This window comes from Salvia splendens, chromosome 8 (genome assembly GCF_004379255.2).
Source record: "Salvia splendens isolate huo1 chromosome 8, SspV2, whole genome shotgun sequence".
NCBI lineage: Eukaryota > Viridiplantae > Streptophyta > Magnoliopsida > Lamiales > Lamiaceae > Salvia > Salvia splendens.
The window spans coordinates 23,353,842-23,419,672 of NC_056039.1; the positions used below are offsets into that span (position 1 = coordinate 23,353,842).

The window sequence follows — 65,831 nt, forward strand, 5'->3', positions numbered from 1 at the left end:
TTCAATAGCCGGCATCCTTACTGGGGATATAACCCGTCACAGCTTCCCCGTCAACTATGAGGCCCCATAAGACCTCCACGTCTTCCAAAGTCACTGTCGCTTCACCAACTGGAAAGTGAAACGTGTGAGTCTCTGGCCTCTATCGTTCAATTAATGCGGTAATAAGATGGTGGTCAATGTCTTTCGGTTGACCACACCTCAACATCCCGCCATACCCCATCTCGTCAATTACTGCCAAAACACGAGGATGTATGGGAACATCCCAAATGATTCCTTCGTACCTTCTGCAGCGTACATCTTCTGATGGCACTCCTGCCCATATGTTATTAGAGACGTGTTGTCTCTGCAGATATAATACGGAGGGGTCCTCAGGACCACATGAGAGTCTTCGGCGAGCACTTGAAGATGATGCCATAGTTCAGCTACACAACATTCACAATTCAAAACATTAACAATTTTAACTACAACAATTTTAACTAAACAACATACATCAATTCACCTACGTCAATTCATCAATTAACTAAACAACATACATCAATTTCACTACATCAATTCATCAATTAACTAAACAACATTCATCAATTTAACTACAAAACATTAACAATTTTAACTAAACAACATACATAAACCTAAACAATTTCAATAATTTATACCCTAACTAAACACCAACATCTCAACTATTAATCCACAATAATGCTATTCAAACAAGCCAATATGCTTAATAAAACCCAATATAAACCAAATAAAACTCAAATAAACCGAAAACCACATAAACCAAATCAATTTGCCCACTTTTTAAGTCATAACAACCCTAGGGTTTAGGTTTATAATCAAATTTATACTCTAGCTAAACATCAATATCTCAACTATCTCAACAATACACAAATTCACTTAAACCCAAACAATGCAACATCAATTTCAACTCAATTCACAACCCATTACAAACCCTAGCTAACTATCCAACAATTACTCTAATAATGTAAAAGATAAGCATACTAACCGAAAAAATATACGAATTTGGGGAAAACTAGCATCGATTGATGAATGGAGGGCGAAATCACGGAGAAGAGGGCGAAATCGCGACGAGAGGGGCGCTGCTTTGGATGAGTTTTTTGCGAAGTGTGTGGTGTGCGTTTATTCGCGATCTGGATGAGGCTACTATATGATTCTGTGTAAACACGCCACTCGTGTTGGCGTCTTTACCCTCTAATTATAACACGCCAACCATGATGGCGTGTTTACCTAAAGACGCAATTCTTTTCTGCGTTTCTTATTTCCTAAACACGCCAACCTCTGAGGCATTTTTTATTTAAACACGCCAACACGAGTGGCGTGTTTTATTTAAACTGTATTTGGAGAAAATACGGGTAAAATAAGAGGACACTATAAAACGCCAACTATGCTGGTGTCTTTTGTAACATCCCAAATTTTTGTGACTCTTTTTATATGTCTATTTGAAATTTGGATTACGAAACTTTTGTTTCTATGTGATTAAGTGAATTGCGTGAAACAATTGTCGTGAGTGATGTGGAATGAAGAGCTTGATATTTTATATTTTCCAATATGGGTAAATTTAATAGGATCATGCATTTATATTTTTCGAGCCAATTCATTGGAATATTCGGCCTTCCTAATTATTGAAATAATATTTCATTTCTTGGATTTAATTAATTATTTTGGGAGATTTATCCAAATTAAATCCAAACCAAACGATTCCTAAATTGTACTACATGAAACTCGAACTCTAGCCTATTATCCTTGGGAGTTTTGAAAATCCCCTATTTAAAATAGGAGGATGAATTATTTTCTTTGATTTAATTGGTGCTTTGTTGACTCCCTTCTTTTGAATTAGATCCAATTAAATCATGTCATGCTTTATTTCTTCACCCAAATTAAATAAAGATTTGAAATAATTCCTTGGCCAGTTAGGCCTAATTATTTTCGGCCCCCTCATTATTTTGTAGAGGAGAATTTATTGTTTCCCTTTTGTGAGACCCTTTTATTCAATTTAATACCTAAGCTAAATTAATTGGGGATGTGAATATTTCCTTGTGTTGCACCCTCCATATCACACGCCCCATGCTATTATTTTTCCTTGTGGGAATTTATTTATAGTTACCTATTTTATAGGAGTCTTTTCCTATTAAGAAATTTCCAAATTTAAATCCTATTCTATTTAATTGAGGATTTAAATAATTTCCTTGTGCAATTCCTTATGGGAATTTTCGGCCCTTCCCCATTAATTTCCTATTTTGAGATTTAATTTATTTTGTTCCCTTGTTTATGAAATATTCATTATTTTATTTTCTAAGTTGTGAATATATTCTCTCCAAGTAAATATCAAATAAATTCCTTGTTAATTTTACCATGGAATTTTCGAATTCCTCCCATTCCCACAAGCATGTTTTATTCTTTTAATTGTGGAATTTATTTAATTGTATTTACCCCACAATTAATTAATTAATTGATTTTAAACATAACCCTAACCCTATAAAAACACCTAACTAAACCCTAGCACCCATTTCCCACAAATTTTCGGCCCCCTCCCTCACACGCCTCTCCTCTCCCTCACTCTCCATCCTCTCCAAAAACTTCTTCCACCTTTGTTCTTGCTTCAATTGGAGCGGATTTTCGAAGAATTTCCGACGAATCATGTCAACGTTTGCTTCTACCGTTCGTTTTCTTGATTTAAGAAGGTATAACTAAGTTTTTCTTCTCATCTCCTTCATTTAAACTTTATTCTTGAATTCTACATGCATATAGAGGGTGTAGGAATCATAGATCGCAAATTAATCGGTGGGAATGTGTGTTTGCATGAGAACTTTGATGAATATGCGTTTTTGAATGAAGTTATATGAAGTTTGATTTGAATCCTCGGTGAATGATAAGGCTCATTTCATGCATCGGTTTTGGGGGTAAAACATATACTACTTGATCGGTTTATCACGCAAACAAGTGTTAAAATGTGCAGAAATGCTACTTGTCCAAGGCAGCAAGGCCGAACTGATCAAGCACGTACAAAAGGTGAAAAGGCCAAAAATCGGGGGAGTATCAAGGGGCGAGGTCAAGCAGTTAAAGTGGGGACCGCTGGTTTCTAGAAGGAAAACGTGAGGAAATGAGCTGGATGTGGCGCACCATTCTGTTACCCAGGACGACGTTCTAGAAGGGGACACGTGCCAGCTTGTGAAGACGCCAGGACGAACCGATCAGAAATTTGTTATCCAAAAGCGTCGTTATTCTAGAAGAAAGAGCACGTAGCAATCAATGAGTCGCTCATCCTCTGCATGAGTGAATATTCCCTGTCAAGATTGTTATCCAGCTGGAGGCCGAATCGAGCTTATAAATGGAGGATGCGCCACCACAAGAAAGTATCTGAGACTTTACTTTCCGCCTAGTTTAGCTTAGTTTAGCTTAGTTCAGCTCTGTAGCTTAGTTTAGCTTAGTTCTGCTCTCTTAGCTTAGTTTAGTTCAGATCTCTAGTTTAGCTTAGATAGCGTAGTTAAAAGGGAGACCGAAGGGAGCGCTGCAGAATAACCATTTCTGTCGGTGTAACTTAAGTTTCCCGCTGAGATTCTTCTCAGTTTACCGCTTTCTTTATTTTCGAAGTGTTAGCTTAGTTTATTTTCACGTTGTAATCGTATCTTAGTTTAATTGAAGTTATTTTCTCTTTTAAATCGCGCATTTACTTTTCTGTTATTACCTGCAATTTACTTGACCCAGTGTTTAAATTTCTGTTGATCAAGCTAGCTAGTTTGAATTCTGCCTAGATAAAAACCGTAGTTAAAACTCCCAAGTTAAAGCGTGGCAGCAGCCAACCCCCCTGTTCACTACTCACACACTCAACACACCAACTTCTCTGTGGGATCGACCCCGAACTTGTCGCTTTACTGTTAAAGTAGTTTGAAATCGGGAGTTATAAATATTATCTTTGGCGCGTTTCGGTTCGAGGATTGATTCGATTAAGTGGCAACGACAATTTGCTAACTGGTCCAACCGATTCAGTTATCTTCCATATAACTTGATCCAATCTTAATCCGCGCGTTTCCGAGCCCGCCAAAATGGTGTCGTTGTCGGGGAAGCATGGTGTTACTTTATGTTTGTGTGTAGTGCGTAGGAGTAAATAGTTTATTTCTTTCTTTTCTTATTTGTTTTTCCTGATATTGATGAGAAGGTACCACCAAGGCGATTACTGGAATCATCCTTTGATACATAAAAGAACTAACAATCGTTGGAGAGTCGAGGAAGTCGGCGTAGATACCACTCGTTACAGAGCAGCTTTAGAGGCAGCAGCAGCAGCTGAGCAAAACCCACTACCACCACCACCAAAGCAAACAAACTCATGTGGGGCGAAGTTACAATTTACTGTTTTAATTTCATTTTGCCGCTGTTAATTTCACCGAGCTTCGCTGTTCGAAGCTCGGCTCAGTTTTCCGTCGAACTATCGTGATCTATGCAATCCCTGTTTTCTGCTTTGATGCTGTTGATTTCGAGTATGGATGGTATTTGTTTTGAGTATGTCATCATTTACTAATCTGGATGCTTTTCACGCTGATCTGTAGAGTCGGAGTAGAGCAATGGTTAGTTTTTGTGATCGGAACAGATTAGTCAAATCGAAGTTTATGGAGTTGATTTTGTTTGTGGTTGGGTTCGATTGCTTGGATCCAGAGTGGATTAAGCATCCGGCAGGTGGATCTGAAACAGAGTTGATCGTAGTGATGTCTCGTTTCCGTGTTTTTGTTTCCCTTCGTCTTGTATATGTAGATCTATTTTATTTCTGGCTAATCGCAAGTTTCTGACCTCCGAACTTTTGCAGTCTGTTTGAATCTGAATATTTACTTTGTTTGCTTCATGTTCGCGTTTAAATCAGGTAATGAGATGTACGTCGTTGTTAGTTAAATCCTTAGTTTGTTATCTGCAGCTTTATTTCCGTACTTGTTGTTTCTGGAAGATGGTCCCCACTGCACGTTGCTTTCTGTTTAGCTAAATTAGGTAGTCGTTTACTAGGTTAAGGAATTTCGTTTGAGTTATTGTTGTTTAAATGATAATCCGTGTCTGCATGATGTTTTCAATTTCCTAGGTCTAGTGTTAGATTTTATCCCTAGGTCTACTAATAGTTGCCTCAACCCAAATTTTTGTGGCAGCAGCCATTCACCTTTCCAAAGTCTTTTGAATGCATTCTTACGCGTCCATCTTCGTGGGATCGATCCCTACTTCCCTGTACTAATTCATAGTATAGCGGGTTGAGGGTTTTTGAACGCGGAACTAGTGTGTCCGACGACCGAGACTTCCAGAATCCTTTGAGTTCCTAGACCTTGTGATCTAGCAGATTCTCTGGATCTGAGAGCTTGACCTAGCACAAAAGCACACACTATTTCCCTAGGCAGTTTCAGGATGACATTGGCCATCCATGGAGGACTGTCATATCCTGCATCATTAAGTCGAGCACTGGATATCGAGGCGGCTATGCCTAAGGATAAGTCGACTGTGCTTGTTGCTGCCGCACCACCACCACAGGAACAGCAAACCTTCCGAGAGAAAAGGAAATGAGATGGGGATCGTACCCCAACGGAGCCTAAAAAACAACCGTTTACCCCGAAGCCACCACAGAATGGTGGAAGACAGACAGCCTGTCAGTCGACTAACTGACAAGCCGATTAGGTAGAAGAAGGAAAGGGGAGGATTTGGAGACTGTAGACGAATCGAATAGACCTTAAGCTTGTGGGGACGGCTGCTTAAAAGTTGAAACTAGTTCATGCTTTTGTGTTTTTAGTTAAGTGTTTATTCTCTTTTTGTGAGTCTGTTAGTGTGTCTAGGTCTAGGAGTTTGTATCTTGTTTGTGTCTGTAGAGTCGGTCATAGGCTAACCATCCATTCAAATTCGCCTTATTTCTTTTTCTTATTTTTATACTTGATAAGGCTAATTTCATGCATTAATTAAAGGGTGGAATTCATGCATTTACGGGGTCTAACGCATTTTTTAAGCCAGGGGTGTAGAAGGTCTCGCCAGGTCCAGGAAGAAAAGATGACAATTGCATGGCGGAAGGAAATTGGCGATAAAGTGAGCAGTATGAAGGAAAAATGACCTGACGGAGGAGATCACAAAGCTGAAGGGCGCAATTGAGATTTCTACGAAGGCTTCTAGAAGATCACCTCTGCACCTATAAAAACTGGGGGAAAAGCTTTTTTGGGGGGAAGGCTTTCGGCTCTCAGCTCACTTATACACTTCTACATACTTGAGAATTCCGGGGAATAGGCAGGGGTTTCGAGTTTTACTTTCCGTTAGTTGTTGGGTAACACCGTCCTCATGTGGGGCGAAGATATAATTTACTGTTTTAATTTCATTTTGTTGTTGTTAATTTCACCGAGCTTCGTTGTTCGAAGCTCGGCTCTGTTTTCCGTCGAACTATCGTGATCTATGCAATCCCTGTTTTCTGCTTTGATGCTGTTGATTTCGAGTATGGATGGTATTTGTTTTGAGTATGTCATTGTTTACTGATCTGGATGCTTTTCACGCTGATCTGTAGAGTCGGAGTAGAGCAGTGGTTAGTTTTTGTGATCGGAACAGATTAGTCAAATCGAAGTTTATGGAGTTGATTTTGTTTGTGGTTGGGTTCGGATTGCTTGGATCCAGAGTGGATTAAGCATCCGGCAGGTGGATCTGAAACAGAGTTGATCGTAGTGATGTCTCGTTTCCGTGTTTTTGTTTCCCTTCGTCTTGTATATGTAGATCTATTTTATTTCTGGCTAATCGCAAGTTTTTGACCTCCGAACTTTTGCAGTCTGTTTGAATCTGAATATTTACTCTGTTTGCTTCATGTTCGCGTTTAAATCAGGTAATGAGATGTACGTCGTTGTTAGTTAAATCCTTAGTTTGTTATCTGCAGCTTTATTTCCGTACTTGTTGTTTCTGGAAGATGGTCCTCACTGCACGTTGCTTTCTGTTTAGCTAAATTAGGTAGTCGTTTACTAGGTTAAGGAAGTTTGTTTGAGTTATTGCTGTTTAAATGATAATCCGTGTCTGCATGATGTTTTCAATTTCCTAGGTCTAGTGTTAGATTTTATCCCTAGGTCTACTAATAGTTGCCTCAACCCAAATTTGCGTGGCAGCAGCCATTCACCTTTCCAGAGTCTTTTGAATGCATTCTTACGCTTCCATCTTCGTGAGATCGATCCCTACTTCCCTGTACTAATTCATAGTATAGCGGGTTGAGGGTTTTTGAACGCGGAACTAGTGTGTCCGACGACCGAGACTTCCAGAATCCTCTGAGTTCCTAGACCTTGTGATCTAGCAGATTCTCTGGATCTGAGAGCTTGACCTAGCACAAAAGCACACATTGTTTCCCTAGGCAGTTTCAGGATGACATTGGCCATCCATGGAGGACTGTCATATCATGAATCATTAAGTCGAGCACTGGATATCGAGGCGGCTATGCCTAAGGATAAGTCGACTGTGCTTGTTGCTGCCGCACCTCCACCACCACAGCAACAGCAAAACTTCCGAGAGAAAAGGAAGTGGGATGGGGATCGTACCCCAACGGAGCCTAAAAAACAACCATTTACCCCGAAGCCACCACAGAATGGTGGGAGACAGCCTGCCCCAAACCAGATGTTGGAGCACTGACCTAAGGCCCCTCCCTGTGCTAAATGCTCAAAGAACCATCATGGGGAGTGAAGGGCTGAGACTGATAGGTGCTTCAATTGTGGCAGAAGCGGACATTTCTCTAGGGAATGCCCGGGAAAGAATACTGGGACGGGAGAGAGACATCAGGGGCAGCATCCGCAACTGCGGGCACTGTAAGCTAAGCCGAGAGGAAAAGCAGCCCCACCCCTACCCCCAGCGCCATAGCACCAGAGGCTCCCCACTTAGGCTAGAGATTTTGCACTGAGGCAAAAGCAGCCTAAGATTAAGCAAGGGGGCTAGGGGCATGGCAATCTGGTAGGTATGGCAACTCTCCTCAACATACCTATTGCCATTTTGTTTGATACTGGTGCATCACACTCTTTCATATCAGCACCCTGCGTGGATACTTTAGACTTACCTACGGATCAAATTGAACATAAGATGAGGGTGTCATCACCCGTAGGAGGCCTTATAGACATCTCACGAACTTGCTCGAACGTAAAATTCACTATGGGAAATCTGAACTTAGTAGCTCACAATTTGCATGTGATCTTGATGTGGAGCGTCGACATCATATTAGGAATGGATTGGTTAGCTGAGAACTACGCTACTATCCGTTGCAAGGAGAGAGATCGTTTTGCAATATCAAAAAAAGAACCCACGATCTTTCACGGAATCTCTATGAGATGACGGGAGTCCATAATTTCTGCACTACAAGCAAACACCATGATAAGGAAAGGATGCCCTGCATACCTCGTCTATCTGAACGGAGAAGAGAGGGAAGACTGAACGATAGAGAACGTAGCAGTGGTGCGAGAATTTCCTGATGTCTTTCCTGAAGCACTACCAGGACTGCCGCCAGACAGGCAGTTGGAGTTCCCAATTGATCTGGAACTAGGATCAGTCCCAGTATCGAAGGCACCATATAGAATGGCACCTAAAGAGTTAGAAGAACTCAAGATACAACTGCAGGAACTACTAGATCTGGGTTTCATCCGACCCAGTGTATCACCATGGGGCGCATCAGTACTCTTCGTGAAGAAGAAGGACGGAACACTGAGAATGTGTATCGACTACCGAGAGCTTAACAAGTTGACACTCAAGAACAAGTACCATCTACCGAGAATTGATGACCTATTTGACCAACTTCGAGGAGCTGGTGTATTTTCAAAGATGGACTTGAGATCAGGTTATGACCAGCTGAAGGTCCGTCATGACGATATACCTAAAACTGCATTCCACACCAAATATGGCCATTACGAGTTCATTGTAATGCCTTTTGGACTTACAAATACTATACTTTATTTTTTATTAATGAAAAAAATATTAATTAATTTTTAAGAATTTTAAAAAAATTACTCTGTCCGTCCCCTTAGAATATGCACTTTGGGGTCAACACGGGTTTTAATGTAAATTTGGTAAAGTAAGAGAGGGGTAGAGATAAAAAATAAATAAAGTAATATTAGTGGAGAATAGGTCCCACTGTTGAAGGGGTTGGCAGCGGAAGCGTGCGTTCAATATCCGATCACATGAATTTGATCTATTTAGCAGATTATTTAGACAAATTCTATTCGCGCAATTTTCACATGTATCATGCTCATAACTTGAATTAAAACATACTTTAGCATATAAAATCCCTAAAAAATGCTTACTACGGAATTAGCCAATTTACCTCGTTGATTCAATCAAGAATCGATGATGGCTCGCTCCGTCTCCACGTGAAGATCTTCAATACAAGACCTCAGATCTTCTGACTGGTGTCCCGGACTATACGCCGATATTTGTGTGGGCAAATCTCACCAACGAATTAGGACTTGAATAACGAAGACAGAACTCAGCTCACGGAGGAAGGCAATTTTCGATTTCTCTCTCTCAAAGGAGTGGACGAAAATTTATGAGTGGAAAAATGTGTATTTTCTGTCTCCTTTATTCTTCTATTTATATAAGTCACATATTGGGCCCAGTCAGGGATCTAAGGAAGAATTTGGATCATGCCTCAGCCAATTAGCTTTTTACTAATTAAATTGAACCCACAATTTAATATAAGCTTATATTGGAATATTACAAGCAGCCACTACAGAAGTAATATTGCACTGCCTTTCCAAATTCGAAATTACAAGTATTTCGGGTTTCCTTTATTCGCGTTCAATTTATTTCCCGTGCTTAAGATAGAAACATCCATTAATTAAATATTGTCTGCTATGGACTTAATTAATTAACATATTTTATTCTCCAATAGTGGACTTAGCAAGAAACTCTTATTTATTATTCATAGAGTAATTAAACTCCAACTAGCTAGGTTCCGAATAATAAAACCTTGTTTCGAGCTCCTCTTGTGGATGTTATCAAACGAGACTCTCCTCGCGCACGTTTCAACATAATAGCAATCCTAGCACCTCTAGATAATGATCACCACTACCCAATATACCTGGATCGTTGGGTTACGAAAAACCCGCACCTTTGGTAAGTCAAAGTAGTGGATACTCAATATCGTATGCTCAATGCTAACGTACATTGATTAAGAAATTAATTATCAAGACCTCGTCTTTCAGTAAATAGCATAAAGACTCATCTTGCTGTTAGATCCATTCAGTGCTATACCACACCAACGTCATCTTATTTCAATAAGGCTTAGAAATAATCGGACTGACATTGCAACCTTTCGCGATAGGTAGTCTAGGCCTATCTAGGTTGTGAAATTCTTATTTTTCTTTGTTTAGAACTGACCGTGTTACCTTAAATTGGACGACGCCCACAACCGGTCTACTAAAACAAAGACTTAGACTTTGTTACGTTTGCTTATACATTTAAATATGCAATAAACAACCATTAAATGTAAAACATAACAACATTATGACAAAAATAATCTGTTGCATTTATTGGAAAATAACCATTAGAGTTTTACAGTATGCAATCACTCGAAAGGTGATTTCTAGTATACAAAACCCTAACAATCTCCCACTTATACTCAAAACAGCTTTCGAGTATACAAAATGGTAGTGCACACGTCTAAATTTCTCCCACTTATACTGAAAGCGAGTTGAGGTCTTGAATGAGTCGAACTCCCATCCCTTCAACGTGGCAGTCGAACGGTTTCACTTCCAAAGCCTTTGTAAAAGGATCTGCCAGGTTGTTCTCTGACGCAATCTTGACCACTTTTATGTCTCCTCTCTGCACTATATCTCTAATGATATGATACTTCCGCTCTATGTGTTTGCTCGCTTTGTGAGCTCTTGGTTCTTTCGAGTTTGCCACAGCACCAGAATTGTCACAATAAATGGTGATGCTCTTGGGCAGATTCAAAACCACACCTAAATCCATAAGGAAGTTCTTGAACCATACAGCCTCTTTTGCAGCCTCTGAAGCGGCCACATACTCGGCTTCCATGGTCGAGTCCGCGATGCATTTCTGCTTCACACTCTTCCAAATTACGGCTCCACCTCCTAAGGTGAACACATATCCTGAAGTAGATTTTCTCGAGTCCTGATCAGCTTGAAAGTCTGAGTCAGTATATCCCAAAGGACAGAGCTCGGTTGCATTGTAAACTAGAGCATAGTCCTTAGTCCGTTTAAGGTACTTGAATATGTTCTTTACGGCAGTCCAATGTCCTTGGCCCGGATTCGACTGATATCTTGCCACCATGCCAACAGCAAAGCAAATATCAGGTCTAGTACAAAGCATAGCATACATGAGACTTCCAACTGCCGAAGCATATGGAATCCTTCTCATTTCCTGTATCTCAGACGGCGTTTTAGGGCACTTCTCTTGAGATAAATAGATGCCATGTCTAAAAGGTAAGAAACCTTTCTTGGCATCCTGCATGCTAAAACGACTAAGTACTGTTTCAATGTAAGATTCTTGAGATAAGCAAAACATCTTCTTCTCTCGATTCCGAAGATCCTTGATCCCGAGGATGTGTCCCGCGTCTCCCATATCCTTCATCTCGAACTGGTTTGATAACCATGTTCAAACTGATGACAACATCTTTTTATTGTTTCCAATTAGAAGAATGTCATCTACATATAAAACTAAGAACACTACATTCCCCTTATCAACTTTCTTATACACGCGGCTTTCACTTGGGCACTTTTCGAATCCAAACTTGCAAACAGTTTGATCGAAACATTGGTTCCACGATCTAGATGCTTGCTTGAGGCCATAAATGGCCTTCTTAAGCTTCCAAACCATGTGTTCTTTGCCCTTTATGACATATCCTTCGGGTTGTTCCATGTAGATGGTCTCCTCAAGACTGCCGTTTAGAAACGCAGTCTTAACGTCCATCTGTCATACATCCCAATCCATATAAGCTGCAATAGACAACAGTATCCGGATCGATTTGAGCATGTCCACTGGGGAGAAGGTCTCATCATAATCGATGTCTTCCTTTTGGGTATACCCCTTGGCTACTAGTCTTGCTTTGAAGACTTTAACTCGTCCATCGGGTCCACGTTTACGTTTATATATCCACTTGCTCCCAATGGTAGTACAGCCTTCGGGTAGGACGGACAAATCATAGACGTCTTTGTCTATCATAGATTGTAGTTCTGAATCCATTGCTTTCACCCATTCGCAATGATCGACATCTGCATGCGCCTCCGCAAAGTTCCAGGGATCTAATACATTGCTGTCCGAGGAGTGATCCATAGATTCTCCCAAACCAATGTATCTGTCGGGCTCTTGCGAGACCCTCCCACTGCGGCGCGGCACTACAATATTTTGAGTAGAAGTTGAAGTTTCAGGAATTGTTTGTACACTTGGTACTTGTTCTTGGTTAATGGAACTTGTGACAGAAGTTAGCTCATCAAGAGCCACTTCACTGTTGGGTTTATGATTCATTACATAGTCTTCCTCTAAGAATGTCGCGTGAGTACTCACAATGACTTTCTTGTCTCGGAAGCTAAAGAATTCATAGCCTTTCGTCCCTCTAGGGTACCCTATAAACAAACATACCTCCCTCCTTGATCCTAGCTTAGTTGGATCCTTTTCCAATACATGAGCCGGGCAACCCTAAACCTTGAGATATGCTAGATTGGGCTTACGCCCAGTCCACAACTCATATGGAGTTTTAGGTACGGATTTTGATGGTAAATTATCTAAAATGTGGCTTGCAGAAAGCAAGGCATGTCCCTAAAACGAAATAGGTAACCGTGCAAAACTCATTATCGAACGGACCATGTTTAACAAGGTCCTATTCCTTCTTTCAGCCACGCCGTTCTGCTGGGGAGTGCCCGGCGCAGTCAGTTGGGATTCAATTCCCGACTCCAATAAGTAGTCAAAAAATTCGGCACTGAGGTATTCGCCTTCATGATCAGATCGTAGGCATTTTATATTCTTTCCATGATACTTCTCCACAAGAGTCTTAAAGTCTTTAAACTTGTCAAAAGACTCTGACTTGTGATGCATCAAATAGACATATCTAATTTTCGAGAAGTCATCAATAAATGTGATGAAGTATCGAAAACCACCTCTTGCCTCAGTAGACATTGGTCCACATACATCGGAATGAACGAGCTCAAGTACTTCCTTGGCCCTATTGCCCTTAGCCTTAAAAGGCCTCTTGGTCATCTTGCCTTCTAAGCATGACGCATACTTATGAAAAGGTTCCTCCTCTAGACCTTTGATAAGATCTTGTTGAACAAGAGAATGGATCCTCCTTTCATTGGCATGACCAAGTCTAAGGTGCCACAAGTACGTTTCATTCATTGAACTTGAAGGTTCCTTTCATTTCTTTGAAATTTTTGATGTTGTATTGAGTTCTGATTTGCGATTATTAAATTGTGTAGAAGTGATTGTGTACATATTGTTTTCCATGATATCACGACAGATATAAGAACCATCTTTCTTAATAATGCAGTTGTCATTAAAAGAAATCGAATATCCATCATAAACCAATTTAGAAATTGAAATTAAATTTCTTCTAAAAGAAGGTATCAACAAAACATTCTTCAAAATCAAAAATTTATCACTACTAAAACGCAAATAAATGTCTCCCACTGCAATGGCTGCCACTTTGGTAGCGTCGCCCAGCTGGACTTCGATCTCGCGATCATGTCACCTGCATTAAATCAGGATCAAAACAAATATGATCAGTGGCTCCTGTGTCAATGACCCAAGTGCAGATTGATGTCGAAGTCAAACAAGACTCGACTACTAGAGCTTGGTGCAAACTTGTAGCCTTGCCCCCGTTTAGGACAGTCTGGCTTCCAATGCCCCTTCTCTCCACACTTGAAACACTTCCCCGTGGGCTTCTTGTTAGCCCTCTTCTTCTTCTTTCCCTTAGCTATCTTGGTCGGTCCTGAGTTCGGTGCCTGCCTTTTTCCTTTGCTAAGCTTTAAGCCAGAGGAACGAGGCGCCGAAATCATCATGGCCGCCTTAGCCTGGACCATAAGGTCCTCTGTCGACTGAAGTTCAGTCAACAGCTCTGCCAAGGTATAATTCCTTTTGTTCATCTCGAAGTTGAGCTTGAACTGTTGGAAGCTAGGGGGAAGACTTTGAAGGATGATAGTCACCTGAGACTCGGGATCGATGGTCCCTCCCAAGACCTCAATTTGGTTGAGGTGGCCCATCATCTCGAGGACGTGATCCCTCACAGATGAGTCTTCCTTCATTGTCTTCGACATGGTTTCGATTCTGAGTACCAAAAAGATTTTTGAGATTCTGCATAATCTCGGCGGCTGTTTCCATGGCTGAATGCTGATGCTTGAGTACCAAAGACATAGAAACCAACATGTAGCACTTAGCCATCTCATTCGCCTTATGCCACCGTCTGTGTGCATCTCTGACTCCTGCCGCAGCGTTAGCCGGCGGCACTGGAGGTCGCGGGGTGGTGAGCACAAAGATGTACTCATCTGCTGTGAGAACGATGTCCAAATTTTGTTTCCATTCTATGTAATTTTGGCCCTCGAGTTTATTTTCTTTGAGAATTGCGGAAAGAGGATTAAACGACATATTGACGATTTGATTTGCATTGCAAAACAGAGTATTTTACTATTGTCATAAACTTATGTAAGAAGTTTGATTAGATTAACCATAACACTTTTCAAAATCTTACAACTGTAAAATTAAAATTTTGTACCCTCCAGAGGAAGTCAATACGCATTAAAATCTTACAATTTTACTGGTCACAACACCGACGAATAGTCCAGAGACCACAGAGTGGCATGGCCGCCTAATGTTGCCTAAGCAAGACCATCTCTTTAGCATTACAGAGTCTCATTTCTACAACACACTCCCATAACAATGTTCATGTGCTGCTAACAAGATCAAGCTATCTCATAAATCCTGTGTGAACTTCTGAATCTCGCAGTTTCTTAAGATTATTGTCCCCACGGAGCAGGTGGCGATAATATTGGAAACTACATTCTAGTTCATACTATTTATATTTGAGAAGTCTGCCCTCATGAACTTGCTATTTTCTTAGGATTATTGTCTCCACGAAGCAGGTGGCAATAATATTAGAAAAAGGCTTCATAAATTGCAGACCAATTGATGGAGACCATATACAAAGGTTGAGTTCGTAATTATAGCTTAGATATTTTGGGTTATGGTTTTACTTTAATTATCCTTAGCCTTGAGGCAGTTTAAGGCTTAATTAAATTCTGTTGGTATTTAATCTACTGGATAATTAAATCTTTAGATTAATGTTGTTATCTTCCTGTAGGAAATTGTTGATCTAGAATTTTATTATTATTCATGTCTACTATACGGTATATCTAAAATAAACAAATTATTTAATCCTTAATAAGACATGAAAAATAAATTCAAATTATTTCCTTGTTCAAGATTAGGAAGAGATATTTTATTATTTAATGTATTCATACATATCTATCCTTATTAGGATCTTAGATATATAAATTTTAGGAAACTATTAAATTATTCTCATCCATATCATCTAGGAATAAAATAATCATTATTTATTTCCATAGATATAGATAATAATAAAAATATTCCTTAAATCTAGATAAATATTAGGAAACTATTAAATTATTCTCATCTATATCATCTAGGAATAAAATAATATTATTTATTTCCATAGATATAGATAATAATAAAAATATTCCTAAAATCTAGACAAATCTTCCAAAAAGATTTTATTTCCATTAAATAATAATATTTTAATGATATCTTTTAATAAAATAATCAAATAATCATTAAAATAATCCTTCATCGTTATCTCATCGCACAGGGTTCGCACGAACGATGAACGACGAAAATCCGACGACTTCGTCGTCGGATCACGACGCATGAAGCGTCTCGGCCAGCAGCGCACGAGTGCGCACATGCTCTCGGCCGCCTGGCTAGACCACCGGCTCGTCGGTGTCTCGGCAGCTCTCAGCCAGCGAGACGCGCACAGGCGCCTCAGCTCTCGGCCAGCCGCTAAGTCCGTCTCGGTGTCGTGGCTCGTCGGGTCCCGTGACTCTCGGCCAGCAGCACGCACGACTGCGGCGCTGCTCTCGGCCAGTTGCTATTGCCCGTCTCATCCCTCCCGAGCCTATATTCTCCTCTCGTCTCGGCACACGTCGCACCTTATGGCGCACACGTCTCGGCCACGACTGGAGCTTCGTCTCGGGAAGCCTTCCGCCTAGGGTTGGCCTGGTGTCTCGCGGTGTCTCGGTGGTTCTCGGACGAACCACCACTCCGCGCCAGTCACCGCCACGTCGACCTCGACCCGGGTTCCGTCTGGTGCGTGTGGTCTCGGCCGATGGCGCGCATGAGCCCCCACTCGTCTGCGCGTCGCCCCGTGATCACGGCTCCCGGCTCCCACTTTCTCGACATCCCTACCTCGATCGCACGTGGTGCGTTCGAGTAATTCAAGTTCTTTGATTCGATAGTTCTTGAGTTCATCATGCATAAAATTAAACAAAAACACCAAGAACATGCTTCGCAATTAAATAACACATGCATACATGAATTTCGCGAAATATAAATCCAAATAATCAGAGCCAAAGACTGGCTCTGATACCAGTTGAAGGGGTTGGCAGCGGAAGCGTGCGTTCAATATCCGATCACATGAATTTGATCTATTTAGCAGATTGTTTAGACAAATTCTATTCGCGCAATTTTCACATGTATCATGCTCATAACTTGAATTAAAACATGTTTTAGCATATAAAATCCCTAAAACATGCTTACTATGGAATTAGCCAATTTACCTCGTTGATTCAATCAAGAATAGATGATGGCTAGCTCCGTCTCCACGTGAAGATCTTCAATACAATACCTCAGATCTTCTGACTGGTGTCCCAGACTATACGTCGATATTTGTGTGGGCAAATCTCACCAACGTATTAGGACTTGAATAACGAAGACAGAACCCAGATCACGGAGGAAGGCAATTTTCGATTTCTCTCTCTCAAAGGAGTGGACGAAAATTTATGAGTGGAAAAAGGTGTATTTTCTGTCTCCTTTATTCTCCTATTTATATAAGTCACATATTGGGCCCAGTCAGGGATCTAAGGAAGAATTTGGATCAGGCCTCACCCAATTAGCTTTTTACTAATTAAATTGAACCAACAATTTAATATAAGCTTATATTGGAATATTACAAGCAGCCACTATAGAAGTAATATTGCACTGCCTTTCCAAATCTGAAATTATAAGTATTCCGGGTTTCCTTTATTCGCGTTCAATTTATTTCCCGTGCTTAAGATAGAAACATCCATTAATTAATTATTGTCTGCTAATATATTTTATTCTCCAAGAGTGGACTTAGCAAGAAACTCTTATTTATTATTCATAGAGTAATTAAACTCCAACTAGCTAGGTTCCGAATAATAAAACCTTGTTTCGAGCTCCTCTTGTGGATGTTATCAAACGAGACTCTCCTCGCGCACGTTTCAACATAATAACAATCCTAGCACCTCTAGATAATGATCACCACTACCCAATATACCTGGATCGTTGGGTTACGAAAAGCCCGCACCTTTGGTAAGTCAAAGTAGTGGATACTCATTATCGTATGCTCAATGCTAATGTACATTGATTAAGAAATTAATTATCAAGACCTCGTCTTTCAGTAGATAGCATAAAGACTCGTCTTGCTGTTAGATCCATTAAGTGCTATAACACACCAACGTCATCTTATTTCAATAAGGCTTAGAAATAATCGGATTGACATTGCAACCTTTTGCGATAGGTAGTCTAGGCCTATCTAGGTTGTGAAATTCTTATTTTTCTTTGTTTAGAACTGACCGTGTTACCTTAAATTGGACGACGCCCACAGCCGGTCTACTAAAACAAAGACTTAGACTTTGTTACGTTTGCTTATACATTTAAATATGCAATAAACAACCATTAAATGTAAAACATAACAACATTATGACAAAAATAATCTGTTGCATTTATTGGAAAATAACCATTAGAGTTTTACAGTATGCAATCACTCGAAAGGTGATTTCTAGTATACAAAACCCTAACACCCACCTCATTAGGGAGAAAAGACTTTCCAAAATTAGAAAGTGCATATTCTTGTGGGACGGACTAAAAAGGAAAGAGTGCATATTCTTGAGGGGCGGAGGGTGTATTATACTTAGATTTTATAAAAAAAATTAAATTTTCAATTATTTAATTTTATTATTTAGATTGAATAGAACTATACTTTAATTTTATTATTTTGATTAAGAAAAGAATTGTTTTAATTTGATAATTTTTTATTTTATCGTGTAATATCATGTTTAACTCGTATGATAGCATCATATTTTAGTCGTTATCGTGTCGTGTTAAGCTACCTTACTATCATTAACAGAGGGTTGACTTTTTTTAGCTACACGATAACACGCACGAATCCTACACAAACCCGTTGGGTTAGGTCGATAATGGGTTGACACGATTACGACCCAACCCATGTATAGTGCATTATACTACTTTATAAAACCTACTCCTTTCGTTCCACTATAAGTGATACATTTATTTTTCACATGTGTTTTGGGAAAATGTTATAAATAGTTAAAGTGGAGAGAAAGTAAAGTAAGATAAAAGAACGATGTAGATTATAGTTTCTTATACATTATTCTCTCTTTTACTTTACTTTCACTCTACTTTACAAAAGTGGATTTAATTTGGATAATTATACCAAAACAATTAATTAAATCGAAGAAACAAAATACTATTTCAAATAATTAGGAGGGCCGAAAAATTTCAAATAAAATGGCTAGAAAAATATGCATGATCCCATTTAATTTAATTCACACATTGGAACATAATTCGTATTATTCCACATAACTCACAACAACTAATTCCACGTAATTAACTCAATCACATAGAAAATCAATTTCCATAAAAGAAATTCCCATTCAACATCCACACTAATAAAAACAGAAGTCGCAAATTTTTCGGGGTGCTACAATAACTGTAAACAAGCAGGGGATTCCATACATTTCAAAACGGAAGGAGCGATAATTCAGCGGGATATTCATTAAAACCGATTGACCTTCCATCCAATCACTCTCTCTCTCTCACAATACATCTATCATCCCTCAACCCACGATCAAAACCCTTTCTCTCTCATTTCTAGACCCTAGCCGTTGCAAAATCGGAGAAACTTCACTGGAAAAGTCGATTTCTGCCGGATTAACGCCTTTCGTTCAACGCAGCAACGTTTTAATCGGTGGAAGATTTGCAATCGACAATAAGGTCGGGTTCCAAAGTTTTGATTTTTGGTAATAGAGTAGTCCCGGAGTCGATTTTAGCCGTAAAAATACCATAAAGTTGACGATTCAGAGTTTTCTACTAAATGCGGTCACTATTTTGGCAAACATTTGGTCGAGTTGATTGGTAAATCATAACAACTTGTTCATTTGTTGTAGGTTTCTCTTCCTTATTCTCTCCTTTTAGTTCATCACTGCTTTAGATGTGTGTATTGGTCGATTTTAGTTATCCGACACACTCTTACGATTTTTTAACATATGCTGTCGATTTTTCTGTAAAGCATGAAATCGTGTGCATTTTTGCTAGGGTTCTGTCCATTATTGAAGTTTAGGTAATTAATAGTTTACAATTATGTATTGGGCGATTTGGTAGAGAAAATCTTATCCGATTTTAATTTTTGGTTCGTCTCACAAATCCAGAATGACGAAAAGAGGTCGGCCTTTCAAAAGCCAACCCACCCAGACTGCAGGTGAGCAATCTCTTGCATTTGCCTTTTGAATTCTTGGAGTATTTGTACATTATTGTAGGGATTGGTGTACATTATGTTTTTTGTTTGAAGTTACATCAATCGGTTACATAAAATGCTTGTAATTGAGTGAATGTTATATTCATTTGTGCATTATTTGATGTCATTTGTACAATGTTGTAGGGAGTGGTGTACATTATGTTTTTTTGTTTTAAATTACATCAATCGGTTTCGTAAAAGGTCAATGGTTGAGATAATGTTATATTCATTCGTGCATTATTTACTTCCTTTTGTATATTATACAGTTAGTAGTGTGCATTATATAATATTAATGCGATACATTATTGATTTTTGGACAGCAGCGAAGCAGCCTAGGTTGGACATTGACGAAGCGGTGGATGATGTTCTTCCAATTGCGATTGCGCAAAAGTTCAATGAGAGATTGGCTGAGCAAAGGGCCGAGACGAGTACCTCTCATGAAGACATAGAGAAAAGGAAGCCGAGGGGGAAGAAAGTCGACCATCTCAACTGTCGACGGACCCCAACCGAGTTCCTGAACTGTTTAAAAAGCCTAACTCCACGGCAGAAGGAAGTCGTTCATGAACTGGGTTTCAAAGCTATCCTCCATTTCAACATAAAGGAGATTCCGGGATACATAGCCGACTTGTGGTGGATGATGTTTTTGATAACTCATGTTGGAAGGGAAAATAGTCGACTTGTGGCTTGGTCTGTTTTGAACAATATCTAGTGTGTTGAACTTCTTGCAAACAGAATCATATTTTGGTACTAGTGTATGATGTCATTAACACAAAACATATAATGGATGTAAAGTACCGAATAATGTCACGTTACTGCTTAATAATGTAAAAAGGGAAGAAAATAATGTAGAACAAGTTAACTGGATTTTAATATTAATGTACAACAAAAATGAATAGAAATTGTATAATGGATGTAATTAACCGAATAATATACAGAATGAGCTTATTAATGAACTGTACTGGAATAATAATGTACAGTAAGTTAAGTCCTTGTGAACAATAATGAACAACTTCATGAATAATAATGTACGTTAATAGTTTAATAATGCAATGTTATAATGTATAATGTACAGAATGTGTCTAATAATGAACTATACTCGAATAATTGTGTACAGTAAGTTAAGTGGTTGTAAACAATAATGTACAACTTCATTAATAATAATGTACATTAACAGATTAACAATGTAAAATTATTATGCATAAAATATTGACAGTGGTAGGACTAATAAGACTAAGACAACGAATTGAATAATAAGATTAAACCGAAAAACAAAATACATCAACATTTCCTTCAACACCTTAAAGGTAAGTGTGGGGCCTATATTAGCCTTAGAACAGTCAAGAATGAATTTGTGATGTACATCATCCAACTTTCGATTAAGTGCCATAAAATGTTGATTCTCTAACTCAACCATATAATGGTTATGAACCTCGTTGAACTCCTGAATAATATAACCCGGAAGTCCTCCTTCCGAGAAGAACTTGAACGATATAATCGCTTTACAACCACAACACTTGGATAACCGTATGCGTTTCATAGAAAAACCAGAATGTGCATTCAATTGGTCATCCTCGTTCGACTTCTTGCTGTCTTCCCTATTGCATATAACATAATACCAAGTGGTAACACCGTCCGTCTTCCTCATTCCTTATTTGCGCATATTATAAAACAGCGCAGGCATATACATCGTAAAACGTGAAAGCAAAATCTAGTCATTGGAACTTCTGACCAACGACGGGCTTAATTCTGGAGAACATTCAGGTACAACCACCACTGTATAAAATCACAAAAAACGGCTCAGCAAACATATACATTACATATTAGAAATCGTCCATTAAAGAGTCAATAAAAACCATTACACAGTAATATATGCACATTATGTTTATCAGTTAAAACTACTCCCTAGCCGAGATGATATCTAAACCCTAGATGATTGACTGAAACTCGTTCACTTTAGCGATGATTGTGTTACTTACTAGGTATTATACCCTAGCCCCAAGGATTGATAAACCCTTGGAGAATAAATGAAACGTGCGTCAAATAATAAAAAATTGTCAATCTTATATTACTTAAGAAATTGTGTAACACAACCAAACAAAACGGCTCATAAAACATATACATTGCAGTTCACACATCGTCCATTACAGAGTCAATAACATCCATTACCCAGTAATATTTGTACATTATGTTTATCAGTTAAAACTACTCCCTAGCCGAGATGATATCTAAACCCTAACGGAATGCCTGAAACTCGTGGACTTTGGCGACGGTTGTGTTACTTACTACATACTAGACCCTAGCCCCAAGGATTGATAAACCCTTGGGGAATACATGAAACGTGCGCCGAAAAATCAAACACGGCCAATCTTAAACTAAACCCTGAAATTGTATAACACATATAAACAAAATGGCTCAGAAAACCTTATTGCAATGAACAATTACTCCACCAAATCGGTTTTTAAGTGAACAAATCAGTTTAATAATCAACATAGGAACAAATTAAATTACCTTCTTCCATTGTTGAAGAAAACGAAAAGGATGCACGACTGCTCCAATAAAAGCGATTTTGTACGAGGAAAAAATGAGGAAATTTTAGAGACAATGTGTCGAACAGCGGTTGTCTTCAATGGAGAATGTTTGGAGAAGAAATGATGAAAGAGAAGAAATATTTGTGTAATTCCAGAACAAAACCGCTGCTGTCTTTTGATGGAGAAAATTAAGCAACTTACCATAACCAACTCAAATGTATATATATATATATAGGGTCATGATCTATGGCAAACACCTCTTAACCATATAACTAGAGAACAAATAATAGCCACAAGATCAAAAAAATCAAGGGCTAGTATTAATTTTTGAATTTAATGAGATATTAGTTCCCTCAATCACAAATTTACTCCACAATAATAAGGCGGGGGTATAATGGTCATTGCACATCCAAAATTAGATTACATCATTGGCATTTGAAAAAGAAACCGCATTCTTCTCTTCTCCTCCTCTTCCTTCTTCTGCAAAATAGTTCTCAGCTCTCCTACCGCCGATTCGTCCGATTGAAGAGGAATTCGATTGGAAATTATCAATATTTTCGCGATTCAAGTGACTCTCTTTCCCCGACGAAGGAATCTGCATCGGTGTCTCCAATCATCACTCTTCCAGCGGCCAACAACACCGCCACCGTCAACAAGGCGGCGGCGGCGCTCCGGAAGGAGCTCATCGCGGTGATCAAGGAGAAGAAGGAGGCGATGGCCAAGGGAGGGCCGCTCTACGACATCTTGTCGCACATGATCGTGGCATCTGACCCCGAGCGGGAACACACAGATCTATGATATAATTTAGCCTGCATTTCCCAATTTATCTTCTGTTTTTCTTAGTTTTGATTTCCTTTAATTAGGGAATTAACATTAGGTGATAAGTTATCGTTGCAATTTTTATGATGGGATGTAGTGTAGTATTTGAATTTTGTGAGATTTTAGCTATGCATTTCAGATGTAGCCCATTTCTGTTTCTTCTTGCTCTGATCTAATTATAATATCAATGTTGAATTGTCCCAAAAATAATCATGCTAAGAGTGAAGAGTGAAGTAAAATCATGCTAAGAGTGATGTGTTTTGTAAACAAGAGTGAAGTAAAATCAGAACAAGAGTGATGTGTTTTGTGAACAAGAGTGAAGTAAAATCAGAACAAGAGTGAAGTGAAATCAGAACAAAAGTGATGTGTTTTGTGAACAAGAGTGAAGTGAAATCAGAACAAGAATGATGTGTTTTGTGAACAAGAGTGAAGTAAAATCAGAACAAGAGTGATGTTTTGTAAACAAGAGTGAAGTAAAATCACAATAAAAGTGATGTGTTTTGTGAACAAGAGTGAAGTAAAATCATAATAAGAGTGATGTGTTTTGTGAACAAGAGTGAAGTAAAATCAGAACAAGAGTGATGTGTTTTGTGAACAAGAGTGAAGTAAAATCAGAACAAGAGTGATGTTTTGTAACAAGAGTGAAGTAAAATCAGAACAAGAGTGATGTGTTTTGTGAACAAGAGTGAAGTAAAATCAGAACAAGAGTGAAGTGAAATCAGAACAAGAGTGATGTGTTTTGTGAACAAGAGTGAAGTGAAATCAGAACAAGAGTGATGTGTTTTGTGAACAAGAGTGAAGTGAAATCAGAACAAGAGTGATGTGTTTTGTGAACAAGAGTGAAGTGAAATCAGAACAAGAGTGATGTGTTTTGTGAACAAGAGTGAAGTAAAATCAGAACAAGAGTGAAGTGAAATCAGAACAAGAGTGATGTGTTTTGTGAACAAGATTGAAGTGAAATCAGAACAAGAGTGATGTGTTTTGTGAACAAGAGTGAAGTGAAATCAGAACAAGAGTGATGTGTTTTGTGAACAAGAGTGAAGTAAAATCAGAACAAGAGTGATGTTTTGTAAACAAGAGTGTAGTAAAATCACAAGATACATCAGTAACATTAAACGTAGACGGAAACTAACTATATCGAAGACGAATCTTAGAGCCTATAGCCACCGCGCCCCGCTCTTGTTCCGAAACTCCGCTTCTCTTCTACGGCAGCTCATCGTTGCGTCTCCTTACCCGCCGACGCTGATTCCGGTGAGTCCGACGTAGAGGTAGGTTTTGATTTGGGGTTTTTTCAGCATTGGCGCGACGATTGAATCCGCCAACAGCCCCTCCGCCCGATCGCCTTTGCCAGCTCCCCCACCGCCGCCAGTATCCTCTCCGGCGCCACCCCCAACTCAGAATTACGATTTGGAAGAAGAAAGGATCGCAGATTTGGAAGATTTCGCGTAATTTGATCGCATGTTTTAATTCAAAAAGTAATTTCCAAAAATACCCTCAGCATATTTTATTTTATTAAAATTAATAATATTTGTTCCATTAAGATGTGTGGCTGAGATTTGTTCTCTAGTTATACCCTTAAAAATAGTTATATCTTGATCACTACCCTATATATATATATGGTTGCGTTAAAGATAGAACCATTCTTAAGTGTAGAACCTAGAATTCTACATATTTTATTCATTGGATGAGGAAAAAATGACGGTCAAGATTAAAAATCATACATATTAGACTATGTTTTCACGACATTCCGGACTCAACATGTGAAAAAACTCACATGTTGATGGAAGAATGAATGAAACGAAGAAGAGTCCATGCATGCTTTATTTTTTCACTTCTCTGCATTCACCCATTAATAATAGTTTTGGTTGTAATGGGAAGTTGCTGTGCAAATCAACACCATTGGATTAAAAGATCTAACGACCTCCGTTTGGCATTTGTTCTACGTTTAAGAATGGTTCTACGTTTAAGAATGGTTATATCTTGATCACAATCATATATATATATATATATATATATAATCAATAAAAATAAAATTTAGTGGCTGATAGTTAAAATTAAACATATCACAACTAACAATTATTTAAAAGTATAAAACTAAACACAAATTATTAATTTGTGTGGACAAAAAATTATAGATTTAATGTATAACAACAATTAATGTTCGCAATATTTCATTTAAGATCATGTGGTAGAGTGGCAGAGATGTTGGTATCTTACCTAGAGGTCTATGGTTCAATCCCCTCTAGTCTCATATTTTAAACAAGCATTTTAAACATAAAAACCGGTTCATGGTTTCCGGTTCAACCGCTCTGACCGGACTGTTCAAGGCGGCCTAGCATACTAACGGTTTTTGGGGCCCAACCGGACCGGACCAGCTGCCGGTCCGACCGGTCGAACCGGTCAGTCCGGTCTGGTTTTTAAAACATTGATCTATACTATCTTTTTTAACTACTTAGAATTTATTTTTTGGGTATACAATTAAGAATGTCATTCAACTCCTTTGAAATGCAAGATTTCCATTTAATTTTAGTCAGATTCACGCGTGCTACTAATTAGCGATATGTTTATGTATTTTGTTTTATTTTTCAATTGCTATTATTTTCTCTCTTGATCACTTTGATAATATTTTACTATTTGCGACAATCTGTTTTTTTATGAGTTAGAATATTGGATTGGATAGAAAGTAACACATAAGATCACTTTTGACTCGAATAGCCTGTGGGTTAGCTCGAAATCCGAAGATTTGGGATTATGGCCGAAAATTTATAACCCGAAAAATTCACAACCCAAATAACCCGTACCCTAATAGCCCGACAACCCGAGTTGATTAGCCCAATTAACATTCCTATAGACTATGCTAGGAAATCATCAGTGAAATAATGTAAATTTGTGGAACCAAATATAATTTCCAATATAGTTGGACAAATAATTAGGAAATTAATTTACATCCATTCTATATCTTGAGACTAGACACTTGGCATGAAAACATTTGGATCCAAACTTATAACTGCAAGTGATTGCAATATGATGATCGTAAGATTGAAAATAATTATTTACCCATCGATGATCTCATTATTGCAATATTTATAATTCCATGTCATTCGCTGTTTCATTAAAAAAACGTGTTTTTTAAAAATAAAGTACATAAAGCTACAATGCATTTTTCTTTTCTTTTTAAAAATATTTATTGGTACCTTTTATGGGAGTACTATCTTATTTTGTGGATATGCTTGTTGCATTATTATGTTGTTTTTACATTAAAGTTAGTTTTAGTACCTAAAACGTGTGGCATATTTTTCCCTTTTGGATGACCACATTATTAATTTTATTCTTTGGGCATTTTTTTTTATTTTATCCTCATTATGCATGCCTATTTATAAATAAATCGAATATGATCCATCATAATGAAACTAATCAATATTCTATCAATTTTTATTAAAATTTGTGATACATTTAGGACGTGCACTATTTAGGGATGAAGAGTACTTCCTCCGTTCCATGTTAATTAAGTCATTTTTCTATTTTGGAAATTTCCAACATAATTGAGTCATTTGTATTTTTGGTAGAACGTAATCCTCTCTCTTACTTTGTTCTCTCTTCATCTCTCTTACTTTATTATCTCATACTTTAGTCACCATCCACTTAAAACACTATTATTAATCCTCATGTCAAAAAGAAGTGTGTCTATTAACAAGGAACAGAGGGAGTATAAGATAGTGGTAATTATTTTTCTTGCACTAAAATAAAAATTAGATTTTCATATTATATAAATAGCTGGGGAATTCATCTAGAACTTAGTTTCCTTGTATTTTGGGCACTTAAAAAAGAAAAATATCTCTCACTTTGACCAAAGAAAGGTGTGTGTGTGTGTGTTTTGCCTTGGTGGAAGTTGACTTAGTCTTCTAAACTAAGCTTTCATATTCACACAAACAATACAACAATTAATCACTTTCACCAATAAGTAATCAATATTTTCCAACTGAAAATGACATCTAAGATGCTTACATTGCAACCATACAGACCACAAAACTCCAATTCTTTCTATTTCTTCTCTCTCAACAACTGGAAATTACATAACAAACAACAAGAATAACAAATACAAGAGTTGTGTTGAAACCAAGTCTTACTATTTTTCTCTTTCTCACCTCTCAATCTGCTTCAAAACACTCCGATGGAGGACTTCGAGTCATCGACGATAAACTCGAGATCATCATCATCCATACAAACAGAGATGATTGCAGAGTTCATCGGTAAACTGAGTCCGATTATGAGCGAGATCAGAGGCTGCGTCGAGGCAGCAGAGGTGCCAGCCCTGGAGAAGGCGATCGCCTCGTTGGAGAGCGACTATGATCGTGCGAAGGCGGCTGTGGAAAGCCCTCCCAAGAACATAGAGAGCCTCATACAGAATCTCGGGAGGTCGTTGGGGCTCACTCTGTTTGCAAGCCACGAAGCGCCACTGTCGAACAAGGACAAGGTCGAGGCGCTCTGCCGGGAGATGATGAACGTGCGCTTCGAGTCGAGCTCGTGGGAGTTTGCCAACGAGGCCGTGGAGACAGAGTTTGAAACAGAGGAGGAAACAGGGGAGGAAACAGGGGATGAAACAGGGGAGAAAACAGGGGAGATCGTGGAGGAGACGGGAGACTTGACGGTCGATGAAGCCATTTTGGAATTAAATTATGGGAGAGAAGAGGGATTCAAGAATGCTTTGTTAGTTTTGGATGGATTCTTGAAAGATGGGATGATTTCGAGTGAGATGATTTTGGACGAAGAAGTGGTGCGGATCTTGTGTAGTCGATTGGCTTCGTGCAAGGGGAACGACCGGTTGATCATAATTCGAATGTTGAGATATATTGCTCAACACAATCACCACCACAAGGTACTCTACCTTTAGTTGAATGCCACCATTTATCTTCTCTTCTTTTAATTTAAGCAACATAGTGTGCAGGAAAAGATGAAAGATTTGGAATTCTTGTCCGAGTTGGTGAAGTCGTTGGCACGAGACGCGGAGGAGCAGAAGGAGGCGGTCGGGCTTCTGCTCTGCCTCTGCGACGACGATGCAGGAATCATCCGGAGAATCGGGAGGATACAAGGTTGCATAGTGATGTTGGTAGCAATCTCAAATTTAGATGATGAAGAAGAAGCTTCCCATCATTCAAGAATGCTGCTAAATATCATGTCAACCAACACTCAACATGCTCTTCACATGGCTGAAGCTGGCTATTTCAAGCCATTGATCACGTATTTAAAACAAGGTAATCTCTTTATATTTCTTTCCTATATCAAGATTTTGTTTTTTTTGTAAGTGAAAGTGTAATTAATTTCCATTTCCAGGTTCAGAAATGAGCAAGGTTCTGATGGCAAGCGCGGTGTCGAGATTGAAGCTAACGGACCAAAACAAGGCAGCCTTAGGGGAACAAGGGGCGATCGAGCCCCTGGTGAGCATGTTCAAGGAAGGAAACCTAGAGGCGAAGCTGTCCGCCTTGAACGCCCTAGAGAGCATATCCAACCTAAACTCGAACATCCAAAGGCTGATCGACTCTGGGATGGTGTCGTCCCTCTTGCAGCTACTCTTCTCAGTGACATCCGTCTTGATGACACTGAGAGAGCCGGCCTCGGCCATCCTAGCAAAAGTGGCCCAATCGGAGACCATACTAGTCAAGCACGACGTTGCGCAGCAGATGCTGTCACTCCTCAACCTCTCCAGCCCCGTCATCCAAACCCATCTTTTGGAGGCCCTAAACAACATAGCCTCACACCCAGCCGCTTCCCGGGTCAGGAAGAGGATGAAGGAGAACGGCGCGATCCCACTCCTCCTCCAGTTGGTCACCGAGAGGGACGCCCGGATCAGGAATGGCGCCCTCAACCTCATCCACTCGCTTTCCGAATCCACACAAGAGCTCACACTGGAGCTAGACCAATCCCACATCCACACCATTGCAAACATAGTGCTAACAACAAAATCAGATTGTGAGAAGGCTGCAGCCCTCGGAATCCTCGCAAATCTACCAATCAACGAAAACCGAGCCACTGAGATCCTCAAACAAGCCAACATCCTACCTTTCCTAGCCTCAACCACAACCACCACTTCAACCCCATCATCAGTCATGCTATCGGAGAGCATTGCTTCCTTCCTGGTTCGTTTCACGAATCCAAGCGACAAAAGGCTGCAGCACTACGCGGCTGAACACGGAATATTCCCTCTCCTCATCAAGCTACTCACAAGCACCTCACAATGTGCCAAATCCAAGGCAGCACTCAGTTTATCCCAACTATCACAAAACACAACAAACATGACAAAATCGCGAAAACTCAAGTGGCTCTGCCTGCCTCCCTCGTCCGATTCCTTCTGCAAAGTCCACGACCGATACTGCACAATGAAAGGCACCTTCTGCTTGATCAAAGCAGGGGCCATCAATCCATTAGTGCAAATTCTCCAAGGCGAGGAGAGAGGCGCGGATGAGGCTGTGTTGGGCTGCTTGTCGACGCTTCTTAGAGACGAGATATGGGAGAGCGGGTGCAGGCATCTGGTGGAGGAGTCCGTTGTGCATCCGATCATCCGAGTCGCGGGATGTGGGAGCTTCAAGGCTCAAGAGAAGGCCTTGTGGATGCTGGAGAGGATTTTTAGAGTGGAGAGTCATAGAGATGAGTATGGCGAGTCCGCGGAGAATGTGTTGATCGAGGTGGCTCAGAATGGCGATCCGATGCTTGCGCCGGCCGTGGCCAAGGTGTTGGCTCAGCTGCAGCTGTTGCAGCCGCAGTCTAGTTACTTTTGAGACTAACTCAAGAAATGCATGCTTTGTAGTATATTTTTGGTTTGTTGATCATTTTTTTTTGTTGATAGATTGTGATTGATTCAAATTACATTAAGATGTAGTGTTTTGTATACATATTTCATGTTGGGAGGAAGTGAAAAAAATGATCTTGTATTATTTGTAGTGTTCATAGTTTGATGATATTGGGATTTTTTTTCTTAGAGTAAGAATTATAGATTACCTATTTGTATATTTTTGTCATCAAATGTTTACAGAAATAAATTATGTTCTAGGCATGAAGCGTATAAGTTAGAAATTTCACAATCTAAAGGAGGCAACAAAATTTCGACATTTCTAGTTTTCAAAGAAAGTCATTGGCTAAAAAATATCGATGTTGAGGTGTAAAGTCAGAGTCTTCATTAGAGATGGAGGTCTTTCTTAAAGTTAAAAGAATAAGTTGGAAATTGTATTTTTTTTTAGTGAAGTTTCAAACAATACAAATTTTAGTCCACTGCTTCATCCGTTCCAACTAAATTGAGTCGTATTCATTTTTCCCAATAAGTCGAGTAATTTTCCATTTTTAAAACATTCACAAGTTTCGAAACCCTAGTTGGAGATAGGAAAATGGTGAGAATTATAAAAGAGAACACGAATGAGACAATATATTTTATTTATAACTCAATGAATGTTTAACTAAGCAAAAGCATTTTATAATATCTTCTAACACTCTATGCGGTTCGACTCCTTATTATTCGACTCTTGAAAAAATCGACAAAGAAAAATCTGAGATGATAAATATAAAATCTAATGTATGAATTAAAAGGATATCTCACTTTTGTATGTTAACTGTTTTCAAACAAACTCCGGACATTATGAAATTACACTAGCGTTCAGACACCATTCTTATGTTCACATTTAGTATATGTCGTTTGTTGAGCCACATGGAGCAAGAAGAAAGGGACTTAAATCCCTAACTATCAACAAATATCTTTTGTGTTTCAACATTTGGGTGATTCAGGAAAATTATAATTTCTTTGTTCTTTAAAAATAACAACTATAATGGTCTTTCCCTTAAAATTGAGCACTTTCCATATTAAAAAATTTCTCTTTAATAAGGTGAAATTCATTCTCTACTAACAATATTTTAATTATATATTATAGTGTAATGTTAAAGTGCAAATAACACCTTAGTGTATAAATAAGATCAATAAATGAGTATAGACCTCCAAATAAGTGGATAAGATGAAAGCTTCCAGATATAAAAGTATAGTGCATAAAATACGTTGTCTCTCAAGTGGACAGTTTTTCTTACTCGGCCAGGATAGGATCTAGGCAGTAGAAGGAAATGAGCCTAAATCGATCGCCTTCCTTCTTTTTTTTCAAAGAAAAAAAGCAGTACAAGGAAACTTTTATTTAAGTCAGATGAGAATCAACAGTTACTGGTCGTTCTGACGCGTTCTTAACCATCTTGATAAAAAAAAAGCAAAAACCTATCTATATCTAAAGGGGAGCCTAGTTTAAGATGCCAAACAAATGATATACAGTACGTAATATATTAATTTGTTAGAATCTAGTAATTTTCGTAGTTATCGTGATACCAACACATATCACGCGAGTATATCAATAAAATTATATTGATATTGTACATGTATTATATAGATATGTATTATATAGACATATATTAATAGACATGTTGATATTAAATAGTTTCTCAACATATATATGATTCAAATAAAAATAATCAATTTTTATCATCTGAGCATATGCAATTAGGATCTGGGTTGAAATTCTTATAAGGTTTTACCTTTAATTTGATATATTTTTGCAAAAAGGTAATTTAAATTGAAAGTGTTATGTGAATTTAAATTTTGAGATTAGTTTTAGGAGAGAAAATTTTGGTTAGTTTTAAATACCACATATAAGGATGAGTGAACTGGAAAGTATCTAGTGAATGCAGGTTGCATACTGACGGTAACTTTTGATAATAAATACTCCCTCCGTCTCATAATAAATGGTATTATTTGGGGGATGGCACGAGATTTTAGGAGATGTTTTGTGTGTTAATTAGAGAGAGAAAATATTATATTTATATTAATGTGAGAGAGTTTTTTTCAGAAAAAGAAATGTGACATCTTTTGTAGAACAAACTAAAAAAAAGTGTAACATCTGTTATGAGACGGAGGGGGTAGCATCTAAGGTGTCTGGACTAAAGATTTATTTCTTTTGAGGTACTTTATTCCCATTTTAACACCATTTCCTTTCTATATTACCCCTTTCAGTCTCAAGGGTAAATTTGTCCTATTAGGAATACAATTACAAAATTAGTCAAATAAATTAAATTTTATTCTAGGTACTCAACTGTAATTACAATGTACTTATACAATTATGTATTTGAGGGTATATATATTTTGTTCAGATCAATAAGGTACATGTGATAATTAAAGTTGAATCTCGAGTAGTGTAAGAGACATTGGTTGACTCGATCTAATTTTGAAGCTCAAAACGTCCCGCAAGTGTACGGGGATATGTAGAACACAGCAAGTTAAAATTATCGATCGACAAGGGCTAAATGCTAGTTTGAGTACTATGACAATTTTGAACACTATCTAGACTATTTTAAGTGTTTTTGGGTTATCTTAACTAAAACTAAGAGAACTTAAACAATTAAAAAAAAAAGTGTTAAAAAGTGAAAGTTTACCTTAGCTCAAACGATATAAAGTCAGTCTAAATACCAATTTTATAATTCACTATAAGGATTGACATATTTATATTTTTCAATTGTTTAATCAATTTTTAATTAGAACGTAATCACCTTAAATTATTTTAACCACTAAATCTCCAAATTTATTACTTAAGAATTAATTGTAATTATTTTAACACACTACAGGATCCCCATGTTCATAATTACGACTTACACTAGAATCTTGTAAACTCCAAATAAAGCTATCATGTAAAATTTGTTAATCTATCCAATCAGGGCAAGAAAGACTAAGACTTGTTTCTCTAGAGATAGTCAGCAGATACAATCATACAAATAGTTGTGACATTGATTACATATCAAAATGGTTTGACTTTTACCAAAATCCGAGTACAAAATACAAAATTTCAACTATTTAAATATTAGCAGCCGTTTCCATACAAACCTTGATTCGAAGTAGTCGTTAGCATGATATGCCGCTCAAGACGGCAGACGAAATTTCAGGGTGAAGGCACACTTCTCTCTACTCCAGCCACGGGCTTGGAACGCTCGTCACATTCTTCGTCATGGCTTCAACTTTCAAATCTCCCAGTGAGTGTCAGGGTCTATTATTGTGTCATTCTGCGATCGGACTATCCTCTTTCGGAGAAACACCTGTTCAGGCTGAATCATTTGGCTTACCGTCGGGTGGCATTTCCGTGACATCACCATTCACTGGGGCCTGCATATCTACTTCCCTATCATCACCATTAGCTGGGGCTTGCATCTCAACATCATCTGTACCAGTAGAGGTGTTCGGATTTGCAGTGCCATTTTCTACTGAATTATCATGTTCAGACCAAGACTCATTCAAATGATAGCTCGCAACCCGTGACTGGTGTAAACAAGAGGAGGAAGGAGTTAGTAACTAAATTTCACTGGTACTTGCTGTATAACCAGCTAAAGTTCGACATACTGAAAAATAGGGGCAGTGGCCAGGGCCATCAAGCATGAAAACAGCACAGTTTAATTGAGGTTATATTATGTTGGGTTGAGTTGTACAAGTGCCTAGGAAAACAAGCAAGCACGATGCAACAACGTACAAGCTATAACAAGGCCAATAGGAGTAAGATTATGATATTCGAAAGCACATCTCAGCATATATATCTGCATAAATGCAGCCTTATCTGGACCACCTAAACTGAAGAACAATAAATAATGACAGAATGTAATTAATATCGCAATAATCATACTCCTAGGACTTTCAACAAGGTATTGAGGCAGTAGAAAATTAAACCATTTGAAAGGATATAACACATAATTAAACAATGGTCGTCAATGAAGAAAAGGAAAAAGAAGCAAATAAGAAAGGGAAAAGAAGCAAAATAAGACGGGGATACCAGTCTGGTATAAGACCTTAGCTAAGTATGGGAATACCTGGTAGACCTCGTGCATCCTGTAATTCACCAAGTCTGCCATCTCATCCGGTCCACTAATAAGTTGGATAGATCCTGTGTCATCAACATGACGATCTGTAAATGCTGTAAACTCTTGTAAATTCAGACCAAGATGGTCAGGCCTCTGAAGAAGAAGTTGAAATGTTGGTTGGAGCTCATAGCACTGTTCGAAAAGAGAACGGCGGCAGAAAACATAAAGTCCCAATCTTGCACGAGACATTGCCACTATCAATCTTCTTACATCACGAAGGTGACCCACAAAACGAGTGCGCACGAGAGATAGTAAGACAAAATCATTCTGCTGCCCTTGAAACTTGTCAACGGTTGTTACCTACAGTTGGAATCATGAAAGTAAGCAATGAACATGTGACATATAACAAGAGTTGGACTGTGAGACAAAATAAATGGTAAGAAGCACAACTATGGACCATTATTACTGCATTCTGGAAAAAACTCAACTTTCTTCGGTAAACTTTATAAGGTCAGGTGAGAGCTCCAAGAATGTGATAGTATCTGATCAAAAGTCTATACCAGAAACTGTAAGCAAAAGGAGCTTACCCAGCAGGCCTGGCATTGAAGTGATGAGAACTATAATGCATCTCGTTCAAAAATTCATCACTATTACTAGCAAAACTCTACAATAGTGGGAAGTGCAACAGGCAGAAATGTGTAAAAATTTTATGAAGTTATATAAAATTGAGCATGTCGCATCCACATTGAAGAACAAACGCATTCAGACCGCACAGGAAGAACCTTATGTAAACTAGAATTCACTACACTGTTGCTCATCAAATACAGCATTCAGAGCCACACACAAAGAACCTTAACATCTTACTTTCCACTTGCAACAGATTGCAATATATAACATATTTGCAATGGCAAGAATAGCCTATCAAGGTAAGAACATAAGTTACCTTGTGGGGTGGACCAATGAAGTCGTATGGGACACATCTACGGCTGATCACATCACGAATTAAAAGTTTCTGACCATTGTATGTTGTCAGTATGGATATCTTGTTGGCTGGATACCCAAGCAAACGCATGTATATATACACACTAACAACATACTCTGCCTCTCCTTCATTTTGATAGAACCAGGGAGAAGGAGCGGACTCACCTCTCCCATGGTAATCGGGAACGTCCACCAACTGATAGTCAAAGGAGAATCCAGCATTTGCCCTGCGGAAGATATGATTCTCTCTCACATTTGGAAGATCTCCAAGATCTTTATATCTCCAATTGTAAAGTTGAGCTAAACTAGGTCTTGCTCTTCCCTGGGCGTTGAGCTCAATATAGGGAATTCCCAGACGGACGAATCTTGTGAAAAGACTTTGATCCATATGGCTGTACTTCTGAAAAGCCATATTTTTCACGACAGGGGGTAGCTGGTGATGGTCACCAATCAATATACAGCGTTTAAGACGTGCATAACCGTCTTCCTGCCTTTGGAGCAACATTGGGATGAAAGTCTCTATTTCCAAAATTTGAGCACTTTCTTCCATTAGCAAGTTATCATATTTAAAGCCCAAATTCAGAAAATCTTTCCTCTTAAGAGCTGCATGGGTGCATGTCATAGCTACTATTTTTGCTTGCTTGGTCATAAGATAATTTGATCTATCAACTGTTGACTTCAGCAACTCAAATGCCCGACACTCTTCAAGCTCCTGAAACATAGTTTTCAGGTGGCGGAAGCAACCCTTAGCAGCCCGCATATCTTTCTCAAAAGACTGGCCCGAGAAAATTGGATTTGGAGTGTCAATAAAGAACTCCTTAAAAGGAAAACGGTCTTGAATAAATGTTGACTTATCCTTATTGTCAGCACAAGCAGCCAAAAAGAGTTCCCAACGCGAATACACATGAAGCAACCAGAAAAAACCAGCCGTTTCACAAGTATAAGCTACATCTTCAGGCAGTTGCAGAGACCTCGCCAGGCGCTCCACTTCACTAAGGAGTTCCAACCGCCGAACAAGCATGGCATTCACACGGCCTTGCCGGCTGAAGTCAAGGTCAGTAGCCAATTCTTGCTCACCTTGACCAAGTCGAAGTAGATATCGGGCTGGGACATCTCTCTGTATTGAAGAAGACAAGCTGAAGTTAGAATTGCACGAGATAAAAAAGATGATCTAAGTCTAACAATATTTCTAAGGAACATGAACACATCAAACAATCTCTTACCTCCATTATCTTTTCAAAAAGATCATTTAAAGCCTGATTTGAATGAGTAATTATCAAAGTTCTCTGAGAAGGACAATTGTGGTATAGAACATTCAAAATCTGCACAGCTGTATCTGTCTTTCCAGTACCAGGTGGACCAACAACCATAGTTAAACCAGGCTGAATGCCTGAAATGATAGCTCCAACCTACATGCCAACACAGAAACTAGGAGATATCAAGAATCAAGACTGGTGAAGTTTATTACACTTTTAAATATAAGAATTATGAAATTTTCCATAACTGTAAGGAGAAACCATAACTCAGACATAATATGATACAGATCGAGAATCAGAGATAGATGCAGATATTTACGAGCTACCTTATCCTAGGAGTTTGTTATCATTTTCATGTTAATCTTTAGTAGGTTATATTTTCATGCTAATCTTTAGTAGGGTTTAATTTCAAGGACCTGAGTAGAAGTAAATCTGACGGAATTCTGCTTTGGTTGATCTTGAGGATACGGTCCTGGATCAGGAGGAACATAAGACTCAACTACAAGTTCCAGTTTATCAGAATGATCATCTTCCATAGCATTGGAATTGTTTGAGGATGTTGTAGATGCAGCACTTCCAGGTTGAAAATTTACTGCACCCTCAGGATTCTTGGGGAACTTGACACGAAATGGAGGACATGGATCAGAGTTGTCCGTGCCATCTGAATGTACAAAGTGAACCTGTACGAGAATACGAAGTATAGGAGGTATAAATACAAATTTTAGGACTACTTTTATGAAAAAATAGGGTAAAGAAAATAATACAAGTTTGATAACAACCTGATAGTTCGGAAAGCTATCTTTGACATGAGCAGCATCAAGGAATGTGTCTTTGAAATCAGCCTTTTCAAGGAGATCTGGCCTATTGATCCATTGGGCAGCAGAAGGATCACCATAACCCAAAAATATGTCATGTAACCAATCAGGAACAATACATGTTTCATTCATCAGATCCCTTATGGATTCCAAAATTGCTTTAAAGTTGTTCTCCTTAGGTTTCCGCCTCATCAATATGTTAAATGTGCTATAGACATCATCTGCACCCTTCTCTGCAATGTCACAAACATCCATATGATACTGTGCAGTATCTAGTGCAACGGTCACAGTTCTCAGTTCTCCTTTGGGAGGCTTCCACTCATCACGCTTGATCCTCCCTGTGAAATCATTCATGAGAGTTCCCTCCTCATCACGCATTTCAATAATCTCACATCCGCGCACATACTGAAGACCAAGTTTCTGTGGAACAGTTGCCTTTTCTGCTTCTTCGGCACTCAGTGGCTCAAAAGAATGCCGAATAGAGAGTAAAAAAAGGACATCATGCTCCTTAAGAGAATTCCATTCAGATCTTATTTGTGCTTTATAGCTCGAAACGCTAAAAGTAACTTCAGCTGTCACCGCAGAAGGCTTCACTTCCCCAATTTTTGGTTGCTTGACATCTCTTATCCGGAATTCTTTAATCGGCACTCCCATTCTTGACCAACCACGAAAAGCAGTTTCTCCTTCATTATTGGTATATGAGAGAAGATGTGGCACAGCTTCTTGAATATCCTCTCTGATTTCATAAGTTGATTCAAGGCGGAAGAGGTTGAAATTTCTAAGAAGGTAATCATGAAGTGTTAAAAACTGTAAATTTAGCTTTGGAAGTGCCAGACACCCTTCACCAGAGTAGTTGATACTTGGTACAAGGCTTTCATCCCACATTATTTGCTCATTGGGGTATAGTGGAAGAGCATTGATCGCTTCTTTCTGTGACTGCTGTTTCTCAAAAAAGGAAACCATAACTTCTATAAGGAAGTCAACTCTTTCTGACCAAGGATCATCCTTTGATACCAGTTTAAGCTGCAGTGTCATTTTATCAGAGAGAAATATCATTAGATAAAAATCTAACATTAATAGAAAAGAGAAACTGAATTGGCGGAATATTCTTTTTAGTTCTTTTTGTCATGGTTGCATGTGCTCTATCAGTATGTCCCTGTCAGGCCAAGACTCAACAAGTTTGATTTTAGCAATTAGCATAACATGATAATTATCAATCAACTCTCATACGTAATATGTATCTACTCATTTTACTCTTTATCATTTGTCATATAAAAAGAAAAGTGTGCATGCATAGAAATTACTAAAACCTCGACTGGGGTTTGGATATGGCCCTTGAGAGAGCTAGCTGGAAGCAATCTTATCCCAAAAGATAGTTATTAATTTTGTATACATGGTACAGATATATGAATTTCTTCTTCATTCATCCAGTGTTTCTTCCCATTATTTTATTTCAGTTTGCAATTCATTCATGCATATTTACTCCCTACTGATTAAGAACTAAATGGAACACAAAATATACTATTCGAATGTGCTGCATTTCAGCATGAAGCCTTGACAATTTAGGCAACCAAGTGCTGAAGGAAACAGCATTCAAAATTATAATCACAATAAAGCCACTTAACCGGTCCCTTCCATAAAAACCAAACTAGTTTGCAGTTTAAAAGTTTTAAACTCTATACACTATTGAGTATAAGTTCAAAATAGGATACTTATCCATCAAAAGCAACATAGTTTATCAATTATGATAAGACTCAGATGCATAGAAAGTAATGCTTAGTTAAATAAACCATAAAGAAATAGAAAATAAAGAATGAACGAAAGTTCATGGCATCTTCATCTACCTGACTTGCAAATATCATGATATTCGATTTCATTAGATGATAAAGACAGTTTCCAACTGAATACCATTATGGGCAATGGTCAACCTAGTAACTAACACAACTTATTAATTAGTCATTTATGTTTGTTTACGACGTTATATATGACTTCATAGCAAAACATGCAAGTGAATAAGCTCATCATTACTTCATAACTACACATTCTTGATGCCTGAACAACAAAACTAACTGTGCAATCACAAACTACCTTTTGATCCTCGTGTTAGCTCATATGGTATTAGTATGTAGTTTAACGTAAATTTATATGGTTTCATATTTCACAAATTAGATTTTACAACAATTACCGTGGTTATATATTCCTCAGAAATATGTTTAGCAACTTAACTAACCTTAGAACATACTAAATCCCTTAACTCCTCAGCAGAAAGTACTGAAAGCTTTTTGGAAAGGTCAGCACGCTTGTTGATTGCACCAATGTTAGCCAATGCAAGTTCTCTTAACTGCAAGGACAAAATAGCAGGACATAAAATAATTAGAAGCAAATAATAACAGTTCCACTTGATGTTAGAAACCAGTGTAAGAAATTTATAAATACTGTAAATACCTTCGGAACCTTTTTAAATACAAGCAGCTGAAAAGCCTGAAGGCGCTTATAATGAGCTTGAAGCACCTCATCGTCAGTCATTTGTCTACCCTGATGATCGTTAATCTCAAAACCTTCATAGAACTGGAGCAAGTCAACCAACTGTCCAAAAAGCTTCCCTTTCTCATGGCTATACAGAGAACTTAAATGACATTTGGCAACTACTGCAACATCAGCAACAAGAGGTCGCACTAATCTGCATCGAAAAAATTGTTAGGATAATCAGTATGGCTAAACAATATTCAAGTGAAATCCTAACATTCATGAAATCATTCAAAAGGAACCAGAAGAATTTAGTTATTAGCAGAGGTGAATACTAAATGCCCAAGAGAAATTAATGTATGCATGAGATATGCTGACTTCCGTAGGAAGTAGACGAAGACAACAAATAGATAAGCTCGCGTTGTTTTTAGACATAAGTCAATAATACACTACAAATATGTTTGATTATTGCCCAAAAGGACAAAGGAGTAGAACACTGAAAATGACATATCTAGCCTACAACTCCTTTCAAAGACAAGGTATTACGGTCTGTCAAAGACAGACTACAGAAATCATCACAATTAAATTAATCCTACTCCTACCCTCTGTACACAGCAATAGCTGAACCCAATGAGATCTTTGTTGCATCAAAAATTGAAAATAAAAATGCTAAAAATATTAGGTGCTAGTGTCCTAAAAATGGAATTGGCATATAAGTGTTAATAGCTATACCTCCTGGTAGGCAGTTGGCTCAAGAGGTCAATAAGGAATTCCATAAACCTTTCACAATAGAGGACACAGGCATCATTCACATACTCAGAACCATGAGCAACAGGATCATTGTCCTCGTTAGGAATGGAAGAGAAAACCTCAGAATCAAGCACCTGGTGATAGAGAAAACAAAATAACATTGTCATCTTCAGGGTTCAAATAATAAAAACAAGATAACATCAAAAAGTGTGCTGATTAATACCTCCAAAAATTCCTCAATGAGATTTCTCAAAAAGTTCGCTTCCAACATGGTTGTGGGATCAAAAGTCCCCCCTTGTTTAGTTCCATCCCTGGCTCGTTTTGCAATTCTTCTCCACTTTTTGATCAGATTTTCATTAAGACAAAGTTCCATCTATGGCCATGAGAACAATAGTAACAGAAGATATCAGAACACGGGGGAAGCTGGAAAAACTTTTCACTAAGTAAAAAGATAACGTTATGCAACCTGAAAACGTCCATACGATAGGCTATGCCAGCACTCCAGGCTCGCTAATCGCATAATCCTTTCACTCACTACTTCATCCTCCAAGCTCTATAAAAGTTAACAGTTAGGTTCAGCCATCATAATATCCGTATGTTAAGTAATTCTCTATATAAGAATCTGAAGCAAGCTTAAAAAAACATGACATCAGCTCAACTAATATAAATCTAGTCACTTCTTTCCTAACTAAAATTTTGTCAATAGAAAAGGACAACCAGAGGCAACATGCAAATTCATGGTCCAATTTCATGTACAAACTGAGAAGAGCTCCTACATTAGAAAGTCCTTATGACTAACTTTCTATCCTTCTGACTAACTATCTAACCTGTGCATCTGTGAGGCAATTCTTCAAGCAAAAGTTCGCATAAGACCATCCGGACCTAAAGTTAGTTACTAGATATGATCACACAAACCAAAAACAAGTCAAATGAAACAAGACAAGTAGAAATGCGACAACAATATGAGAAGGTAGTAAGTACTACTAACAATCAGAAAATCGACAAAAAAAATTAAAGAAAAGGGAAAATTTTGAATTCTAGATGAAATTAAAACAAAAATTCAACCAAAACCTAGAAAGTGGTCAATAGACAATAATCAATGGTCATACTATTCGCAGATAACATAAGAGGACACCCGGAACAAGGGTTCAAAGCTAAATTTGCTATATCAGAAATACTGAAAATTAACAAGATTAGTCATTAAAAATACAAGCTTCATTGCAACTTAAAATTAGCTGCTCCAGAAAAGTAGGCAATTAAATAAATAAAGACTGGCAATACGTCAAACTTGGTGAAACAGTTGAGACTTTAGTTCAGAAGATAACTAGAAGTCTGGTGACATAGCTGAAGCTGGAAGTCAAAACAATAATATGACTTTAAAACAGGCACATGATGAGCAAGTACCTGAAAGGCATTGATCATGAAGAGTAGATAATTCGTCTTTTCTGAAACAGTCAGGCTTCTTCCCTGTAAGTAAGCAGGTATGAGCTTATTGTTCACCTTAATCGTTTTACATGACGGGAGTAATATATGAGAATTTGAATCAATTTGCTTCTAATGAAAAAAAGGCAGCACACAAGCAGTAAAATAACAACTAGTCAACCGAAGTCCAAAACAACTACAAAAAAACAACCAGCAACTAAAAATGAACAATCCTAAAAGAAGAAGCCTTATAAACAAGTATACAGGACCTAGATACATATTTCGACTTCCATTTAATTCTCACATACAGATGTTTTGATCCTAGAAAATGTTCAGAACATTAATGCTTATGATGGGAAAACATTGGACGTTATATGGGGAAATAACCACAAAAGAAACAGTTATTTAACTAATATTTACTAGACCCAATCATTGATACTCATCAAAAGCTTTACATCAAGGGTAATTTAGTTTGGAAAAAAATAGCTCAGAACACAAAAAGGAAACATAACTTTACAACATTCTTTTAAATACATTTATGAGAACCAAAAGCAAGTTCACTAAAGAAATTGCAGGGAAAAAGTTTCATTGAGCTCAAAGTCAATGAAGATAACTTGAAAAAGAATTAGAATGTGTAAGTGAAATAGTACCTCTTTAAGACGGAGTACCCTCTCAAGAAATGATTTAAACATATCCTTCCTTTCATAAAAGCATATCCATGCAGCCACGTTCTCCCGAAACTGCAATTTAAAAATTATGTTGTCAACCGTTCCTGCATGAAAATGGGATGGAGGCTAAACTATGCCTTCAGTTTCACACTAACATAAATTTTGAATAAATGTGCCTAAACAGTTTTTCGTTCATCATCAATCTTCTACAGAACACTTGTGAAAACAACTAAAATCAGAAATCTCATCCAAAGGAGACATAAAACTATCCAACACCCAAGACACAAATCTTCAGATGAACAGTTGTGCAAGTACTATCAACTAAAATCAGAAATTAAACATTCAAAGATAAAAACTATCAACACAGTAACAACTTATAACATAGGAAAGGAGCTAATTTTCTTTGATAAGCCTTGGTAGAATAATCCTACAAAATTGGCCATCTCGTATTGCTATGCCAATAAAAATAATCAAGTTGGGTTTGAATAGCAAGCTTTCAATATTGAAGTCAGTACGATCCTGACCCTGTTGTTTTATTGAATTTCTTACATGTGCAGTAGTACTTATATGGGTTTGCTCCTCTTTTTCCAGGAGTAATTGTGACTGATTTTTATTCACGAGGCCCTCTAAACTAGGGAAAAGTCATCCTTTCTAGCAAATGACCTAAGCCTGACCTAGTCTAAGGAACACCATCCCTACATCCTGGTCCAAAGGACATTCATTGCAGATTTGTGTTTATTAGATCCACATAAACCTTCAGCTCAGTCATAATAACTATAACTACCAGAATTAAACACCTTAGAATTTATAAATCAAAATCATAAGAAAGAAAATCAATACTACGCAAGCAAGAGTAAACTAGATTTGTACTCCTGAGTTAAGGAAAAACTTCCATGATTCTAGTGATGACATCGTTTACAGATAAAAATAAATTATGGTTACCAGATCAATTACAAAATTTGTTACTGTTGCGCTACTGTGCATTGTTTTTACAAATTCACATCCGAAGACTTTGTCTGTTTATTCGTTATCGGCATAAGGCCAAAAATTCTTCTTGAGCAAATAGCAAACTCATCCATCTCAAAATCACAAAATAAGCTAAAACGACCTTCGATCAACTGCATTTATAGCAGAAATCATATTGAGGCTCTTTTTTCTTCTAGAAGGAATCAAGGAAAAATATTACAGGCAGGAATGTATTTCCTTTCGAGATAAACATCTGTTAATTGAAATGGAAACAATTAACTGAAAGATAAAAATAAACAATTAACTGAAAGATAAAAATATAATCAACTGCAGACACATATATCAATATACCTTCTCATTGACCATGAGTATCATTGACATCACATGCTCAAATGAAGCAGTCTCTGGATTGAAGTTTGGCAATAGGTAATTCTCCAAGTACTGGCTCACTTCCAGTATCATTACCCTCTGCAGCGGCACTGGCTTTCTCCCCCCTATACTCAGCAAAGAACTCAAGTTGATAAAAAGCACTCAACAAAAAATGAACCTGACTTCATTTACATTACGTGTCTGAATGGAATGACCTCATACTTGTATATACTAACTAGAATTTACAATCCAGCTCCAATAATATGGCACTTCTAATAATTAACTGAACTCCCAATGCCTATAAATTCGATTTTTCCATGGGAGAAAGTGTAAACAGAACTTACCTACCCTAGAATCACATAAGCCCCAAAACATACAAATAACAGCAGAGTAAAATAATATTGAAAAGCATCGGCAAATACCTTTAACGGTCAACTCCGTGGAGTAAATTTCTTTGACAAGGTCGGGGCTGAAGGGCTTCGTTGGGGCGGAATCTGCGGTTTTCATCCAATTTTCGGCTGCAATTCTGGTGAGACGGTCTCTCTGAATCTCGCTTAGGGTAATAGAGCTGGGCACATTAGATAGTGGTCTGGATTCAGTCGGCTTTTCCGGCACAGGAGGCGCCTCCCCGTCAACCGGGTATTCAGCCACCCGGTGTCGCCGGAAATCGTAGACACCGGTGCCGTATACTTTCGTCATTGGATTGAATTTGAAGAGAGAGAAATGGGGTTTTTCAAGTCAAATTAGGGTTATTATAGAGTGGGGGTTTAACGACCATGTTTTAAAATCAGGAAAATATTCAAATAATTTCCTATGGTGTATTCCCTCAATCTCATTAAATAGAGATTTTGTCGACACAAAATTTAATTTTTACCACATGTGTTTTTTGAACCCGCTTTTTGGTAGATTAAAGCTAAAAGTCTCTTACGGTTTAATACTGTTTGAACTCGTAACCTCAAGGTCATCGTAGCTCCGTGCTGCTAGTTGCATCAGCGACACATACGTTAATGTGAAGCGAATAATATGTAAAATGATAATCAATAGATTAGATAGTGTATTTGTGATAATGGAATATATACATATAATTAGTAGTGATGTGGTGAAAACTTTTCAAAAATAAATTTGACTATTTTTATAAAACGAATCAAAATGACAAAAATACATTGTTTTTTGGAACAGAAGGAGTTTTACATGGTCTCAACAAACGTTAAATGAATCAAATTGTTAATCAAAACCCGTATTAACTTTATACATACAAAGTTGTTGAAGTTTTAACACTTGTTGGCACGATCAGTCAATTGATGGATTTTATACATTCATTAAGTATATTATCATTCATGAACAATTGTATTGATATCAAGGATGTTTGTCACGAATAGCTGTACAATTGTTTATGAATGTAAACATATTAAAGATATGTCAATTCACTTATAAAAATGTGAATGTATTGGATAATAGCGTCAAACATCTATATATCCATTATCACATTCCGATTAATTTGTGATGAGATTGTATTAATAAATAGTGTGTATACATTCACGTATCAATACAAAGTATTCATTAATATCATCGCACACAAGTGAGAGTGTTAGTATACGACACTTCGTCGATCGAGAATGTGAATGTATTAAACAAGTGTGTGAAAATATAAACATATGCATGATAAAATAGATATTGGAGTATGATACTATCAACATATGTATGATAAAAATATCATTATTACGTGCACACAATGAAGATGGATGGAAAATCAATATACTCGAAAATAATATTAGATCCATTTATGTTTCATAATCTCAAGATATTCATTAAAATTATTATACACGAAATTATGAGAATTAAAAAATTTAAGGATCTAATAACATTATCATGCATAGAGATATAAAAATATTTGAGAGATTTTAGGGCATCCACAATTTTGGCCGAATTTAGGCCCCAAGTCCCCTCCACATCATCATTCTCCTAAATTTCACCCCTAAATTTCAGTCTCATGCCACAACTCCTATAACCCTGCAGACCTCATTCAGGCTCCAACTATTAAATTGCACTATTCATAACCCAAACCTATTTTACTTGTAAAACTTGAAAATGTTGAGCAATTATAATATAAAAATATCATTTTTAATTTGAATATTATAAATTATAAATTTAAAAAGAATTGATCAAAATGAGAAAATTATAAACTATAAATTATAAATTTGATTTTTAATTCTACTGTCTCTATTTAATTTTGGAAGAGCTTTGTGTGGAAATCTTGAGAGAGAAAATCAAAATGTGAATTCCACTTCCCAATTCCCAATATAAAATTATAATTATACTCCCCGTTCCAACACAAAATTAACGCTCCTCTCCCTCTCCTGTACCCTCCCCCTCTTCATTTCTTCTTGCATTCTCTTTTAGGATTTAAATTCCAGATGCAAAAAAAACAGGAAATTGTGGCATGGGACCGGCCCGTGCACCCACAACTCTGGGATGAGCCGCAACCGGGCGCGGCCCCAACACCTTCAACGCCAAGTCGGGCGCAACCAGGCGCGGCTCAGGCCTCGAATCTCCCCCCTCCAATGCATAGGCCGTCGGCCGGGACCCAGCTGCGGTCCGGCCTGCTAGCGTTAGGGATGCTCTTAGGGGATAAATAACTATTATAATTATGGATGAAAATATGGTGACTAATATATCCTTTTAGATTAAATTAATTAATTCTAAAAAGTCACTAAACATTATTTTAAGCTATTAGACTTCCAAATCTAACAGTCATCAATTGGAAGTTCTAATGTTGTCAAATTAGTATGGTGGCTTATGGCGGACCTGTTGGGAAATAAACACAGGCAATCACGAATATGAAAGAGAATGAACACAATGAATTGTTTACCCAGTTTGATACGATGTGTATCTACGTCTGGGGGAGATGTCAAGCAGAGATTTCACTAGGAAACATATTTCTTAAGGAAATATCTTCTAAGGAATAAATCTATCACAAGAAAATATATTTCAAGAAAACAAATCCTAAATATGGTAGGAGATATTTTAGGCTCCATAATTAACAATCTCCCACTTGGAGACTAACAACTCCTAAACAGCCATATCCTCGTGTTCTCATCCCTGCATCCGCTTAGCATCGTCTAACCTTCTCTTCAAGTTCCAAGGCCAATTGAAGCTATACATAGCTTCAATTTCTCTAAGGTCACTACCGTAGTAAACATGTCTGAGGGATTCTCACTTTCAAATATCTTCTCAAGTTGCCGGATTTTCATCTCCAACAGGTGTCGAATGTAATGATACTTCAACTCCACATGGTTTGTCCTAGAATGAAATGCTGGATTCTTTGCCAAGAAAATAGCACTCTTGACTATTGCTGTAGAGTATGCTACTCTTGTTCTCCTTCCAAAGTTCATCTAGGAAACTCTGCAACCACACCATCTCTGTAACACCCCTTATTAGATGTATTAAACCGAATAAATAGTGCCACAGATTGATACTCTCAATCTCTTATTAAGAAACTGCCTTTCCACCCTGCATTTTTTTCTTAAAAGAACATAATAACAGACACACTAAACATAATTAGCAACCTGTTACAACAAGAATCTACCAACTATGCCTATATATAAATACTCAACTAAAATATGATGATAGATGATATGTGCCTCAAATAATCTAAAATGTGGTGAGTATCTCAAAATCCGTGTACTTTGTTGATTGATTTATAAAGTGATAAGTTGTCAGAATAATATGGTATACTTGTACTATAGTTATGACATATATTATTTTGGTCGTCAGACAGACACATCATTATTGAAAGTAGTTCGTGAATTAAAAACGAATATATTAGTTATTTAATTTTGATGAAATAATTTGGGGTCTAAAAGAGTTATCTAGTTGAGAATGATACATGTGTTTAAATAATTATGATGTCTCAAACTATATAATGTGTTGACTAAGGAAAGAAAGTGATAAAGTTGACCACATGATATGTTATATTATGTTATATGATGATGAATCTAGTTTTGGTTGATAGGTAATATATTATTGCTGAAAGTATAGTTTAATTATTTTATGATTATGCTTGTTATATACTTTGACAGAATTATTATTATAGAAATTGGTATATTGACTAATATCAGATTGGGAAGGAGATATGAATAAATTTATAAAACATTTCAGGTAATAAGTGTTATACTTTGAAATCTTAGAAGATTATATTTTTTGCAATGCGATTACAGTACGAGCTTCTAAAGCTCACTCCCCTTCTTCTCCTCCTTGCAGAGTATAGAAGTGAGTGATCTCGCTAGGTGGACAGCTGCGTGTGTCAAGTCACTGTCTCTTTTGGCGAAAAAGTTAACGTGGTGTGTATGTGGCATGTTTAGTTGAGTATTTATATATAGGCATAGTTGGTAGATTCTTGTTGTAACAGGTTGCTAATTATGTTTAGTGTGTCTGTTATTATGTTCTTTCAAAGAAAAAAATGCAGGGTGGAAAGGCAATTTCTTCATAAGAGCTTAAGAGTATCAATCTGTGGCACTATTTATTCGGTTTAATAAATCTAATAAGGGGTGTTACAATCTCCTTGCTTGCCTCTGTCACAACAACATATTCAGCCTATGTAGTAAACAAAGCAATGGTCTTCTGCAACTTAGAAGTCCATGAAATAGCAGTACCACCATAAGTAAATACATCAGTGGCGGACGCAGAAATAAATTTTAACAGGGGCTTTACTAAAAAACTTACGAATGTAATCCAGTAACTATGACAAAAGAAAAAGGGAAAATGGACTCACCAATTAAAGTGGTAAAGAAGAGCCATAAAATCGTTAGTCAAGTATAATTTTTGAAACGATTTCAAATTTAAGTGTTATACTTATACTGTTATGAAAAGTGGAAAACGTTTCAATAGGGATATGGGATTGTCTTTTCAGATTTTATTACTATTATTATTTTTATATTCATTAAACAACTTTTTTGTTATTTCCATCTTCTTCCCAACACCAACAGCGCGGCGGCCATTGTTGTATACATTTTTTCGCTGCAATTTTCAATTTCATCCCCTCCTTCCGGTTAAATTCCAACAATTTAGACATCTAACACATTAACTTGGTGAGGGCTGAAGTTACTTTCAAAGAAAATTTAAATTTTTTTGAAGTATAAATAAATTTAAATTTATATCTTGTGTGTCCGCCACTAAAATACATACTCGGTTGTGCTTCTTCTCTTATCAAGATCATTGGACGCCAAGTCTGCATCCACATAACCTGCCAGCTCAACATTCTTGCCATTGAAACATAAGACTCTTTCTGTAGTACCTCTCAAGTATCAAAGGATCTATTTAACTGCTTCCCAATGTTGCTTGCCCGGATCACCCATGAACCGACTCACTACTCCCACTGTTTGTGCAACATCAGACCTCGTACACATCATTGCATACATAATACTGTCAATTGTTGACACATAAGGAACTTTCTTCATTTCAGCACGTTATTCTCTTGTACTCGGTGACTCCTTCTTCGACAGCTTGAAGTGACCGCCTGATAAGGCTCGTTTCATGCATTGGTTTTGGGTGATATTATATGCTTTTGGGGGGAGATAATGCGCAAATTTGAGCTTAAGTGTGCAGATATTTCCTGGGTGAAGTAGATGCTGCAAATTGACTGAGCAGATGCAAAATGAGCAGAAAATGAGTAAAAAGTGTCAAAAATCGGCTAGGTCAAAGAGAATTATCAGGAGAGCAGGTGCGTGAAAAATCTGTCGGACCAAGGAACGCACACAAATTACCCGGGGCGGGGAAAATGGAGCAGAAAAAGTGAATAAATGAACAGATTTAAAAGATCCTATTTTAAGGGTACAAACGTCAAATCATGAAGAGCATACCCTAGGGATTCGAGCTTGAAGCCTCCCTATATAAAGGGACCAACATGAATGAATAAAGGGGGCGCTTAACGCTATGGTAGTTAGGTAGGAAGTTCTCGGTAGCGCTTAACGCTACCATTCTCGTAGTTTAGGTAGGAAACTCTCATAGGCGCTTAACGCCACTGCTCTCTTAGCTTAGTTTAGTTGAGTTGCTGTTTTCTTAGCTTAGTTTAGATAGTTAAATGTTTTCTTAGCTTAGTTCAATGGTTTCGACGGTGGAATTGATGACTCCGCCTTTGGATCTCGACCTATTTCTGGTTCTATGAAGCTTCGGTGTTGATTTTCATGTTGATGATGCTATTTACTCATGTTTCTTGGATGCTTTTTGCAATTGAATGTTCGTTTGAAGCTAAGATCGGAGAGATCTAGTTGATTTGTTGGTTGTTGGTTGTTGGTTGTTGGTTCGGAGTTGAATCGAGGATTGGAAGTTATGGATCTGAATCTGTGTTGGTGGATCTGAAGTTCTCTGTTTCTATTCTGCATGATTATGGCTGTTTACTGTTCGATCTCGCATCTGCTCGACCCAGTAGCTTAGATTTGTTAGTTTAGGCTTTAATTTCATGTTTAAATTTAGATTTGAGATTGCTCTGTTTTCATGCTGTTTACTGCTCTGTTTTGTTCTGTATTTCCCGTTGGATCCATGAAGAAGATGAAGTTTGCTGGTAGTTAGAATCAGATCTGCTTTAGTTTGTTAGTTGCAGCTTTCTTGTCAGTAACTATTTAGGGAAAAAATCAAGGCTGAAGTGGAGAAGGAAAGCTCTCCGATTACATGTGGCTGAAAGAATGCCTATGGGGCCAGAGAGTTTTCTTGTTCTTTCAATTTTATGAATAATGGTTGCATATATGATCCTTGGATACTTTAGAAGATCATTTTGTAAATACTTTTAGTCGACTTTTAATTCTTGTAAATAGTTTTCTAAGAAAAAATCCAAAAACATTTAAAAATAAAAAAATCAAAAAAAAATTAAAAAAATCAAAAAAAATTTAAAAAAATTAGAAAATTGCAAAAAGATTTTTAGTTTTTTTTAAATCCCTTTTTCTAATTAAGTTTGTTTAAAAAAATATATTTTCAAAAAAATTAGGGATAATTCGGAGTTACGCGTAATGGAAGAAACTCCACTACGCATGCACCTTTTTATTGCCTAGCTGGTCAGTTTGCTAAGTACTCTTCGGGAATCTGCTGGGTCAGGTAGATAGGAAGGAATTTGAAAATTTTTGGACTGAACCAGTATACTCCCAAGAATACTTTAGCAAAAGTTGTACATAGTGTGAATATGTTTTTTTTCTGAAATTTCTTATTAAAATCCAAACAAAGAAAAAAATTTAATCCCAAAAATATTTTCGAAATTCTAAGTAAATCTGGGAAAGAAGTTTATAAATGAAAAAAAAATCATTTGGATCTTACATCCACTTGACCAGTCTGCTTAAGAATTTTAAGTTTTAGTTTCGTAGGTCAGGAAGAGAGTATAAGGGACCTCCAAGGAATTCCAACGATGAAGCTCCCAATTCAGGAAATAAGGAAGAAGATTACCTGACCCAGCAGAATGGCAAGTCAGAAACAGGGAAAACAGAGGATTCCGCCCAGCAGGGGGTGGCCAAATCTGCTCTACAAACTCCAGAACTGTCGATGTTGATGTACCAGCAAGAGAGCAAGGAATCCCCAAAGAAGATGCAACCCCCATGACCAGTTGCTTTGGAGCTTGCTTTAAACCATACAAGCTCTTCAACTTGCACACAAGATTTTCCTTTCCCTTTACTACGAATCCTTCAGGCTGTGTCATGTACAACTCATCCACCAAGTCACCATGAAAGAATGTCATCTTTACATCCATCTGATATAACAATAGATTTTCTGCAACTACCATACTCAACACTAAACGAATAGTAGTTAGTTTCACAATAGGAGTGAACACATCCGTATACTCAATACCGTATCGTTGCTCAAATCCCTTGACAACTAGCCTAGCCTTGCTACCATCAGCTCCACCTTTGATTCGATACATCCACTTGCAATGCAATGTCTTTTTCCCTTTTGGAAGTTCCACAAGCTCCCATGTGCCTTTCAGGAGAAGAAAGACAAACTCGCCATCCATGGCAATCTTCCACCTTCGTTTACCAGGGCCTTCTCATGTCTCTGCATAACGCTCAGGCTCACCACCATCAGTAAGTAACAAATAGAAATTAGAGGGCGAGTACCTATCAGGTACACGTCGCTCTCTATTCGATCTAGGCAGCGGAATAATCGGTGGTGGAGTGCTTAGTTCTTTTTCAAGCATCTCTTCAGCATTCTGACTCTCCTTGCTCCCACTCGAGTTTGATATGTCTAGCTCACTTGGGGCTCAGAACTGTCGGAACTCGACGCTCTAATCTATCCGTGTACAATACATGTTCATTGAAAACGACATCTCTACTATGAATAACCTTTCGGTTCTGCTCATCCCAGAGCCTATAACCGAACTCATCGCCTCCATAACCAATGACCGTACACTTAATAGATTTGACATCCAACTTACTTCTCTCAACAGAACTAACGTGAGTATAAGCAACACAACCAAAGATACGTAGGAAAGATAGATTCAACTCTTTTCCTGTCCAAACCTCCTCGGGTATCCAAAACTCCAACAGAACTGATGGACCTCTATTGATTAGGAATGCAGTTGTGTTGACTGCATCTGCCCAAAAAAATTGCCAATCCACTTTTCAACCTCATGCATCTTGCTCGCTCATTCAACTCTGTTCATGCGCTCTACGATTCCATTCTGCTGTGGAGTTCCTTTCACAATCTTCTCCATGCGGATTCCATTCTCAGCACAAAACACCTTGAACTTTACAAGTTTATATTCTCCTCCATTATCGGATCTTAGACACTTCATTTTCAGCCTGGTTTCAGTTTCAACAAAGGCTTTCCACTTCTTGAAAGCGTCAAGCACATCAGATTTACTCTTCAAAAGACAAACCCATAGCTTTCGAGTGGAGTCGTCGATGAATGTCATATGATATTCAGAGCCTCCTAGGGACTTCACAGGTGCTGGCCCCATAGATCACTATGGACCAACTCCAACTTCCGTGTCTTCAATTTTGTGTCTCCCCTTGAGAAACTCACCATTTTCTGTTTCCCAAACACGCAATCCTCGCATAGGCCAACTTCTGCAGTTTTCAGGCCGGGCAGTGAACCTTTTGAGCATATTATCTTCATCTCTTTGTCGCTCATGTAGCCAAGACGATAGTGCCACATATCTGCATTATTTGTTTCACTTGCAAGATCAATGCAATCTTTGGAGTTAGTTGTGGTATACAACGTTCCCTCCTTCTTACCTCGAGCTACTATCATAGTTCCCTTGGTAATCTTCCAATTGTTGCAGCCAAACGTCACCGTGTACCCTTCTTCATCAAGCTGCCCAATTGATAAGGCTAATTTCATGCATCGGTCTAGGGGTTCATTTCATGAAATTGCTGGGTCTAACGCATTGAATTAAGTCAGGTATGTGAAGTTTTTCGCCAGATCCAGGAAAAGAAGAGGACGCTTGCATGGTCCTAGGAAACTGGCGAAAGGGTGAACAATTGGAAGAAAATGGCTAGACGGAGGAAGCCTCGGAGTTGAAGGGTAGAATAGGGATTTCTACGAAAACTCTAGAAGGCTATGTCCGCATCTATAAAAGGGAGAAGCATGCAGGCTGGAGGGACCTTCTCGGCTGGAGGCCTCACTAACAGCTCCTTGCTCGATTCACCTTTCCACACACTTGACTCCGAATTCGCGAGAGATTCCAGTTAACACTTGGCTGGTGGTTCACGTTTAGCTTTCCGACAATGGTTCGAGGGTTGTAACACCGTCCTAGTTCAAGGGCGAAGAAACAATTTACATTTCCGTTGCTATTTACACTGATTCCGCCGAGCTTCGCTGTTCGAAGCTCGGTTTTCTTTTGACAACCAATATTTCCAGTTTATTCCAGATTTTACTTTCGCTTATGTCTATTGTGTTCATTTCTGGTTTGCTGGTTGAGTTCGATTGATTTCGAGTTAGGATTGTCGGAGTTAGTTATTTTTGCAGTTGGACACACGGCCAGTTTGGTTGGCGGGTTAAGGATACAGTCTCCACTGTGACCACCAGATCAGGGTTCACCACGGGAGGCCCGTTTCCGAGTGGATTTACTAGCGACGAATCTTGGACGTCATCAGGACGCGAAGATCCAGAATCACCACCCGAATCAGAAACAGAGTCAGAAACAGGGGAAGCAGAGGAATTAGTCATGGCGCAGGTGGTAGACCCAGATCCAGAAATCGGCTCTCTCACTGCCCATTTAGATGGAGAACCAGCTCAAGCTATAGTGATGAATCCACGACAGAGGACTATCGAGATCAAGACAAACGTACTCGGAATCTTGCCGACGTTCTCTGGGCGTAGAAATGAGTGTCCGTATGAGTTCTTAAATGAATTCAGTAAGTTATGTGGTATTCAGAAGAGGCCGAATGATGCAACAGAGGAGGATTATCGCTTACGAGCGATTCCGTTTACCTTGAAAGGGGAAGCTAATACGTGGCTATTGAGGTTGCCTCCGGATTCTATCCGCACGTGGAGGGACTTCAAGTTGGAATTCTTAGATTATTTCTTCCATCCAACAAGACGAATGCACTTAAGAAAGAAATACTAGAGTGTAAGCAATATTACGATGAATCGTTGAGTCAGTACTGGTCGAGATTTAAGGGGTTGTTGGATGCATGCCCGAATCACCGGATGATAGAGGCAGAGACCTACTCTCTGTTTTACGAAGGAGCCACTCCCGAGTCAAAGGACTTAATGAACTCCTCGAGTGGGGGAAATTTCACAAGAAAAAGGGGAAGTGAGGCAAGAGAGATCCTAGGGAAGTTGATTGACGCTAAGAAGGCGTACGATAACCCTAGGAATGCAGTGAAAAGAGGATCGTTGCATGCTGGGAGAGAACAAGAAGATAACAAAGTCGAAGCGAGGATTGATAGGCTCGAGAAGGCTCTTTTGAACGCGATTGAAAATACGATTCCACTGGCTTCACAAGGGAAGGAGAAATCTCCTGGTCCGGGAGATAATCAAATACAACAATATTACGGGACCCAGGAAGGAGATTATCAGGCCCAGGTCAATGCAATGGGAAGTTGGAATCCCGATGGGAGCTGGAATCCAGGGAGACAGAGAGATGCGCCTTGGAGAAACCATCCGAATTTCAGATGGACTGACAACGAACAGAATCAGCCGGTACCACAACAAAGTCAGCAGTTTGCACCTCACCCCGAAAGACAAGGTAACTGGTCAGGAAGGAATCAAGAGGGGCAGGGCAACTGGATTAATCGGAACCAAGGAGACCACTCGAGCTGGGGAAACAGAAATCAGAATAATCAAGGGAACCCTTATGTACCACCGCACCAAAGGAATTTCCAAAACAATTACCAGGGCCAAGGAAATCAATACAATAACTCTTCAGGCGGTCAGGGAAACGCTCATCAGAATCAAGCAAGTGGACCGACTCTGAGTATAGGGCCGGGACCCAGTCAACCACCAAAGTTAACAAAGAATATCGATGATATGGTGCAAGACCTCGTCAGTTCTCATCAACATATGCAAAACAACCTGCAATCGAACAATGACGTAGTGCACAAGCTGCAAGATGCTCAACAGGAGCAGAAGACAGCCATGGATATGTTGGCTAAGCAATTGTCCCAAATATCCACTTCTTTGAGTGACATGCAGGGAAACGAAGGAAAAATTTCGGCCTCAGTAAGGCCACCTGATAGAGCTAATATAAGTCAGATTACCTTGAGGTCCGGGAAAGGATATGAGGGACCGGTGGTGAGAACAAAGGAGGGGACAGATCCTAAGGAAGGCAAGAAGAAAGAGGATACAACTCCCAGACCCAGACACTTGGAGGGAGGAAGTCCCTTGGTCAAGGATGACCTTGAGGAGAAAGATTTGGAGAAACAATTGCCTAGACCGACCGAACCATTCTTCCTCGATCCAGAGCCGGAGTTGGAAGATGAGGCAGTGAGAAAAGAAACTGGAGAGTTATCAGCTGAAAGTTCGACCGGAGCAGGGAAGCGACTGAAACCCTTTCCGAGTCGGGGGGAAGCCAAGAAACAGAAGGAAGAACCGGTAGACTTCATGGACATTTTTGGAAAGTTGGAAATCAATCTGCCATTTTTACAGGCCCTGAAGATGCCAGTCTTTAGCAAGTTCATCAAGGAATTTATAGCTGGGAAGGCTAGGCCCAGTGGGAAAATTCTGATAGGCGAGAATGTCTCCGCAGTAATTCAGAAAAGGAAGATGCCTTCAAAATGCAATGACCCAGGTATGTTCACCTTACCCATCTCTATTGGTAATGTGAAAATCGAGCATGCTATGTGTGATTTAGGTGCGTCGATAAACGTGTTACCACTTTCCATATACAAGAAGTTAGTTGGGGTAGGAATGGTAGATACGAAAGTTGTGATTCAATTGGCGGATAGGTCATGCATCTGTCCTGAAGGGGTGCTTGAGAATGTGATAGTCAGGGTACATGACTTCTTGTACCCTGCTGATTTCCATGTGATTAAGATGAGTGATAATGAATCTGCTGAGTCGGGCGGAGTACTTTTAGGGAGACCCTTCCTACGAACCGCTAAGACTATCATTGATGTTTTTGATGGAACAATTTGCCTTGATTACAATGGGGAGAAATATACATTCAGCATTGATGAGGCAATGAAGAAACCTCTTGACGTTGAAAATTTGCATGCTATAGATGTTATTAACCCTTTGGTCCAGGAATATCTTGAGATGGAATTAATGCAGGAACAGATTGAGAACTCCGAGATGAGTCTTGACATTGATAGAGAGGTAGCCAGTTGGTGTCAAGTAATGAACACAAGTGAGTTATCTGATGAGCAGTTAGCTGAAGCAATTCTGGAATTCTGTGCAAATCCGGAGCTAGCCAGGTCAAGGAATACACCTTATGTGGCGAGTGTGGAAGGTTCTGCTGGGTCAAGGAAGGGAATGACTGCGGAAGTAACAGAGAAAAATCCCTTGCCCCAGGAAAAAGATGTTCCCAAGAAAGAGCTGAAAACACTTCCACCAGGCCTAAAGTATGCTTATCTAGTGGAGAACGAAACTTTCCCTGTTATTATCAACAGCAGCTTGACCGAGGGACAAGAAGAGGAACTGCTGAAGGTAATCCGAAGAAACAAGAAGGCTATTGGGTGGACACTCTCTGACCTGGTAGGAATTAGTCCAGATTTGTGCATGCATCACATCCGCTTGGAGGAAGGAGCAAAAGCCTGCAGAGACCCTCAACGCAAATTGAATCCTAACATGAGGGAGGAAGTGCTGAAGGAAGTATTGAAACTACTCTCCCTAGGAATCATTTATTCCATACCAGACAGTGAATGGGTGAGTCCAGTCCATATGGTACCCAAGAAGTCAGGAATACAGGTGGTCAAGAACGACAAGAATGAATTGGTGCCCACCAGACTAGTCACTGGGTGGAGGATGTGCATCGATTATAGGAAGTTAAATGAAGCGACCAAGAAAGATCATTTCCCTCTACCCTTCATTGACCAGATGCTGGAGAGGCTCGCGGGCAAGCAATACTTCTGTTTCCTAGACGGGTATAGTGGGTATTTTCAAATCTATGTGGATCCCGAGGACCAGGAGAAGACAACTTTCACGTGTCCTTTCGGCACGTATGCTTACAGGAGGATGCCGTTTGGCCTGTGCAATGCGCCAGGCACTTTTCAGCGGTGTATGATGGGTATCTTCTCGGATCTTTTGGAGGACTACATCGAGATTTTTATGGACGACTTCACTGTGTACGGGAATTCATTTGACTCATGTTTGGCTAGTCTGGATAAAGTATTGAGAAGATGCCAGGAAAAACATTTGGTTTTGAACTTCGAGAAATGCCACTTTATGGTCCCTAAGGGAATTGTCCTAGGACACGTAGTCTCGGAAAAAGGTATACAGGTAGACCAGGCAAAGATTGAGGTGATATCAAAACTGTCTTACTCGACGAACCAGAAGGAGGTAAGAGGATTCCTAGGGCACGCAGGATTTTATAGAAGATTCATTAAGGATTTTGCGAAGATTGCTCAGCCACTCACTCATTTGCTGCACAATGATGTTGAGTTTGTTTTCAATGAGGAGTGCATAAAGGCTTTTCAACTACTGAAAGATAGACTAGTATCGGCTCCCATTATCCGAGCGCCCGATTGGAGTTTGCCATTTGAAATAATGTGCGACGCGAGTGACTACGCAGTAGGGGCGGTGCTAGGTCAAAGAGTTGACGGAAAAAGTTACGTAATTTTCTATGCGTCAAAAACGCTCAATCAGGCCCAGAAAAACTATGACACCACGGAGAAGGAAATGTTGGCAGTCGTGTACTCTTTTGAAAAATTCCGACCATATTTGCTTGGGTCGAGGGTGATAGTCTTCACTGATCACGCTGCGATAAAGTACTTGCTGGCGAAGAAAGAATCCAAGCCGAGATTAATCCGTTGGGTGTTGCTTTTGCAAGAATTCGATTGGGAAGTTAGAGATAAAAAGGGAACTGAAAATAAAGTAGCCGATCATCTGAGCAGGATATTTCAAGGGGAGACCGAGGAAGCAATACCGGACGCATTCCCTGAGGAACATTTGTACTACGTGAAAAAATTTCCTCGACCTACTAGCTGGGAGGAGGTTATGGAGTTAACAGGTCTAGGGGATGACGAAAAAGGGAAAAGCCATCAAAACACTGAGCCATGGTTCGCAGATCTGGCAAATTACTTAGTCATTGGAGAAGTGCCCAGTTCGCAAGTAATCTCCCGGGCCCAGAAGATGAAATTGAAGAGCGAGGCCAAGTACTATTTCTGGGATGACCCGTATTTGTGGCGAATGGGAGCCGACCAAGTAATCCGGAGGTGTATCCCGGAGTGGGAACAGAGGGATGTGCTGAATCATTGCCATGCCCTAGCTTGTGGAGGTCACTTTGGACCTAGGAAGACAGCAAGGAAGGTGTTAGATAGTGGTTTTTACTGGCCTACGTTGCATAAGGATGCGTTCGAGTTTTGTCAGAATTGTGAGAGGTGTCAACAGACCGGGGGAATATCCAGGAGGGATGAGATGCCGCAAGTCCCAGTGATTGTGTGTGAGATCTTCGATGTTTGGGGGATGGACTTCATGGGTCCATTTCCGTCTTCATACGGGAACACCTACATACTTGTGGCAGTGGATTATGTGTCAAAATGGATAGAGACAAAGGCAACCACCTCGTGTGAAGCTAAGGAGGTAGCAAAGTTTCTTAGAGCTAACATTTTCAACAGGTACGGAGTACCCAGAGCTATAATATCTGACAATGGGACACACTTCCGCAACCGGACTATTGAAGCTCTGATGAGAAAATATGGCGTCCATCACAGACTGTCTACACCTTATCATCCTCAATCCAACGGCCAGGCGGAAATATCCAACAGAGAAATAAAGGCGATACTGGAAAAGACGGTTAATCCGTCCAGGAAAGACTGGAGTAAGAGGCTTGGAGACGCACTATGGGCTTACCGGACGGCATACAAGACGCCTATTGGGATGTCACCGTATAGGCTTGTGTTCGGCAAAATGTGTCACTTGCCCGTGGGAGTAGAACACCGAGCATATTGGGCGGTCAAGGAAATAAACATGAGACCCGAATCCTGCGAGGAAGAGAGGAAATTGCAGCTGCAGGAGTTGGAGGAGCTAAGGCTGGAGTCATATGAATCGGCGATGTGGCACAAAGAGAAAACAAGACTCTGGCATGACAAGAACCTCCGGGTCAAGGAATTGCAAGTCGGGCAGAAGGTTCTCCTATTCCAATCCCGGCTCAAGCTAATGCCTGGTAAGTTAAAGTCCAAATGGATTGGGCCATACACTGTTGTGAGTTTGCGTGCAAATGGAGCTGTAGAAATCCAGGGAAGTTCTTCAAACTCTACTCCTTTTCTTGTTAACGGTCATAGGGTAAAGGTATTTAGGGATAGCTCGGAGATGTGTGTAGTGGACGAAATGCCACTACGCGCACTCCACGATATCGCCTAATAGATCTGGGAAGTGAGTGTTCTTAGAGATTTCCTAGGTCCAGCATCCAAGAAGTTTTAGCATGACCTGACCTAGGGAATCTTGAGAACACTTGAACATAAATTGTAAATATTCAATCGCTTTCTTTAAATCAAGAAAAACCCAAACAAATCAGAAAAAAAAATAATCTTCCAAAAATATTTTCGAAATACCAGACTCCTTAAGGAATTTTTTTTGATACCGTCATACCCTAGACCCGGGGAGTCTGGCGTTTCAATTTTTAGTTTAATGTTTTTCTTTAAGTGTGATTTTGCAGAAGGAATTCACAAGGGCAAGGAGTTGTGGAGTAAAAATTTTGGAGGGAGTTGGCACAGGTTCGGATTTCAAAAGGAACTTTATGGGGAGGCGTACGGTCGCAAGCGTCATCACCTGCAACCGCCTGCCAAAAACGTCCTCTCTCATGCCTACACTATAATCGGTTTAGCCTTCTTATTTTCATTACCTATTCTCTCTCCAATATTCACAAACACAAAAAATCCCCAATTTCCTTTTCCCTTTTTCTCTCTCTCTAACCCTAATCTGCAAATTCCGCCCAAATTCTTTACAAAAAATTTCCACAGAACATCCATGGAAAACAAACAAGGAACCGGAAGCACCTCAGGGTCCGCCGACTCTGGGGCGGCGGCGTTTATGGCCGAGCTATTCCAGAAATTTGGGGGTGCGGAGAAGGCGATGGAGGCATTCGCCATGTTTGCAACCGCAATGGGTAAATCCGTACAGGCTGCTCCGTCTTCTAGTGTACCACAACCGGAGGCCGTCTCAGAACCCGTCGCCGAACCTGAAACCGTTCAAGAGGCCACGACCACTAGCCCGGAACCAACCACCGCAGGGAATCGTGAAGACGACTCAGATTTGGTCACAGGGTTGGAATTATTGGCTATGTGCGAACCAAGGGTAGACTCTGCAACTGAGGGGGAAACCCCTGTTTCGATTAGTGTTTCTGAGGGGGTGAGGCCCGTACTTGCTAGTGAGGATTATGTTGAGAGAGATGTTCTGGAACCATCTGGGGAAGTTAAAGATTTTGTTGCTGATGTTAGTATTTCTGAGGGGGAAACCCCTGTTTTGGAAAAATCTGTGGAGGGGGAAACCCTTGTTTTGGAAAAAGCTGTGGGGGGGGAGGCCCCTATAGTTGGTGAAGATGGGGGCGACGAGGCCCTAATTTCTGAACAAAATGTGGAGGGGGATACCCCTGAGAAACCGGTGGGTACTGAGGCCCACGTCGGGGAAGGATTTGAGGGGGTAGAGACCCCTGTTTACATCTCGGGGGCAACCCCATTGTTGTCCAAGGAGGGAGAAGCCCTCGATTCTGAAAATAGCCAGGAACCCGCTGACGCCGGGGTGAAGTTGATTGTGGATCTGACCGAGATCCTGGAGGATACCGACTCGCCGGTCAACCCCAGAGATGCTAGGAGGCGGGCTCGCCGGAGCCTCATTGATGAGATTGATGAAACCGTGGAGCCGACGGAGGAAGAATCGCTGGGTCCAGAGACCGCAGCATCTGAACAGGTGAACTCTCCCAGACCTGACAGGGGGGAGAGTGATGAGGAGAAGCGTCGCCAAGCGGCTGAGAAGAAACGGAAGGGGAAACAAATTGCTCCTTCCTCGACCAAAAAGGCGAGAGGGAACTCTACTAAATCCACACTTCCGCCGGCAGCTAAGGTACCATATGCCGCAGAAACCGAGAGCCCTTCTGAGTCCAACGACTCGGAAGAAGAACAGGAAGAGGAATTCAACTTTGAGCCGACCGAAGTGTGGATAACAAACAGCTTGCTAGATAAAATGAGGACGTTTGACGACCCAAAGCGCACGGCCATTTATAAGGAGAAGAGTACTGAGGGGAAGGTCGCTAAGTCAGGAAAGATGTATAGCTCATCGGAGCTCAAAACGATTGCTTGCAACGATGAATTCCGGACTTATATCGACGCAATAGGCTTCGATTGGTTGCTCAAGCACAGTACTACCGAGGTCCCGATTGACCTGGCCCGAGAATTCTTTTCCACCTTCCGATTCAAGTCCACTACCGATTTGGATGCCGAATCCATTAATTTCAGACTTTTCAGTGAGGAACATACGATGAGCATCCGGGAATGGACCTTGCGGATGGGTTTGCAGACGCGAACGGAGGACGATGAAGGCCTGTGGAACGAGAGGATGATTGGTCCACCGAAAATGACACCGGGATTCAAAGCGCAAAGCGCCTGGGAGTTCTTGACTCACCCGAGGGTGGGTCAGTTTAAACAAGCTTTTTGAAGGCACACCACATCGAAAATAGGGTCCTGCGATTTGCCCAGACTTTTATTAGTTACAATTTAATGGGAACAGCCAACAACGCTCTGACTACCGCCGATCTATACTTCACATGGTGCATGGCTACAGGGGTAAGAGTTCACTTGGGCTATTGGATAGCCCAAGCCTGCCATCAAGTGACTGCAAATCCTTCCCGACACCTATACACGTGCCACCTGCTCGGAGCCTATCTGCAGAGGAATGTAATCATGAAGATCCATAAGGCATGCCGAGAGGTAAAGACATGTTCGCCCCCTGAGGTTTTTAACATGGATTATTTTTTCAATAAAGGGTTGCTGATCGCACGCGGAAGGGAAGTATGCTTTTATGAGGTAGGGCAGTCAGAGGCTCAGGTGAAACAGGACCCCGATGTGGTGGAAGTGAAAGATATTGCTGTCGTAGAAGCAGGAGCTAGGATAGAGGTAGAGGAAGTGCGAAAGGAGGTTGGTTGGATGAGGTCAGAAATGAAGATGGTTCGGGATGAGATTGTGTCCCTGTGGGGAAAAAGTAAGAATAGTACTGAGAGTGTCAGGAAAGATGTCGCTGGAGTACGAACGGAACTGGAAGACATAAGGACGGAAGTTCGGAAGGTTAGGGAGGAAATGGTGGCCCTCAAGGGGCGCTTGTCTGATCTTGTGGCGACATCGACCAGATGTACTGAGAAGATGACGGAAGGAGTTGAGTTGATGATGGCGATGACAAAGTGGGTTAGAGCAAGGTTCCCAGAGACACCGAAGGAACTTTCGAAGCCTAGCGGCGATTCTACAACGCCAGGTCAAGGAAGTCTGACTGCGCAGAAACCACCGCATGCCCCAAGGCCCCAGACTACTCCATCTCCCTCTCGGCCCGTGATATTGAAAACAACCGTACCCCGCCCGACAGAAGAACGACATGAGAAGCCGGAGTTGCCGGCCAGAAAGAAAGCTAAGGTGACCCACCTGACAGCGCCACCAAAGTCTGGCCCTCGCGGGGGCCAGACCCCGAATTAAACCCCCCACGGAGCCAAGTAACCCTTATTTTCTTTTTTTTATTATTTTATTTTCCGTTTTGTTTGTGTTCTTATATTCCAGCATGCTCTGTAATTGTACATATGTGTTGCCTTTCTTACACTTAGCCCAACTTTTGGTCTAAGTGTGAGAAGGGGGTGTTTTGTTTTTTTTTTTTGCATGCCTTGGTTGTTTGTTGCGCCTTCTCCCACTTAGCCCGATGCTCGGTCTAAGTTTGAGAAGTTTTGCTCTGTATTTGTGTTTGTTGTTGTTTGCTTTATCAGTCTGCTGTTAGTACTTCCCTTTTCCCCCCTTCACTACGATGGCTTGGGGACAAGCTTGAGTGAAGCGGGAGGGGGGGGAGTAAGTATCATTTTTGTGTCTTAGGATGTGTGCTTCGCATGAGCTAGCTAGATAATAAGGCGAGATCCCCTTAGTAAGAGTGATTGAAGAGAGAAAGCAGGTCAACTTTGACACTTTCTTCCTTAATAAGCCGAATGCGATCTGAATGAAGTTAGGACGATGGAAAATGCCTTAGATAACCTAGCTGTACAGCCCTACTATAAGTGAGTTATAAGCCTAAACACTTTTAGAGCTAACATGAAAAAATGGGCTATCACTTGATGCTTAGGGAGTAGAGTCTGACGGAGAAGAAAAAGGGTTTCTGGAGGTATAAGCTGGACGAAGTCCAGGAAATGGAGGTATAAGCTGGACGAAGTCCAGGGGAGAAATAAACTAAAAATTCGGAGGTACAAGCTGGACGAAGTCCAGGGAAAGGGGTTATAATACAGGAAAATGAGGAAGAGGAAAAAAAGAAAAAATATAATCCTCAAGGGCAGAAAAAAAATCGTAGCCTGGCCCAGAGAAATTCATAGGAAAGGAGGAAGAATAGGGAGAAAACTCTCATAACCCGACGCATCAGTGGTATAAACTCTAACTTTGGAGCGTTTTGATCCTAACATCCCTGGTGAGGAATGAGTGATCAAGCGAACCCAACAGATGGGAAATCAATAGGCTATCTTGACTAACTGACAGACCGTTTAGGCAGACGAAGGAAGGGGGAAGATTTGAAGACTGTAATCGATCAGATTGAACTTGAGCTTGTGGGATAGTAGCTTAAAAATTCGAAACTAGTTCACGCTTGTTTGTTTGTTGTGTTTCTGTTCTTTGTGTTCTTTTCTTTTCTTAGTCCGTAGTTGCTTAGGTCTAGGAGTTTGTTTTGTTTCATTTTTAGGGTTTTTACTTGGTAACCATGCATTGAATTCGCCTTATTCCTATTTTCTTGTCTTTCATACTTGAGGACAAGCATGGTTTAAGTGTGAGCAGTTTGATAAGGCTAATTTCATGCATCGGTCCTAGGGGTTCATTTCATGAAATTGCTGGGTCTAACGCATTGAATTAAGTCAGGTATGTGAAGTTTTCGCCAGATCCAGGAAAAAGAAGAGGACGCTTGCAATGGTCCTAGGAAACTGGCGAAAGGGTGAACAATTGGAAGAAAATTGCTAGACGGAGGAAGCCTCGGAGTTGAAGGGTAGAATAGGGATTTCTACGAAAACTCTAGAAGGCTATGTGTGCATCTATAAAAGGGAGAAGCATGCAGGCTGGAGGGACCTTCTCGGCTGGAGGCCTCACTAACAGCTCCTTGCTCGATTCACCTTTCCACACACTTGACTCTGAATTCGCGAGAGATTCCAGTTAGCACTTGGCTGGTGGTTCACGTTTAGCTTTCCGACAATGGTTCGAGGGTTGTAACACCGTCCTAGTTCAAGGGCGAAGAAACAATTTACATTTCCGTTGCTATTTACACTGATTCCGCCGAGCTTCGCTGTTCGAAGCTCGGTTTCTTTTGACAACACAATATTTCCGGTTATTCCAGATTTACTTTCGCTTATGTCTATTGTGTTCATTTCTGGTTTGCTGGTTGAGTTCGATTGATTTCGAGTTAGGATTGTCGGAGTTAGTTATTTTTGCAGTTGGGTTCTGATTTATTGCCGATACTTGTTGTTTGGATCTGAAGAATGGTTCTGCTTTTTGGATGAATCGGAGGTTGGGTTTTGCTGGAGTTTGTGATTGTTTGCAGATTGTTCATGATTGATTGAGATTGGAGTAGATCTGTGAAAATCGGAGTTATGGCGTTGGTTTTTGCTGTTTGTTGGGTTCGGATGGCTTGGATCCGGAGTGGAATTAAGCGTCCGACGTAATCTGAGAAGGAGTACTTTGATTTTCCATGCCTAGTTTACGTATTTACATTTCATTTCGCCTAGTTTACGTAGATCTGTCCGTATCTTCGAGTTATTGTAAGTTTCCGTCGACCAAATCTGTTTATTATGTTTGAATCTGGGCATTTCCTCTGTTTTCTCCATTTGCGAATCTGAATTAGATAGAAAAGTGCACGAAGATTGTTAGCTGCAGCTTTACCGTACGTTGTCAGGCTTGGATTTCATGGTCCCCACTTTTATTTCTTTGTCTAGTGGTTATCGGTAGTTATGTACTCGGTCTAGGAATTGTTTAAACTTTTCTGCCTGTTACTTGGTTTAAGAGTCCTTTGTTCTTCGGTCTAGTATTTACGTTTTGTGCCTAGGTCTAGTAGTAGTTAAAATCTCAACCCTTTTTGCGTGGCAGCAGCCATTTTGTCCAAATTCTCTCAATACTAGCCTACGAATCCATCTCTGTGGGATCGACTCCACTTCCCTATACTAATCCATAGTATTCGGGTTGAGGAAATTTAATTGTTGAAGGAGAGTCGTGAGTGCCCAACGACCGGAGCGCCATTCGATCCCTCGAGTTACTGGACCCTGTGATTCAGTTAATTCGGAGAAGCGTGGTGTCTCGACCTAGCAATTGCTTAGATCGAATTTTGCAAGCGCATAACTCATAAGACGAGACTACTCACACACCTCTTACCCTTCA

At 39.5% G+C, this 65,831-nt stretch overlaps 2 protein-coding genes across 3 annotated transcripts; one reads left to right on the plus strand and one right to left on the minus strand.

The window, feature by feature from the left end:
- The first annotated feature begins 27,180 nt into the window (after nt 1-27,180).
- On the plus strand, nt 27,181-30,166 carry LOC121743290 (U-box domain-containing protein 44-like). 2 transcript variants are annotated; one of them, XM_042136547.1, is made up of 3 exons: nt 27,181-27,994; nt 28,064-28,370; nt 28,450-30,166. In XM_042136547.1, the coding sequence occupies exons 1-3, from the start codon at nt 27,290-27,292 to the stop codon at nt 29,889-29,891; spliced, it is 2,454 nt and encodes an 817-aa protein (XP_041992481.1). In that variant the 5' UTR covers nt 27,181-27,289; the 3' UTR covers nt 29,892-30,166. The 2 variants fall into 2 exon arrangements, with proteins under 2 accessions (XP_041992481.1, XP_041992482.1); XM_042136548.1 differs by having other exon boundaries at nt 28,456-30,166.
- Nucleotides 30,167-32,846: 2,680 nt separating this feature from the next.
- LOC121744105 (RNA helicase aquarius-like) lies at nt 32,847-44,419 on the minus strand. The gene is made up of 15 exons (XM_042137545.1): nt 44,091-44,419; nt 43,651-43,793; nt 42,316-42,405; nt 41,648-41,710; nt 40,710-40,796; nt 40,467-40,616; nt 40,226-40,377; nt 39,473-39,707; nt 39,258-39,368; nt 36,992-38,050; nt 36,629-36,892; nt 36,180-36,365; nt 34,919-36,073; nt 33,985-34,335; nt 32,847-33,442 (listed from the first exon to the last, which is right to left on the minus strand). The coding sequence occupies exons 1-15, from the start codon at nt 44,365-44,367 to the stop codon at nt 33,227-33,229; spliced, it is 4,539 nt and encodes a 1,512-aa protein (XP_041993479.1). The 5' UTR covers nt 44,368-44,419; the 3' UTR covers nt 32,847-33,226.
- Nucleotides 44,420-65,831: the final 21,412 nt, after the last annotated feature.

What these genes read in the sequence shown, in the direction of transcription:
- LOC121744105 (XM_042137545.1), bottom strand. Translation starts at nt 44,367, where the DNA reads ATGACGAAAGTATACGGCACCGGTGTCTACGATTTCCGGCGACACCGG. An exon ending in GGGTACTCCGTCTTAAAGAG is followed by an intron (nt 41,711 to 42,315) that starts GTACTATTTCAC and finishes GCTTACTTACAG; the next exon opens with GGAAGAAGCCTGACTGTTTC. An exon ending in AGCCAACTGCCTACCAGGAG is followed by an intron (nt 39,708 to 40,225) that starts GTATAGCTATTA and finishes TTTTCGATGCAG; the next exon opens with ATTAGTGCGACCTCTTGTTG.
- LOC121743290 (XM_042136547.1), top strand. Translation starts at nt 27,290, where the DNA reads ATGGAGGACTTCGAGTCATCGACGATAAACTCGAGATCATCATCATCC. An exon ending in AACACAATCACCACCACAAG is followed by an intron (nt 27,995 to 28,063) that starts GTACTCTACCTT and finishes CATAGTGTGCAG; the next exon opens with GAAAAGATGAAAGATTTGGA. An exon ending in GATCACGTATTTAAAACAAG is followed by an intron (nt 28,371 to 28,449) that starts GTAATCTCTTTA and finishes TTCCATTTCCAG; the next exon opens with GTTCAGAAATGAGCAAGGTT.